The sequence below is a fragment of the Nicotiana attenuata genome, unplaced genomic scaffold (genome assembly GCF_001879085.1).
Source record: "Nicotiana attenuata strain UT unplaced genomic scaffold, NIATTr2, whole genome shotgun sequence".
NCBI lineage: Eukaryota > Viridiplantae > Streptophyta > Magnoliopsida > Solanales > Solanaceae > Nicotiana > Nicotiana attenuata.
Genome location: NW_017670531.1, coordinates 442,812 through 514,900, shown reverse-complemented (window position 1 = coordinate 514,900; position 72,089 = coordinate 442,812). Strand labels below are relative to the sequence as shown.

General features: G+C 35.9%; 1 protein-coding gene across 1 annotated transcript; it reads right to left on the bottom strand.

Moving 5' to 3' along the window:
- Positions 1 to 22,059: 22,059 nt before the first annotated feature.
- Positions 22,060 to 48,373, bottom strand: LOC109240626. The gene is given in 25 exon segments (XM_019407294.1): positions 22,060 to 22,509; positions 26,036 to 26,098; positions 26,181 to 26,284; positions 26,369 to 26,437; positions 26,532 to 26,682; positions 26,800 to 26,893; positions 27,038 to 27,093; positions 27,569 to 27,686; positions 27,913 to 28,037; positions 28,124 to 28,281; positions 28,423 to 28,609; positions 28,612 to 28,710; positions 28,807 to 28,922; positions 29,672 to 29,744; positions 29,837 to 29,935; positions 30,088 to 30,297; positions 30,391 to 30,729; positions 40,720 to 41,173; positions 41,349 to 41,424; positions 42,952 to 43,055; positions 43,144 to 43,235; positions 43,615 to 43,668; positions 44,082 to 44,166; positions 45,190 to 45,320; positions 48,080 to 48,373. Coding segments are annotated over 25 exon segments (3,138 nt in total). The 5' UTR covers positions 48,122 to 48,373; the 3' UTR covers positions 22,060 to 22,470.
- Between the last annotated feature and the right edge of the window lie 23,716 nt (positions 48,374 to 72,089).

Sequence of the window (72,089 nt, the reverse complement as noted above, 5' to 3'; positions counted from 1 at the left end):
ACCAATAAGGTATTGTGTTGTAGTAAGTCTCAAAGAAACTTATTCAGTTTCCAAAGTATACGCGAAAGCGATTGATTATATTGAGACTATAAATAAAGGAAAGATTTAATATCTTCTATTACTACAACTTGTAGCGGGGTAATATGTATGTGAAAAGCTACCCGCTTTATTCTTTGGTTTGTACAACACAAACAAAAGAATGCCACAATAAAGAGAGGTTTATTGATATAAAAACCCATATCATAATAAACTTGGAGTTTATTGATAATTGCACACGTCATGGTGTAAATCTGAAGTTTATCAATATTGATAATTTATTCAGTTGGCATAATTGGTTTATCCATATCAATTTAAGTATGATGTGCAAAAATAAAAGAGAATTCACATGGGTAAATATTAAAGAACTAGAAAGTTCTTTACGAATTCTCTTATGTTGCCTGTTCTCATTAATTAATAGATCAACTAAAATTGGGATTGGATCCCATGAATGCTAGAAATATCAAAGGTGAATATGGGCCCATTCACCTGCCATGTATACCACATAAGATGCATCTATGAGATGGTAACATGTGCGAATATTAATAACCCGCAACATGGTGTTTTGCGAGGTAACTTGCTCAATAATTTAATTTCGAGCATAATTTTCAGATTTTCTATTCAAGAAGTTCATCTTGATAAGTTGGTTTATATCACAGTTGGTTTAGCAAAATGATTTATTAAGTGCCTCTACTTAATAGCCAAACAATTGCTTATGAGAACAAAGTTATCTATATCAGTTTGATATACGTTATATACCAAAGTATATTATTTTCTCCCCTCACAAGTGGTTCAGGGTCAGGAACCAAATAATTCCATCTTATTATTATTGATGTGCGGTGTAGATTTTGATTAACACCATAACGCACAAAGGTGGATTCTCAAAGTTGAGGTACCAATTTAGTTTTTCTAACATGAGGGGGAGACATGATAAACAGTTGAGAAAAAGTTACATGGAATGAATTATTATTTATACATCTCGATCCTCGAATAAGATAATATGAACTTGAAGTTCATAAAGGATAATTCATCAGCAATATATTGCAAAGCATGCCGAACGCATTTGCTGACCCAAAGAAAGTAACTATATTCTCATTGCAAATGCTCCTATTAAGTCCTAGAAGGACAAAGTCTATGGTAAGCTTAAAGTGTATAGACAATCGGTTTCAAATAAACTTCTTTATAAAGAAGATGAGCAAATGATCAAAATGATCATAATAAAGGAGGCAAGTGATCTAGAAGATCACATGACATAACACTTCATAAAATCTCATGAGAGATTCAGGTACCTGAATATATGAATGAAGAGATCTCTATGTTATGTCTGTATGAAAAATAATGAGGTTGGAACCGATATAAAATATTTGTCGACGACATCTATAATAGCGCTAAATATATATGAGGATCTTAAGTCTGGAGAAACAATTCAAGTAGAATTTGGTTTCATATGAAAGACATGTAGTTTTGAACATGTAGTTCAAACACTTGAAAGTATAAAGTCAATGATATGTGCAATCAGTTTTCGATATCTTATATGTCTAGCATGACATGAAAACTTGATATGCATCTAAAGTCTATTATATGGCTTATATGACTTAACAATCCCTGAAGGATTTAAATTGCTTAAAGCATATAGAATTCATGGTCATGAAGTACTACATCCTCAGTGCAATTTGTCCACAAATATATCTTGCTCTAACTATATGCATGATAATATGATAGCAAGAGTTTTTACCTCTATGTGAAGATATTGAACTGACGATTCCAACAAGATCATATGAAGACAATTCATCTCTATCAAGAATGATGATTTCAAGGTGAAACAAATTCATTCAAGTTAATATGGCTGATTTGTTTATCAAGTCTCTACCAACGATCTTTTGAAGATGGTGCACAAGATTGGAATGTAAAGGCTCAAGGATGTGAATTGATGCTCTCATCAGGGGGAGTTCATACGCGTTGTACTCTTTTTTTCTTACAAGGTTTTGTCCCACTGGGTTTTTCTTGCAAGGTTTTTAACGAGACAACCAAAAGGCGTATTGTTAGATATGTGTACTCTTTTTCCTTCTCTAGAATTTTTTTTCCCATTTGGTTTTATTTTAGTTAAGGTTTTAACGAGGCACATTATCTGTTGAATAGACATTCAAGGGGGAGTGTTATATAGAATTTTATTTATGGTGAATGTCTATATTTAGAGAGATTCTAGGGTTTATTACTTGGTGGCTAAGTCACTCTCTCCCTATAAATAGAGGGTTCTATTCCATTGTAATTCATCCCATATAAATAAGAGTTCTCTCTCTACTTTTCTCTGTACTATTCTTCTTCTTTTATTGTTTCATAACAGTTTTAAAATAAATATAATAATAATAATAATAGTGGAACAAGGAGTGAGCGATCTAGGCGGCTGTAATTACGCGGCTTCAGAGGGATTGTTTCTATTTTAATTTTTTTTGACCAATCGCAATTACTTAAATTAAATAAACAAAAGAGAAGAGAAAAGGAGGTGATGTCGCTTGTAGTTGGCGGCGGCAGAAGATGGTATATCACTCTATTGTATCTTCTTAAACTTGGTTCATTCTCTAGTTGATTATTTAATTGAATCCAAACGGTGAAATCCTTTAGTAAAGACTCCATGGACAGCTGGAATTTGATATATTTGGCACATTTTTATCAAAATATTCATTGAAGATCGATTCGTTAATTACTTGTGATATTCTCAACTTGACAATGTTTTTATACTCTGTAGTGTGCTCTTATTTATATCCAAGAATGGATCTAAAAATAATGCAGCACAAAATAAGTTATAACTATATGGGCACTTTATTTTATCCTTTCCATCTCACATTATATTATAGGGTATAATTGAGAATATATGATTATTAAATAGTTATCAGTAAAGTGATTTATTTATTTGAAATTATTGAAAATTCTAAATAGCTTTATACATGTGAGATGCTATTATATATGGATTAAGAATTTATGATTAATAAATAGTGACAACCAAAGTGGTTTATTTATTTAAAATCATTGAAAATTCTTAATGGCTTTATGTATGTACGATTATATTAACACACGGATTGAGAGTTATAATTAATAAATAGGATCCACAAAAGTGGTCTATTTATTTGAGTCATGAATAAATGTACCCAATGTACCATGTGAAAATTTGTCCTTGATAAGTTTACGCTAGTAGTAGAGTTTTCATCTACACCAAAAAGGTTTACCTCTTGATACTAGTGACGTTAAACTAATTATGAGAAAAGATATTGAGGTTTTCACCAAATATGATGAAAAGTAATATCTTGGATTCTCTTGTGTATAAAACGGGAGGATAATTGGATATAAGAGGCGATTTTATGTACCTTACGGAAAAGTAAGAACATAATCTATGTCTTGTGCTCATAGAAATTATAAGGAGAATAGAAAGCATGATCATATTTATTTTAATCCATGAAAATGCCTAACATGTTTATTCTCCTAATTTGGTCATAGATTTGGAGGTCATGATTTTGACGAACTCCAATTGACCTGAAATTTGGTAGGTCTATCGGAAACAACTTGGTGAAGAACACTCACTACTATGTAGTGAATCACGTTATTTTTGGGTGTTTTGAGGTCTTTTAGATGGGGTTTTAAGCAGTTTATTGGATTAAATAAGATTTAAATATGAAAACTATTCTTTATATATCGGTTTTATTTGTGTTAAATCTGGAACATGATTACACACGATGATTTAATTTAATATGATATATGGAAAGAATGTAAATCACACTGGTTGAATCTTAAATTCGCCTAAAAGACTTATTCGAATTTGGTCCAGTTTTGGTGATCATCATCTCCAATTGACCTGAAATTTGGCAAGTCTATCGGAAAATTCCAATAAATAATACTTGCTGTATGCAGTGAATAACATTAATTTAGTGTTTCATGACTGTCTAGATGGGTTTTTGAGCATTTTCTGAGTTTTGGAACTTAATCCTCAGAGAAATTTCGTGGTTGTGATCAAGTGGTGATAGGAATTAACCCCTATGGTCTCCACTATTTATTTATAGTAAGATAATAAGTTTATGTGCCGACTTTAGGTCTTCCTCCATATCGGATAAATTTATTATGAACTTACCGAGTATAATTACTAGTAGTTGATAACATGCATTGACTCTCCATCCGAGTTTACACGTTGAATCAATTTTATAATTATAATGCAACCATGATTAAGTGGTGATAGAAGTATATATTTTATGGTCTTCCACCATTAATTTTAAGTGAGTGTAAATTTATATGTTGACTTTAGGTCTTCCTCCATATCAGATAAATTTATTATGAACTTACTGAGTATAATTACTAGTAGTTGATAACATGTATTGACTCTCCATCCGAGTTTACACATTGAATCAATTTTGTAATTATAATGCAACCATGATTAAGTGGTGATAGAAATATATTTTTATGGTCTTCCACCATTAATTTCAAGTGAGTGTAAATTTATGTGTCGACTTTAGGTCTTCCTCCATATCGGATAAATTTATTGTAAGCTCACTAAGTGAAATACTAGTTATTGATATCATGTACTTACTCTCCATCTGAGTATACATGTTGGATCAATGGAACTAGAGATATTAATTATGGTGTTCACTTGACTTAAATTAACAGTATACTCTCCATTTGAGTTGGATCTGTTTTAATTTATTTGAGTGAATAATATGGCATTACATATGTATGTTGCATGAGTATTTCTTTTTCCATCGAAATTTTCTATTCAAGATGCATAAATACATATATGTATAGTGTGTTTGAAATTTTAGTATTAAATGGTTATAAACAATTGACTAAAAATAACAGTTTGCTCTCCGTCTGAGTTGGTTCTGTTTCTTTTTGAATTGTATAATTATTGCATTATATAATATACTTTGCATGAATAACTCTTTTCCCACAGAAATTTGTTGTTCGAGATGCATGTATGTATATATATTGAATGCAGTCTGAATTTTATTATTCAGTGTTAATTGACTTACTATGATCTATCTAATGTTGTATATCTCAACTCCACAATAACTTCATGTAGTTTGTCGTGTCACTTGTCAAAAATTTTCTTTGGTCGTGATAAGACATTAATTTAAAGGATGTCATGTATGTACTTTTGCTATAAGGAATTTAATTCCGGCTTTGAGCAAAATAAGAGATGGATATTTAATTTATTTTAGAATAACGATTGTGTTATTGAGCTTCATAAATATTCTATTTCTTGTGGTACATGGATACATGACCTTATTATTGTTAATGTCTCTCCTGAACTGAACAATATTATATAAGAAAAAATATTCTTCAAAATTGAGTGAAACTTATCTGTGCACTTGCGTCTTATGTCATAATTATCTGGATAGGATTTCGGTTGGTCAATGATGAACCTTAAGGTTCATTGAAAGTATAAGCACTACCAACTTATGGATCCTGTTTAGAAGGAATATGACTAAGAGACATTTCTGCTCCAAAGGAAAGAGAGCTGGTGATAAGTTAGAACTAATCCATTTTTGATTGTGCTATCTAATGAACATATAGGCAAGAAGTGATTTTGAGTATTTTTATTACATTCATAAATGATTATTCGGACTATGAATATATTTATTTGATGCACCGTAAGTCTGAATGCTTTGAATAATTTCAGGATTTTAAGGCTTGATACGGAGAAGCACCATGAAAATATATTAAATTACTACGATCTGATCGTAGGTGGCTAGCACTTCTCTAAAAAGTTCATTAATTACTTATCAAAAATAGAAGATTATATCTCAATTATCTACACCGGATACTCCATAATAGAGTGGTGTAGTAGAAAGAATAAATATGACTCTTAAGAATATGTTTAGATAAATGGTGAATTATTCTGATTTATTTCTTTTTTCGTTAAGGATATGCTTTAGAAACTATAATTATATTCTGATTTTAGTTCTTTCTAAGTCAGTATCTTGGACCCCATTGAACTGTAGACTTAATGTAATGCGACAAGTTCGGATATGGAATTGCCCAATATATATACTGAAAGGGAAAACGGATAAGATAAAATCAAGTATGAATGTTTACGCGTTTATTGGATATCCAAGGGAACGAAAGGAGGTTTATTTTATTTTCCTAAAGAAAAGAAGGTAATTGTTAGCACAAATACCAGTTCTCTATTATAGAATTATTTAATAAACTATGTTCCTAGAAGTAAACTAGTTTTACAGGAACTAAGCAAAGAAATAATAAATGAATCATCTGAAAATTCAAACGCTCAAGAACACACAACTCTATATATCGGAATTGACGTTCCATCGCATTTAAGTAGTGGGAGAAACGTTAATAGACAAAAAAAAAATTTACTACCTCCAAGTAGTGGGAGTGATGTTGAGCAAAGAACACTATAGGAAGAAGTCATTAATATTTCAATACCGTAAGGTAATGAAGATAATATTAGTAGTACTTCGTTGTAGTGGGAGAATAGTAAGGAAAATCATAGTTTGGTATGTACTCTTGGGAGAGTTTCATAACAAGATCCTTGAAGAGCTTAATACCATACTAGTTAGTTACAACAAAGCACTACTAGACAAAGATTGCATTTGAAAATAACTTGGCAAGTTCCTTTTAGCAAAAGCTTATTGGCAGAGACTTTTAATAGTCGTGCAAAAGGATAGCTGTGAAAGTTATAGATGCATGGTTATGAGTCTAAGTGGGAGATTGTTAGTGCATATACTATTAACCACGCATTTAGATATAGTATATTCTAATAATTGTCATGGTTAAAAGTCTAAGTGGAAGATTGTTGGGATATATACTATTAACCATGAGTGTTGGTTTGGATATAGTATTTATTATGGAACAATTGTTTATTCAATTTTAATAAAATATTAAATAGATCATATATTCGTTTGTGTCCTTTACTTATATAGTAGATGATTTAGTGTATAGAGTTTAGCTTATACACGGAAGACTAAATCATCGATTCTTATAAGTATAAAGATCATGTTCACAATCTAATGATGAAATTGGACAAACCATCAGGAATGATTGCAGCACAAGATTAAATATAATTTATCTTGATTATGAGAATGGTTTAATTCCAAATTCTTGTGCTAGTACATTTTGTATGTATTGAACAGACCAAGTAGAGATAAGTATTTTATACTGACTTAATAAAATAAATTTTCTAACCATTAAATGTATTTATACTCTTAATCTTGATATAATTATTATTAGTTGTGTATATTATTTATTGTTTTGATTTATTAAAGGGCGAGATTCTTTCGTGAGTCAATATGCCTGGTAAGTTGGACAATAATGATATATATTGGCAAAATAATAGTTAGTTGATGGAATCCGTGTCTCGGTCTAGAGATTGATGATACACCTTTATGAAAGCTTATAAGTTTTCATGTGTAAACCCTGCAAGTGAATTTTGTATCCGTCACATGAAATAAGTTAAGCGAAAGTCTAAAGGAAATAATCAATGAATTAAATTGTCAGTAATTTAATTTATTCGATTAGTATCTGAATCTTAACATGGGGAGTTAAATAAGGTTTAATGGAAGAATTTTGAAATTGAACTGAGGAGTGCAGTTACGAATTTTAGTGGAATAATTCGTAATTTATTATGGTAGTATTAATACGGATATCCCGAATTAAGTCCATGATAGGAAGCCTCGTTAATTAAATATTGCGGTCCCTGCTGTGACCGAATAATTAGGAATTAAATGGAATTATATTTCTTGGTAGAAAAGTAAGACCCAGCAGGTTTAGGAAAAGGCTTTAAACCCTAAAACCTGTGGCTATAGAAAGGGGTCTTATTCCATAAGGAGACGATGGTTTTACTATACAGTTTTCTAAGGAGAAACTTGCCCACACGAGTTTCGCTTATTCCGGTCATTATTCGGGTCACACACCAGAAGACTGTGGAACTGGAGGTGATCCCGTGGATGTTTTCGCTCTTGCTTGGAGGCTCTTTTTGCGATCGGTATCACGGTTCAAGAGATAAATATTGATTTTATGATTGATTAAAATCTGTGATTATGTGTTGTCTATATTACATGCAAGTGATCCTGACTATTTGCTTCCGCTATTTATACCTGTTTTCCATCAGAAATTTCTACTCTGCGTGAATAATTGACAGTTGCGAAAAAAAGTCATCAGACTCGTCAATTGCTAATAAATTATATACTGAGTACTTTCTTTTACGGTTGGTCTAAATAAAATTCTCTTACTAACACCAGATACTGATTAAAAAAACATTGGTCAGTTTTTTTAGGTGGGAATACAGTATGATGAATGTTGGCCGATGATGCAACAATATATATAGGCTGACTGTTTATATACTATTGATCATATAATGCTTGGAATTGACCCAAGATATGATATTTTTTGTACAAGTACCAAATAAATTGGAGCAAAGAGAGTATTAAATATATTATACACAAGCGTACCAACACATTCTTAGAGCCCTTTGGGTTAAGGAAATTGAGAATAGCTCATAAATACCAAGGGTGAAGAGCTTTTTTATGTGTTAATATTGATTTTATAGATAAGCGATCATGTATTTGGATAAAAGTGATACTAAACGTGCTGATAAATATACTTTTTTTTTATTAAAAAGCCTTAAAATGTTTTATAATAAAAATGAGTTAATTATCGGCAGATTTTTTAATTTAAATTTATTGAAAATAGTATAATCTTAGTCAATTCAAATGTGGAGCCATAAGCAATTATAAGTGTGACAAACTTATAATTTTTGGCTGATTTTAAGTGTAATACATAGATAAACTAAAAAGTACAGCCCAAACTCCCTTCTAATCTTCGGTGATGTTAGTAATTTTTGGCTGCTACACCAAAAAATTATAATCAGGATTCCCACAATAGAATTTATTCTTTAAAATTACCTTCGTCCATCTACTCTACATATCTTAATTGTAAGCTTGACCCCAAATAGTAGCATTCTTTGTTTACCCTAAAATTCGAGTAACAATTAAACTTGTATTTTGGTTTCAAATATATGTGATTTAATCCAATACTAATTAATAAACAAAGAATTAAATGTATAAAAATATAAATTAAAGAGTAAAGTAATTCAAATCAGTGTGCTTGAGGAGATTGTCTGGGTGGTTTTTCATGCTACTTTAGCTGTGTTTGTTTTTTTAAAAGATTGGACTTTTCCTGATGACGGATCTTCTAGACAATTTTCTTGAGGGAAGTAAGTCTAAAGAAAATACAAAAAAGATTTTTTGTTTTGTTAGGTAGTGTAGCAATTACCCCTTGGTTTTTCTTTAAACCACGGTTCTTTTCCAAGGGTTTTATTTGAACCGGGTGTAGTTAGTTTTTTTTGGGGGAATAGGAGCCATTGTGTTTTGTTTTGAAATGAAGCAATATCTCTTGACTTTGTTATGCCTTGAGAATAGTGAGTACTTTGGCTGTGACGCTTAGGCTCAGTTTTTGACTCTTGTATAAGTACCTTAAATTGTATGATCTTAAATTTGCTTAACTGCTCTGAATAGAGTGTCTTGATGAATCCAATCCTGAGTGAGTTATGTGCCATGTGTGTGTAAGGTTTGGTGTTATTCTGTGCATTGCATTTGATGCCTAGAACTTGCCCCGTGTGTTTGCAAAGCGAAATAGTAGTTTTATTCAGTCTAGGAAGTGATATAGGCATTTCTTTGTTGAGCCAGATATGTATATTTTACCCGCCTAATTATTATGTATCGTAGTTAACCCCTTCGAGCCTGTAATCCTGTTTCTTGGGAACCACATTACAAGCCTTACCCATTTGTTCGAATTAACCATCTATTTGAACCATTGAAACCTCTCATGAGCACTTGAATTGTTTATGAACTGTGTAAAAGTTAAAGTGTGGGGTGGTTGGTTTGGCTTTTGAGTGGAACTAATAAAATCAGGAGAAAGGTGCACTGTTTTGAACAAGTAAGAGCCACTTGAATTAAGAAAAAAAGGAAAAAGATGTTGTATTGTTGTGAAAAAAAATTCCTTGATAAGTGGTGACTCTTGCTGTAATTGTACTTAAAGAAGAATGGGGTAATATACATTGATGTGAAGGTGGAGTTTTGGTTTGACATAAGTATGGGGTTTGAATGTTAAAGTATATGTATCAAAATGCTTAGGGAGGTGTAGTCACTCTTATATCTAAATGTATCCTACCCGTCCCGTAGCCTACATAACAACCAAATAAAGTCCTAATTGGTCCAAGATTGAATGAGCTCGATTAGTGGAGTAGTACACTACGGGCAAGCTTATGGTGCATCTTTTGTGGCATATGAATGTTATTTCTGAGAGTGAGTGAATTCTTTCTATCTTGAGTTCCTAAGTGTTCTTAAATTTTATTGTGTGGAACTACTCTCTTTTGTTGTGTGAGGGCACTTGATTCATGAAGGAAAGGTAATGTCAGTCACCTCTATATTAGAGTAAGTGGGTGAGTTGTGAATAACGTGTGGTACTTGTGAGTCAAATCTTGAGGTAAAGATGTTACGCTTTTGTGCTTAGTCTATTTTAAATACTCTTGGTGTGATGAGTTAGGAGAATTGTTTAAAAAGGTCGTGTCTATAAAAAAAGTAGAGTTTGATTGCTCGAGGACGAGCAATGGTTTAAGTGTGGGGTGTTGATGATAGGCTATAATTGCATATTTTAGTCGCTTATTACACTCGAATTTACTGCACTTTAATTGAGTTTGCGCTTTAATCGCTAGTGTTTTGCACTAATTGTGTGTTTTATACCTTGTAGGTGTGATTCCGAGCTATATATATGTTATGGAATGAATTTAAGTGATTTGAAGCTTTGAAGTCTGAGTAAAAGCTCAAGGAATTAAGCCGGGATCGTGTTTGGAGGTCAAATTTGATAATTAAGTACGAACGAAGACTTGAGGAGGCATATTGCGCACTGTCTAGTAAAATAGACATAACTTTTTTCTCAGAACTCCATTTGGGCTCCACAATATATGATTGGAAAGCTAACTCAAAGGGCTACAACTTTCATGTTTTACGTTTTTCCAAATTCCAAACGGAACAGGGTGAAAAACCGCGATTTTGCCGCGACCGCGGCAGAACCGCGGCAGAGTGTACTCGCGGACAACTGAAGAATCAGAGGGCATGTTTGGCCGCGGTTCCACCGCGACCGCGGCAAAACCGCGGCAGGAAGCGAAAATTTCAGGGACTAAAGTGCAAAATATGGAATTTTAAGTCTTAAACCCTATATTAAACAAAGGAGGCCGGCCAAGAACAAGAAGAGGACATATTTTGGACACAAATTAGACCTAAAGAGGCGGAGAGACACTACTTTAGGGTTAGACAACACCCTTGGAGGCAAGAACACATTGGGAGCAAGGCGGAGAATTCTTCTACAAGTTTTTCCTTCCTCTTCCTATTTTTCATTGTTGGTTATGACTTTTAGTATTGTAGTTTTACATACTATTATGAATAGCTAATTTGTTATCTAGAGATTTGATAGAACCTTTTGTAGGATAAATTCTTGTTATGTTTTTATATAATTGAGCCATAGCTTTTCTCTATTCGTTCAACTACGTTTATATTTTGGTTGATTGAAGAGCTCTCAATTAGCTGTGCCTATTTAGTATGCATAACTCGGGAGAGAGTGTATATTTAGGTAATTGTTGAACAACACCACTCCCAAAGTATATGAGGGATCAATAACCGAGGGTTTAAAGGTGGGATTAGGGATAACGAAGCCTTGGGTGCGATCTGAAGTGAGCTGTATTAAAAGCCAGCTAGCGTAGCTCGGGAGAGTGCGTCTAGTAAATTGTCGTAATTACTCGGGAGAGATTTACGGTAATAAGAGTGCTCATGATCGGTAGAGAATANAACTGACTGGTCAAGGAAGCTGGATGATGCGCTCTGGGCTTACAGGACAGCATTCAAGACACCAATTGGGATGTCACCATATAAGTTGGTGTTTGGGAAGGCTTGTCACCTACCTGTAGAACTGGAACATAAAGCGTGGTGGGCACTGAAACAGCTGAATTTAGACTTGGAAGCTGCGGGCACGTCAAGAGTCACGGAATTACATGAGCTAGAGGAGTTCCGGTATCTTGCTTTTGAGAGCACAAGGCTATATAAAGAGAGAATGAAGAGGCTTCACGATCAGAACATCATTGAACGAAATTACAAACCGGGAGACAAGGTACTACTTTATAACTCAAGACTGCGGTTATTCCCAGGAAAGCTAAAGTCAAGGTGGTCTGGACCATTTCGCGTGGTTGAAGTGTTTCCTTCCGGAGCTGTGGAAGTTTCTACTGAAGATGACTCTCGTACATTTAGAGTCAATGGTCAGCGGTTGAAATTGTATGTGGGCATGAACGAGCCTAAGGAGATGACCGAGCTGCATTTGAATGAACCCCTGAGGTCGAGCGAACCTTAATTTCGACCGCGGCAGAACCGCGGCAAAACCGCGGCAGGAAGCGAAAATTTCAGGGACTAAAGTGCAAAATATGGGATTTTAAGTCCTAAACCCTATATTAAACAAAGGAGGCCGGCCAAGAACAAGAAGAGGACATATTTTGGACACAAATTAGACCTAAGGAGGCGGAGAGACACTACTTTAGGGTTAGACAACACCCTTGGAGGCAAGAACACATTGGGAGCAAGGCGGAGAATTCTTCTACAAGTTTTTCCTTCCTCTTCCTATTTTTCATTGTTGGTTATGACTTTTAGTATTGTAGTTTTACATACTATTATGAATAGCTAATTTGTTATCTAGAGATTTGATAGAACCTTTTGTAGGATAAATTCTTGTTATGTTTTTATATAATTGAGCCATAGCTTTTCTCTATTTGTTCAACTACGTTTATATTGTGGTTGATTGAAGAGCTCTCAATTAGCTGTGCCTATTTAGTATGCATAACTCGGGAGAGAGTGCATATTTAGGTAATTGTTGAACAACACCATTCCCAGAGTATATGAGGGATCAATAACCGAGGGTTTAAAGGCGGGATTAGGGATAACGAAGCCTTGGGTGCAATCTGAAGTGAGCTGTATTAAAAGCCAGCTAGCGTAGCTCGGGAGAGTGCGTCTAGTAAATTGTCGTAATTACTCGGGAGAGATTTACGGTAATAAGAGTGCTCATGATCGGTTTCAAGTTTGATCACGCCCAACTATGCCTTATAAAAAGGACAATGCGGTCGTTGCAAAGTTTGATCTCCCGAGCTACGCTAGCTGGCTTTTAATACAGCTCCCGAGTAATTAAGACAATTTACTAGACGCACTCTCCCGAGCTACGCAAGCTGGCTTTTAATACAGCTCACTTCAGATCGCACCCAAGGCTTCGTTATCCCTAATCCCACCTTTAAACCCTCGGTTATTGATCCCTCATATACTCTAGGAGTGGTGTTGTTCAACAATTACCTAAATATGCACTCTCTCCCGAGTTATGCATACTAAATAGGCACAGCTAATTGAGAGCTCTTCAATCAACCAGAATATAAACGTAGTTGAGCGAATAGAGAAAAGATATGGCTCAATTATATAAAAACATAACAAGGATTTATCCTACAAAAGGTTCTATCAAAACTCTAGATAACAAATTAGCTATTCATAATAGTATGTAAAACTACAATACTAAAAGTCATAACCAACAATGAAAAATAGGAAGAGGAAGGAAAAACTTGTAGAAGAATTCTCCGCCTTGCTCCCAATGTGTTCTTGCCTCCAAGGGTGTTGTCTAACCCTAAAGTAGTGTCTCTCCGCCTCCTTAGGTCTAATTTGTGTCCAAAATATGTCCTCTTCTTGTTCTTGGCCGGCCTCCTTTGTTTAATATAGGGTTTAGGACTTAAAATTCCATATTTTGCACTTTAGTCCCTGAAATTTTCGCTTCCTGCCGCGGTTTTGCCGCGGTCGCGGTGGAACCGCGGCCAAACATGCCCTCTGATTCTTCAGTTGTCCGCGAGTACACTCTGCCGCGGTTCTGCCGCGGTCGCGGCAAAACCGCGATTTTTCACCCTGTTCCGTTTGGAATTTGGAAAAACGTGAAACATAAAAGTTGTAGCTCTTTGAGTTAGCTTTCCAACCATATATTGCAGAGCCCAAATGGAGTTCTGAGCAAAAAGTTATGTCTATTTTACTAGACAGTGCGCAATATGCCTCCTCAAGTCTTCGTTCGTACTTAATTATCAAATTTGACCTCCGAACACGATCCCGGCTTAATTCCTTGAGCTTTTACTCAGACTTCAAAGCTTCAAATCACTTAAATTCATTCCATAACATATATATAGCTCGGAATCACACCTACAAGGCATAAAACACACAATTAGTGCAAAACACTAGCGATTAAAGCGCAAACTCAATTAAAGTGCAGTAAATTCGAGTGTAATAAGCGACTAAAATATGCAATTATAGCCTATCATCAACACCCCACACTTAAACCATTGCTCGTCCTCGAGCAATCAAACTCCACTTTTTTTATAGACACGACCTTTTTAAACAATTCTCCTAACTCATCACACCAAGAGTATTTAAAATAGACTAAGCACAAAAGCGTAACATCTTCACCTCAAGATTTGACTCACAAGTACCACACGTTATTCACAACTCACCCACTTACTCTAATATGGAGGTGACTGACATTACCTTTCCTTCATGAATCAAGTGCCCTCACACAACAAAAGAGAGTAGTTCCACACAATAAAATTTAAGAACACTTAGGAACTCAAGATAGAAAGAATTCACTCACTCTCAGAAATAACATTCATATGCCACAAAAGATGCACCATAAGCTTGCCCGTAGTGTACTACTCCACTAATCGAGCTCATTCAATCTTGGACCAATTAGGACTTTATTTGGTTGTTATGTAGGCTACGGGACGGGTAGGATACATTTAGATATAAGAGTGACTACACCTCCCTAAGCATTTTGATACATATACTTTAACATTCAAACCCCATACTTATGTCAAACCAAAACTCCACCTTCACATCAATGTATATTACCCCATTCTTCTTTAAGTACAATTACAGCAAGAGTCACCACTTATCAAGGAATTTTTTTTTTCACAACAATACAACTTCTTTTTCCTTTTTTTTCTTAATTCAAGTGGCTCTTACTTGTTCAAAACAGTGCACCTTTCTCCTGATTTTATTAGTTCCACTCAAAAGCCAAACCAACCACCCCACACTTTAACTTTTACACAGTTCATAAACAATTCAAGTGCTCATAAGAGGTTTCAATGGTTCAAATAGATGGTTAATTCGAACAAATGGGTAAGGCTTGTAATGTGGTTCCCAAGAAACAGGATTACAGGCTCGAAGGGGTTAACTACGATACATAATAATTAGGCGGGTAAAATATACATATCTGGCTCTACAAAGAAATGCCTATATCACTTCCTAGACTGAATAAAACTACTATTTCGCTTTGCAAACACACGGGGCAAGTTCTAGGCATCAAATGCAATGCACAGAATAACACCAAACCTCACACACACATGGCACATAACTCACTCAGGATTGGATTCATCAAGACACTCTAGTCAGAGCAGTTAAGCAAATTTAAGATCATACAAGTTAAGGTACTTATACAAGAGTCAAAAACTGAGCCTAAGCGTCACAGCCAAAGTACTCACTATTCTCAAGGCATAACAAAGTCAAGAGATATTGCTTCATTTCAAAACAAAACACAATGGCTCCTATTCCCACAAAAAAAACNAAGCTTTGAATAATTCCTAACTTATAGATATTAAGATTACTTGTGTTTAACTAATTAACTAACAAATTAAAATAATAAATTAACAACTAACGATACTGAGGGTTAGAGAAAAGATTAAGGAGGTCTAGAGTTATGATTTCCCCTATTGTCGGAATCCTTCCCGCTATGTCTTCTATAATTTCGCCTAAGTATTCTCTACCGATCATGAGCACTCTTATTACCGTAAATCTCTCCCGAGTAATTACGACAATTTACTAGACGCACTCTCCCGAGCTACGCTAGCTGGCTTTTAATACAGCTCACTTCAGATCGCACCCAAGGCTTCGTTATCCCTAATCCCACCTTTAAACCCTCGGTTATTGATCCCTCATATACTCTGGGAGTGGTGTTATTCAACAATTACCTAAATATGCACTCTCTCCCGAGTTATGCATACTAAATAGGCACAGCTAATTGAGAGCTCTTCAATCAACCAGAATATAAAAACGTAGTTTAACGAATAGAGAAAAGCTATGGCTCAATTATATAAAAACATAACAAGAATTTATCCTACAAAAGGTTCTATCAAAACTCTAGATAACAAATTAGCTATTCATAATAGTATGTAAAACTACAATACTAAAAGTCATAACCAACAATGAAAAATAGGAAGAGGAAGGAAAAACTTGTAGAAGAATTCTCCGCCTTGCTCCCAATGTGTTCTTGCCTCCAAGGGTGTTGTCTAACCCTAAAGTAGTGTCTCTCCGCCTCCTTAGGTCTAATTTGTGTCCAAAATATGTCCTCTTCTTGTTCTTGGCCGGCCTCCTTTGTTTAATATAGGGTTTAGGACTTAAAATCCCATATTTTGCACTTTAGTCCCTGAAATTTTCGCTTCCTGCCGCGGTTTTGCCGCGGTCGCGGTGGAACCGCGGCCAAACATGCCCTCTGATTCTTCAGTTGTCCGCGAGTACACTCTGCCGCGGTTCTGCCGCGGTTCTGCCGCGGTCTCGGCAAAACCGCGGTTTTTCACCCTGTTACGTTTGGAATTTGGAAAAACGTAAAACATGAAAGTTGTAGCCCTTTGAGTTAGCTTTCCAACCATACATTGTGGAGCCCAAATGGAGTTCTGAGCAAAAAGTTATGTCTATTTTACTAGACAGTGCGCAATATGCCTCCTCAAGTCTTCGTTCGTACTTAATTATCAAATTTGACCTCCGAACACGATCCCGGATTAATTCCTTGAGCTTTTACTCAGACTTCAAAGCTTCAAATCACTTAAATTCATTTCATAACATATATATAGCTCGGAATCACACCTACAAGGCATAAAACACACAATTAGTGCAAAACACTAGCGATTAAAGCGCAAACTCAATTAAAGTGCAGTAAATTCGAGTGTAATAAGCGACTAAAATATGCAATTATAGCCTATCATCAGCAAGCAAGTCTCGACCTCGAGGTAGGTTAGTAAGAACAATAAAATAATAAGGCAATTCAGATGAAAAGTAAGCAAGAATGTGAGGTAGGTATATTCTCCTGTCAATGATTGATGATGTTACAAATGAATGGGCTCCCCTTTGTATAATAGGGGAGTCTAATAAGTTACATTTCCATTTTTAGTAGAGAATCTTATTGGACAGCTGTCTGACCGCCTAGTACAAATCCATTCCGAAATTTACGCCGTGATCTTAGGGCCACTACGGGAATCTCGCTCTTTCTGTTATAAAACCATAACGGAATTATCTCGAGGTTGGTCATACTTGGCCTCGGGTTCATCAAGCACTTCGATCTTCGAGTCTTGTACTCCGTCATCGGGCTCCATTTTAAACTTATTCTTGAAGCAATCCCTTAAGCATACAAAATCGGGTACACCTGATTTCGACCTTATACATCCTTAAATATTCTTAAGTATTGCTTGAAGCTCCTTCAAATATGTAATGCATGATTTATAATCTTTCCCAACTAATAAATCGGCCTGTACAACTTAAGAAATGATTTTTAGAATGCTCTGAAATTGAGACTACAATTTCAATTTCTTCAATAGGAACTTGTGTAACTTACTTATAACCACATGAAAAATGATTGGCAATAGAATTGGTAGTGGATATATTGTTGACAATTGTTTTAGTGCGTCGGTTCAATAACCATGATTGTGCCAGAGTATTAATTTCTATGCTCCAAAACTCTCTCGATATTCACATTTCTCTGTAACTTTTCAAATATTATCGTGGACACAATCATTTACCTCGTCGAAACTATTTCTTCCACTTCATTATTGAATTAATATAGTAAAATAAATCTAAAAATCACTCCCAGAAAAATCAAGAAATGGCATTGGAAATTATCAAAACTAGAGCAAATGCTTGTGCTGTTCGGAGCATGATAAATAAAGTATTGATCACCTCTTCATCAAGAGTGAGCTTGCTATGGAGGTTTGGAACCATTTTGATCGCCTTTTCAATATAAGATCCTTCCAAACGGATTCCATTCAGTCCCGACGGTTTAACAGATCTCGCAGGAAATCTCAAGTTGGCTACTTAAGTGAGGGTTTTTCTTTTAGTTTGTCCAATTTATTCCGTTTGTTCTATTGTTAAACAAATGGAAGAATTTTGGAGAGTTAATCAAAAAGATTAGACCAAGAATATTGACATAAAAAGCTGGAATTCCAGATGGATTATTTTTGGTTTTCCTCTTCTTGGACGGTAAGCTTAGCTAAACGTTTATCTCATTCTTAATTCTATTAATTTCCAACTGACATTTCGGCTAAGTTCTATTTTGCCTAAATAAGAAGGAATCGTATAAGCAAATTGGGATAAATATGCAATCACTCTCACCCATTCACTTCTTTTATTTGAATTTTGATGGATGGCAGTTGATGTTCGTAGGACAGAGTGCATACACTATAACTGGTTAATTGTGACATGATGCTGAATTTTGATAAAGTGACTTCTCAAAAAAAAAAAAAAGAAATTAAAGAAAATGATTTTAACGTTAGTTAAGGATGAAAAAACAAAAGGTACAACAAGAAACAACATTTTCTTTTTCATTTTTTTGAGAAAAACAGAAGAGGAAATTACAGATGCAGCAAATTAAAAAACAATTGACGGGATGAATAAAAATTGGAACGATTCCTGAAAACTGCTAATTTGTTATAATATTAGGTTGGTCCAAAGGTGACATTAGCTAAGTCGAACGAAATTCTTGAGGAGATAGTCAAAAGTGTAATTTATGCCAAGTGCCGTCCATGCTTCGTGCGTGTGGTCAAATTATAGACCATGTGATATATTCTATAACCGAAGTCTCTCTTTCTTCTTTAATTCTTTTCTCCTTGTTCTATTAAAATAATAATTACAACAACATAATAATTGCACAAGTGGGATCTACGAAGGATAGTATATACGCATACTTTATCCCTATCTTAAGAAGGTAAAGAGGTTGTTTTCCAAAGAAAAGATGAAAAAAAAGAAGAAGCTGTAACGTGCACTTAATATCAACAAGTAGGGGATATACAAATGAAACCGACAAACCGCACCAACCCGCTAATCCGAGTCAAACCGAGAAAACAAACCCGACTATGATTTGGTGTTGGAAGAAAAAACCCGACCATAATTGATTTGGTTTAGTTTTAACTAAAAAAAAGTCAAACCGAAACCAAATCAACCCGTCATTATATGTATAGAAGTTTTAAATATGTTTAATACATAAAAATATTTATTGTAGCGTAGTATAAATATTTCTTAAACTTTTTCATAGTTTTATCTTTTAACGTATTATTTCAAGCTTGGACATATAATTTTTGGATGCTCCAATAAGTTTTGTAGTCCATAAATGGTAGTAACTCAAATAAATCCTAAAGCAAAATCAAATCAATAGTAATGCTAATAAAAGACATTCAATTCAATAGTACTATGAATGAAAATAGTGTTGGATATTTATTTTTTAGTTTTCCCATGGTTTAGATAAAATGCATAACTTATTTTTCTTTAGTGTTTAGTCATGTAAATAATAGTACTTATTAATCGTACTTATTTTACCAACTTAGTAATCTTAAATTATGTTTGTTTTCATTATGGCTTATTAATAATATTTATTTTATGCGATTTTATTATCTTTCTTGTTGAATATTTTAGTCAATGCCATGTCTCATCTCATATTTATGTTATTTTATTGAAAAACACCTTATATAGTTCTATCTTACTAGGATTAATGAAATATTTGGAGCACAAATTCTATGTTTTATGCTATGAAGACTTTATGAAGAAAAAAAATCAGAAAAATCCAAGAAAACCCAAGATTAAAAAACCTGACTTTTATCGGTCTGGTTTGATCTTTAGATTTAATAACCCGGCACAATTGATTTGGTTTGATAATTGAAAAATCCGAATCAACCTGACCTATTTACACCCCTATCAACGGGATAGCAAAATAACCAAAGCAAAGGTAATAGCAAGTGTAAGTCAAATCACGCGTTTATTAATTAAAGTTCGTGGGCCATTTTTTTTTTTTTTCCGGTTTCTGTTCAAAAGCATAGGTGCTTTTGTCACTCGGGGGTTAGTGGTGACCTCAAACAAATTAGTCAAAATATAACTTATGCTCTTGCTCAACTACAGAACAATCAACAATTCTCTGTAGACTTTATGCGCTTAACAATTTGCCTTTTGTTTTCCATGTTCACAGCAATAACATAGAGATACATGTATCATACACGTTTACAATATGTACAATTTATGCCCCCTTTTTGTGTGTTAAGGTAGTGTATCAACAATTTGATGCTTGATGAAAAATAAAGAATTAAAGTACTGGATGCCCTCTGGGGTGCAATTAGGTCAAAGTGACAGCCCTACTTGTCAATCAGCGAAGAAGAAGAAGCAAAAGAAAGGTAGCCATTTTATTATAGGTTCCACCACTTGCGCTTCTCCATGGCCTTGACGAGCTCAGCTGCAAGATCCGCAAAGTTTTCGGCCCCACTTTGTAGCTCCTGAGCCTCTGGTAAAGATAGTAACAGAAAACAGGAAAGTATGTGGGAGGTGTATCAGAATTTCAATCTCAGAACTGAGTAAAATTGGGATCTAAAAATTTACTAGAAAAAGACTGTCACACCTCCTTTTTACACACCTACCCTGAAGGATAATGTATAAGGGAGTTTTTCCATTTAAAGTGACATTATTCGAAATGAGATTATTTATTTGTTTTTAGAGTCGCCACTTGGGATAGGATCGGCTTTTGGTGTCCCAAGTCACCGGTTTGACTTGAATCCCAAATCGAGGAAAATTTCGACTTCCCAATTGGAGTCTGCGAACCAGAAATTCTGAATAAGGAATTCTGTTGACCCGAGGGAAGGTGTTAGGCACCCCCGGATCCCGTGGTTCTAACACGGTCGCTTAAATTATTATGATTGGCTAAAAATCTAATTTTTACATGTCCCAACCTATAGTGCAATTTTAAGATTATTTACTGCTTTTAATTGATTTTTAGGAAAGTGAACGCCGTTTAAGAACGTATTTTTGGATCACGTCACATGAAATGCATCCGGATCCTCGACATATTCTTATTCAACGTTTTGGGATTTGAATTTGGGTTGCAGGAAATGCACGCCCGAATTTAAGAAGGTAATATTATTAAAACGCGCCTAAAGCGACTAACGGGTTATTATCTTCGTGGGAGGCCGTGAAATTCGCTAAACGACACGCCCCAAATTCTAAGTATTTTTATATAGACGTTTAATGAGGGCCCCGCAGTTTATGAGTTTTGTTTGGCGAGGCTCATCTCATTTTTATTTAAAGGCCAACCTGAAGCGACTACGATTTTTCTATTTATTATTTGTCTCTAAAAGGGTCTAATTAATTTACATTTATAAATTCGAGCCTCGAATTCAAGTCCGAATTCAAACAAAAGGGAGGACCCTCTTAATTTGAACCCGCCACCTAACTCGAAACCCAAATTTATATTTGCAAATTAATCCTCTATTCCTAACATAATTTTAAAAGAGTTTTTTTTTTTTGACTTCTAGCGATTTTTTGGGCCTTGAGAAGTTGGCCCAGGTCTATGGCAATAGCAGTCTGCGAAGGGAGCTTGCATTGGGCTTCTGGAAATTGGCCCAAGGCCTAGTTATATATGGAATTGATTTATATAGGCCAATTTTCAGCATTTGCCATGTTTGGGCCTCTTAATAGCCCAATTCAACTTAAACTCAACTTAAAGAAAATTTCAAACCTTATAAATTTTAACAAAGAAAATTTTTATGCAGAAATTGTGACTACTTTCTGAAAATAATTGAATATGCTGAACATGCTGAAATTTAATGTTAAAATCAGAACTAGTTTAATGTTGATCCTGCTAAAATTGAACATGTCAAAGCCAATACTATTGAATAAGCAATATGGAACTCGAATTATGACTTATTCCAGTTCGAGTCCAGTCCCATTTATATATATATCCAGTCCGTATATCCAATTCCAGCACTCCTATATATCCATCCCTATTTAATTGCAACAGTAGATGAGATGCATTATAAAAAATGGAACATGGTAAACTACTTGGACGCCCTCAATTATTAACTCCACACGAATACCTGACCTTAATTTCTGCACTTATGCTAATGTTTAACAATAACAATTAATACGAACAGCAGTCCAAATTATACACAAACAGTCCTATATAACAGTCTATGATTATAAAGTAACTAAGTCTATATCAGCTCCTATCTATTTAGCTAATGCTACATAGCATCCCAAAAACAGACTTTGGAGCAGATGAAGGAGCATTTTATTCCATTTTTCAATCCAAGCTACAACACATCAAAACTCGAATATGTACCTGGAAATTGGGGCAAAACAAAGGTCAACGGATTGTCAGCAAGGTCGCAGCAGTTCAGCGGTAGAAATCAGAGGCTCGGAGTGATGTTATAATGCTAGAAATGATGTCAAATGGCACAGGATCCTTTGCAGTTAATGAACCAAGCAAAATAGCTTAAATGCACCCAAATCAACTTGAGATTGAACCCAGGAATGCTTAGATGATTTCAGCAACCAAACAATGAACTAGAAGATGTAAGTCAACAAACTAAAATAGAAATTAAACTAAGGTTTTCAATGTAACAGTTTTTTTTTTTTTTTTTGAATTTTTTTGAAGTTTTTGTTGTTTTTTGGGCAGAAATTAAGATCTAAAGTGAAGATTTCTACAGCTATATGATTTCAGATTTGAACCTTTTAAGTGTTGAAGTTCAAATTTGAATTTCCGACTTGAGGAAGGGGATTTTTAAGGGGAAGTTAAAGCTGGCAGGGATTTGGGAATTTTCAGACTTCTAAAACTTGTAAAAGAAGGCATTAGAGGTGCCTTTTATAGGCAAGGAGTGGGACAGAATGTTCTGGAAGCATTTTCCTATTTTTCCCTTTTTATTTCAGAAATTGGCTATTAGACCCTGATTTTATGCCTTGTTACCCAAGTTAGTGCATTAAAATGCAGAAAACTTACACTTAGGCCCCCTTCTAGAAGGCCCTACGATATTCTTTTAGCTATGAAAAACCTAAACTACCCTTGCTTAAGTTCTAAAATTACTATGTCTTAATAAACCAGCCCTTTCCCATGCCCAAATTACCCTTGACCACCCCTTAGAATTACTAACCCAAACAACCCCTTCATTTTAGTTAAAGTTTAACTATGATTAATCCTAGTGAATCTAAATCGGCTGCAACCAACCAACAAAACTAAAACTTAACAATCAGAAAACAAAACTAAATAACAATTACTTAATCAGACTATTAAACCTAAGGATTGAAACGAGCAGATTATTACCTGGAAAAGAGCAGACATGTTGAAATTGAATCAAAACTAACGAAAAATCCTATTGAACTAACAAGTAATCTCTTGAACTAATTAACCCGATATTTGAACATTAAAACTAACAGAAATAAAACACAAATCAGATCAGAATTAACTAAAATCAGAAATGACACAGAAAACAAGCTAACTAACAACAAAAGCACGAATTAACTAATGAAAACAAAAAGAAAAGAAAAGAATAATAGAAGTGAGAAGAGACACTTACAGATTTTTGGACTCTACAAGAAATTCCCTTCGAAATTGGTTTTCAGTTAATATTATATGTCTATTCTGTCGAGAATAGGCCTATAATATTAACTAGAAATCAATCGCCTTTTGAAAATTTCCAAAACAAACTCGAAACCCAGGAACCCTAGATTTAAAATCCGCCCAGTTTCGCTTAGATTCGAGTGATTTTGGTTAGGGATTAGGGATGAGGAGGGTTAGGGGAGTGTAGGGTATGAATTTGGGGCCGTTTGGACAAGGTAAGGTTTTGGCCGGAAAATTTAGATTCAATATTTGAGCTTTTTGGCTATGATTCGAAGAAAACCAATACCGAATATGGAAAGAGGAAGACGAGGAGAGATTGAGGTGTAATTTTGGGCGGAAAAGGACGCCGGCCGCCGGTGGCGGCGATTTCCGACCGGCGGCGTTAGGGCGGAGGGCGGCAGAGACGTGAGGGAGTCAATGGCGGCTAGGGTTTCTCTAGGGTTTGGGGGGTGAGAGACGGGAGGTTAAAGGGGGTAGGGGACACGTTTGGACACTTTTATACTTAGACACCCTAGCTTTAGGACCGTCCGATCAAGAAACCTCGACGGTCCTGATCTAATCCCACGAAACGACGTCGTTTGAGGATTTAAGGTGCTGGACCGGGTGTAATCATTTGGGCCTGAATTCGACCGGATTTGGGGAGGGGTTTTGGTCCAATTTGGGCTGCTATTTAGCACTGGCCCAATATCAGGCCAGCCTGATTTGTATCTCTTTTCTTTTAATTCTTTTCATTTATCTTTTATTTACTTATTGTTTCAACTTTAAAAACCAAACAAAATTAAACCTAAAAATTAATTCAACCTACCTAATTAAACTACAATTAAACTAATATCACTTTAAGGAAATTAATAAACCTAAAACTAAAATTAAAATCAATCAAAACAAATTAAAGTTTCTTTATGATTTTTATATTTTGTACAAGCCTAATTACTAATTAGTCTAAAAAAAATATAAAATTAAATCCTAAATGCAAATGTGCTATTTTTGTATTTTTTTATGAATTATAGCAACTAAAAATGCACACAAAATGTAAACAAGACACAAAATCATGCAATTAATTCCTAAAAATTCAAATAATAAAAGAAAATTCTAATTCTAATGAATTTATAGGAGCAATTTAAGCGTGGCAAAAATCACGTGCTCACAAAGACCGAAGAAAGTTAAACGTTAAAGGCACCTATGTAAAAAAGGGTTCTAACTTGAAAATTCATTTTCTGAATCTTTTTTAGTGTTTGACTAAGCATATAAAAAAAAGGGCAGCCGATGCACAAAGCATCCCACATTTATACAGAGTCCGGGGAAGGGCCACACCCCTAGGGGTGATAGCTTACCCTAATGCAAGTATTAATACCTACTTCTGCATCTCGAACCCGTGACCTATAAGTCACATGGAGCCAACTTTACCATTACCCGTGATTAAGCATAAAAGTAAGTAAAAACGGTAACTAACAAGATGTACCGCAGGATACGACAATAGTGTTCTGATAGTAATTTTGAGCATTAAAGTTGATAAAAATGTCTAAGTGTTGATTGAAGCAAGTGATATGGAAAAAGAGTCAGATGTTTGTAGAGGGATAGTTAACGGACGTCATTTTCCCCTTTTGTTGTAAAATATCTTCCTTGGAGAAACATTTTCTAAAACTCAAGGTAACCCAACACTATGATTTCATCAAAGGAAGTTCTTATCGACATTGTAATGTGAACAAAATATTGAAACTATGCTGAGACAGAAAGGCACTGGTGTTATTGTTTTCAGAGTAGTGTACAGTCGCTAAATTCAAAGCCACTATATGATCCAAGAAAAAGCATGGTCTTTCTTCGAGCTTAAGATGAAACAAATTATGCAGGAGATAAATGGTGTAGTTGAATCAATTCATTTCCATCAAATAATGAGAATAATTTCATGTGGCAAGGGGGGAGTCTTTCATGAGGTTCAGTCAACCCACTGAAGCTTCTAGCCAACCATCCAAATAAAATTAAGAGGAAGATTGTTGTGATCTAACAATGCCACAAACTAATATAGGTGTCTAGGCTCATGATTTTGACATGCGACAAGTTAGCATCTCTTAAACGACTTCTTTCAATGTCATTTCGTGGAAATAACCACCACTTTACTTCAAAATAGAAAATTAAGTAAATGAAAAGATAAATTACAAAAGAAATTTGTGCAATTTACAAGAAGAAGAACATTACAAAATATGCATATGAATATTGCAGGATAAAGGTTAAAACATGCTTTAAATAGACATACCTCGAGCTTCTCCTGGCGCTCAAGAAGCTTATCCTTTGCCTCCGCTGCAGCAGAGGCAGCATCCTACAAGTAATGAGCAAGTCAGTAAATGCAAATGCCCACACACAGTTACTCATTGTGAGATGTATTTGTAGGATAATATTACCCCCTTGTTTCTATATTTAGCAATCATTTCTTCACGAGTCCTTTGCCGTGGCTTGGCATCACTAGTACCACCTTCCAATAACATATCTCTATCGGTCTCCTTTTCTGGATAAGTGGAGTAAAACAACAGATTCATTAAGGGTATACGAAGGAAAAAGATTCTATTTACCGTGTAGCAATAGGAAATACCTATTCTGACATCATCACTGCTGAGAGATGATGAAGTAACATGAACAGGTTCATCAATTTCAATATCATCTGTAAGTAACGAACACAGACAGTTAAGGATCAATCTGTACTAGTGGACCATAACCTTTTTCAAGAAGGCGCATAGTAGGGCTAGGAAAACTACCTAACTTCAGTTCCAGGCTTCCAAGGTCATCCATTACATTTGTAGGGTCTGAGAATGGAAATCTAGAGAATATGTTTTCCAGATGAGTAACAAGAGAATCTCGAGCGTTACTGTGATCAGCAGCCTGCTGTCCTTTAAATCCTTTCAACCCCTTCATGATGCCACCAAAAATACCGGCGGTAGCATTATAGAAAAAGCAGAAAACTATCTTCCATAAGAGGTCTAGCAAAATACAAAGAATAGAAGCCTGACATCACACTGTAAGAACCTGTTTCTTCTTTTGATGTTGGAATGTACCGACAGCATCATCTGCAGCAGCTGCGAGAGATTTATTATGCAGCGAGGGTAAAGCTTCCGGAATCCTATAAATAGGTCATTGTTATCCCTCATATCATAAACAGAAAGCTCATAAATGTGTGTCTCTTTTGATCTTCCCCTGGCAGCAGGGCTGAATGTTTTAGGATTGCGGGATTACATGCAAGATGGAATGTAAATGAGTGACAGACCTGAAATCATTTCCGAAGGCCAACAGTGATAAAATAGCAAATTCAGACCCATTCACCTACAAATTGAAAGAACAATTAGCAAAATATTAGTGTTTGAAAAGAAAACACAATCAAGAGTGAAGTCAATAATGAGCCCTTAGCAGCCTATGGATAACCCCTTAGATTGTACCTAGTTATCGTGCCTCATTCTTCCAAGATCTTTTCTTAATTGCTCGACACATTAAAACATTGTAATACACTGTTAACCAGTCACAATTTTCTGGAAAGTATTTACAACCATCACAAACTGAGTAGAAGCATTATGGTGAGAGTCAGAAGTAGTCCTGTCCTAACTATAATCTGGAACGTTGGCACAGGAAGCAATCATAAGCAGTTCTATTGGTTTCATCGTAATATAGAGTCGCAGTATACTAAGGAAATGTTATAGACATTGAAATGGGTCCTAATGTAAATAGCAAGCAGTATCATGAATACAAACAAGTAGTCTATCTTTAAAGTGGAAGGGAGAAAAAGAGTGAAGACAATACCAACCAGTGAAATCATCCCTTTACCAGGAGAACTTATGGTCTTGTCCATGTTTATCTTGGAATTCCATCTAAATATAGACATTAATGAGGATTCTCCCAAGACATTAAGATCCGGCAAGGATCTGGCAAGAGTTGATGCAGATTAATCATATGTTTTCCACACACATACATCAAAATACTCGAACAATGACAAATGAATCTCAAAATAATCGGTAATCTCAGGATAAAATAAAATCATCAACAAAAAGCATACAGTCAGGAAACGTCTGTAAGCCAGTGATGTTCATCCTACTGCTCAAGCATGCATGAGAAGAGTACAAAAAGAGAGACGCAAATAAATCTTTTTACCTTATTTCAACTGCTCCACTCTGATATACTAAAACCAGTCCATATTTTTCAGCATCATTCTTAAGAATGGAAGTCCAAGAACACGGTTTAGCAGGTTTAACTTCACGAATAGGGTTGACACCACCCTATAATTACATAATCTTATTACAAACTAGTGAATTTAGGAAATTAACAGGAAACACTGCAGAAGCGAATGGTAAAAGAAAGGCACCTGAATTATAGAACTTAAAGAGAACAAATGCAAGCCATCCTGACAACAAAGTAAAATTTGTGAATCCATACATTTCTGTCTTAAATCTTCAGGCTGCACAGCACTGTCTAGAATTGAAGAATGCTTTTGCAACTCTTCGGAGACAGAGGTGATGTCATCTACATACAACAAAAAATCTTTTAAGAAGCTAATAACTTTTTCTTCATTGATAAGAATTTAAATAAGAACCTAGTTACAATTTCCTCTTCATAAGAGTTTTCATAGAGATTAATTGATTAAAAATGAAAAGTCATGCTTGCCTAAAATATACAGAGATATAGCAGTTGACATTTCCTTTGTGTGTTTTGCTTGAGAGCTAATTTTATTGCCAGTGGAGCCATCGAGCAAAACCACTTCTGCATCTCTGGTTAATACTGAAATAACCTCTTTCTGATGTGCATTTGTTGTTCCCTCTTCACAGTGGTCCTCAGTGTCTTCACGAGCATCAGCTAATATTTCACAGCCACAGAAGTGATTCCGGAACTTGAGCTGGATAAACAACCCGTAACGAACAAGGCTGATGATGAACTAATATCAAGCATGGCAACCTGACAGGAAAACACAAACATGAACATCTGATAGATTTCCAAAGTATCTGCCATTACAATTAGTAATGATCAAAGGAATACTGCTTGGATTGATACCTGGCCGCTTTCAAATCCTGCGACAAGTCTGGAACCCACAGCTACAAATTTTAGGATGCTTACTGGAGATTTTACGAGGGAAAACTGAAAGCCAGTATCACCTTGACAGTACTGAACTGAAAATGAACTAGATACGGATCACCATAATGATGCAGAACGAGATGGTTGTCTATAAGAGTGAAAATGTGTAATGACATGAACTTGATAAAAAGAGAAATTTGTTTCATCACTCATGGACTCACGAATCCCTTCCGCTAAGAATGTAAAATAAAAAGGAAATACTACTTGTCATGGCCCAGGCCTAACTACCAAGGTACTGCTCACTCTGCCCAACCTTTGGGGCCTCAAAGTTTTGTCCCCTTAGGCTTTACCCAAAGGCACCTCAACAGTTAAATTCCAGAACCCACTTATATGGTCCCTAACATTCACCTCCATTCCGATGCGGGATTTTCCTAAGCTAAGCTTCACGGCGAACCCCTTTCAAGTTCAACCGCCAATGGTTCGTGGGCTATTATAATTGAGTTTAATCAGGAAAAAAAACAAGTTTCTCTACTCATGCCACTCCTCTCTGATCAATTGTGTACCACATTTGAGTCTAACTACTCCTATATAAGAGCTTCTTTGTATTGACTAATTTTTAGAAAACAACTTTCTCTTCTCATGCCTGTCCTCCCGATCTATTGTCAATACCACCTAGCAGAATTAGAACTTAAAACAGAAAAGTGATGATTGTTCTCCTGGAGGCTCCTAATAAATGATGAATTTCAGACTTCCCACCCATGTCAGACCAGTATCTATCTACGGTTTAGAAGATTACTTCAAAATAACATAAGTTACAGAAGAGTTTAAGAACATAAAGGCATACCATCCTGTTCAGTATCTGGAACCAAGTTCAAGCTAGTTGTCTTAGACTGCCCCATGAGGCTATAAACACGAACCTACACAAAAGAAAAGTATCAGTAAGTTATGCACAGATGGTGTTACCAGTTTTTTAAAAGATGCAGCCATCTGAAAACATGATAGATGTTACCTGGCCACATTGGTGGCCAATGGCAAGAGTTAAAGCAGTGGAGGAGCAATCCAAAGCAGATATTGCTGTTCTAGGACCAGTGTCTTGAATGCCATCCGCCTGGCCATCACACTTTGACATGTTATCTCTCGGTAAATATCGACATGCCAATGAAACTAGAGACTATTTCTATGATTATATAGGTGAATATGAGAACACATCAAGGCAGTTGCTTATCAGTTAAGAGTCGAATAAATACAAAATGCAAGGACCTGAGTTTCCAGAATAGCTATAAGTGAAAAGACTGGAAATGTTGCATTCCACAAACGGACAGATCCATCCAGATAGCCAGCAACAAGTATTCTCTCTATTCCATCATCCTCAGTAAGAGGAAGTTGTCCGGCAATACTACCACTTAGAGGCATTTTAATTTCCTGTTCAGTCACACCATGAGCTGGATGGAGTTGTGCATTCATAACTTCCTAAAGAAACAAGTAATATTAGTTGAAGAAGATTATTAAAAGACATGATAACGGATTTGCATTGAATGATCTAAATTAGAAAGCATCCAGTACCTCTGAAGTAGTCCTTGAGGAATTCCATTTCCTATCCACTGGATATAGGTTTGCCACAGTTATACGTGGTTTAAGGGTAGGTACAACTGTAGGACACTTAACAGCAAAATCTGCATGCTTCTTCTTTGGGTTAGATTTTAAAGCAGACAAGCTTGTCTTGTCATAAAAGTGCAATTGCCCTGGATTTGTCAACACAAACAAGGAAGAAGCATCATAAATTCCTGTTCCATTAGCATTTGAAACTACAATGGCATCTGCAAAAGATCCATCAAGTCCAAGGTCTACTCTTTCAACACATTTCAGTGCCGCTATCCCAGAGGACCAATCAAGATTCAAGACCTTGCCTAACACAAAGAAAAAGATTGGCATAAATGTAGGCACACATCAAATTAGATACCACAAAAGATCATATATCTCATGTTTTTTTGTTTGAGAAGGTAAGTAATTTTATTAATGTTGAGAAAATCCATGTATACAAGCAGTATACCAAAAGTAGAAAACCTAGGCTAAAATATGGTTCTACAAGAATGCGGGAAAGCTTAAAATTCCATATGATTCAATTTTTTAGCAATGGAAACTATTGGAAAGACCTTTCTTTATTTTCAGACCAAGAACAGGGAAGAGTGAATTCAGAAAAAGAACTAAATTTGTAAAATTTGTATTTAATGCAATTGATCCTAATGGGACAACATCTGGAAAAAAATCGATTGGAATAAAAGAAATCAGTAAAAAAATACCTCGCTGGTCACATAAATTAATCACCGAATTGGAACAACAATCGGGCGACTATCAAGAGGGCGTACCACTGGATCATCAAATTCGTTCAAGAAAAGCCAAACGTGTAGCCCGCATTCTTGTAATGTTGTACTTTTTAACCAATTTAACATGCTAACTTTCCAAAATTAACAATTAATTAGAGCCTACAAGTTTGTAGAAAGTACAAATTCATTTATAATTTAAACCATGCCATGATGCTCCCTCCCTCCCTCCCTCCCTCTATTGCAAGCATTTTTTTTTTTTGGGTGAATAAAGAATTTATGACCAATAGCAATCTGTACAGAAGAAAAAAAAAGTACTGCATCTGGACAGCCCCATTGCAGTAACAGTCAACTAACTACACCCAAACTAACACTCAACTAAGCTATGCTACTGCAAGCATAGAATTTTTTTTTTTTTTTTTGATAACTGTGGTATCTGGGCCAGCTTGCACGCGCCTCGACTAATTCTACGGGATACCTGCCACCTCCCACCTCCCACTAGCAACATGTACCAGGTAACTCTATCCACCAAGGCTTGGATAGATGAGAAGAAATCACCTAGTGTTTTTTGCATCCGCTAGGATTTGAACCTTAGACCTCATGGTTCTCACCCACTTGATTGACCACTAGGCCACACCCTTGGTGTTGCAAGCATAGCAATATGACTAAGCTTAATTCTAACTTGTTGATATTGCCAATATAGATCTTCTACTTCCACGTGGACTCTTTTCAATAAATTTGCATTGATTCTAAGACTAAGAGATTGTAGGTCCTTAAACGACAACTTTCTTCCATGTGATTTTAGGTATATCTCATCACCTTTTAACACCTTCAATCATCATTGCGACACACTAATGGACCAACACATTTGGACTTCTATTTTACATTTAGTTTTACTAATTATCATATTATACTAAAAGTAGGAAGCTCCTACCTTCAAAGTTAAAGTACGATAATATCCTTTATAATCTGAGTTACTATTTTATCCTTGAAAAAAAACCTTCAATAAATAATATCTTGATTATATTAGTAGAAGTTAGCCGGTTGATGATGTAGTACTTTAATGCTTCATTAAATAAATTCAATGAATCCAATTAGGCTTAAAGGTTGAAGCCATTCGTATTTTCCTTCAATTATTACTCCCAAAACGACTCTCATCATAATTATCAAGGAAAATGTTTCTCTCTTTTCCGTTTTTCTTGAGCTCTTAATTCACATGAACTTTAACAATAAAGGTTTGGATTGTTAGGGTGAAATCAGAAGGGAGAAACGCCAACAGACAATGCCTGTTCCTCCGCCTACAAATGCCTGTTTGTAGAGCCCTGAAGAGTCGTCACCGTTTTATTTTCTTGTCTTTAAAACCCAATATCTCCGATGGCCATTCTCCCTCACTTTGCCATCTTCTCTATTAACGCAGGTTTGCCCTCTTATCCTTCCCTCATCTAACTCTTATCTTCTTTCCATACTTATTTTTTTTCACAGTTTTTATCACTTGTATTTTTTTCCGGTGCTATTACTATTTCCTCCACCTATTTCCTCCATTGTCAGCGATATCCATCTCTGCTAAAATCGACATGTAAGTTCGCTTCTATTTACACATCGGAAAACTTCATATATGTACAGACTTCTCATGTTGCTTTGTCTACTAATTTTCTGATATGCGCACAATTTCTGATACATAACTTCCAAGTCGAAGGCTGAAAGTTTGCATGGATTCTTAATAGATTTATAAAAAAATTCCCAGAAAGACATAGAGTATTTGAAGACCAAGAATACTACTTGAGATATTACTAACGACCATTAAAACGTAGAAGAAAGGACTAAATAAAATTTGATTCTTGTTTTCTTATGTATCAACTTAAGTGTCCCCTTAATCCATTACCAAACACAAAGCAAATTAGTCTAAAATCCTGAAGAAAAAAATAGAAACAAACAAACACGCACAAATAAGCACGTAAGAACATACAATAAGCATATATACAAAAGAATTTCAATTTCCATTACAACATCACAATTTTAATCATAAGAAGTATTTAAATTTTAAACCATGTGAGTAAGAACTTCCAAGAATCATGTTTTATAACATTATTTCAGATACTTATAGCATCTACTCTTAGCATAAAATAATCCTATTACGCATGGCATTGATATGTTGAAGAATGAACTACTTTTTTTTATTCGTTATCAAGAAAATAGGCATGTTTTTTATGAATTATTTGGTGTATATTCTTAAAGTTTTGCGGCTATTATGATAGAATAGTTTTTTCACTTTGCTCATGTTGTAGTCTATGCGCCTTTATTCTATTTAAAATTTTGAGTCTAATTGCAGCTAAAGAGTTCTATTTTACTTTTATAACTGTGCTATTATCTGCTTCTTGCTCTTGCAGACAAGATCCTATATATATTGAGAAAAATGAAATCACACATATATTTACCAACATCTATGTAAGTCGTCATTCTACTGCATACTTTTATTTTATTGCATTCATGAAATTACATATTGGCAATATTACTTCCTACAAATTGTGGTAATATATTTTTACTACATCTCTATCTTTTCAGGAAACTAGAGGGACAAAGCAACAATTTGATGAATTTATCAGTTATTTTCAATCTCCTCTTTATTTAAGTCATATCTTAATTTGTTTCCGCATCTTATAAATGTTTCATTATTAAATTTAAGTTCCATTTATCTAAGTTCTATTTAGTAAATTGGAAAGAGAAAGAAGAGCTCATTGTTGTGATAATGTTAATGTGAAAAAAGGGCCATGGTCATCCGAGGAAGATATCAAGCTCTAAGATCTTATTAACATAAGACATCGAGTAATTTTGAATAGTACATGGGTACATTTGGACCCTTTTTCTTAATTTTATCTTGATTACCTAATTTTTATTTTAGTAGATAAAAAAGGATGCATTATGCAATTCAACCTTTCATAATCACCAGTCATATTTGAACTCTTAACACTTAACAATGTATAAATATTACTTATTAGTGTATATGATGAAGCTGAACATTTTGTGCATGGGCATGTACATTAAAATAGAAAAGCGAGGCTAGAATATTTCAGAAAAGAGCAATCAACCTTGAGAAGACAATCATACTAAGGCGCAATTGATATTGTTATGGTCGAAGATAAAAAAAAAGGTTTATCAAAGAGTGTTGCTTGTTGCATCGTCTACTAGAGCATTCAAATTTCAAAATGAGATATACCGAAGTTTACTTATCTATCAAAATATAATAACAAGGTAGACAACATATTCTGGGGTTTAACTCCAACAGGTCATTTCACAACTAAATCTATGTATAGTATATTAGAAGCACAACTTGATGAATCAACTAACAGTTCTACAAAATACAACTGGATATGGAAACTTCTTGTACAACCCAAAATCAAAAGGTTCATTTGGCTTCTTCATAAAAAACGACTACCTACCAAAGAATACCTTAGACATATCAATTTAATTCAAGATGCTACTTGTCAATTCTGCCATCAAGAGGACGAAACTATTAGGCACTTATTCCTTGACTGCACAAACGCAAAAATATTTTGGCAGGAATTGGGTATGCTTCATTTTATTAATCAAATTTTGATCTGATTGCTGTGCCAGGCCAACCCATGGGTCTTCCCAAAACTTAATATGAGTTCCATTTTATGCCTAGAAGTATTAAGATATTTGTTCAGAAGGATGTTAGCCCACATGGTTTGTGGTGTCTTAAAAATCCTCCAAGCTAGACTTGCTAATAAAGCATGGTTCTTTAGACGCAATTTTTGAATTCCTAAGCCTCATGCTTGCTTTGGTCTGGTAATTTCATTCCATCTAACAAGGTGTAGTTTCATTTTTTCTGAAGTTGTACCCTATAAGAAATTACGTTGATATTGATCCATTTTATTAACTATGTGAGCCGGAATGTGAATGATATGATTAGGTAACTGGTTTAGAGTAGATTTTATTAAAGTGGCTCTTCCTGCCAATGTCAGAAACCTAGATTTCCATCCTGCTAGTTTATTTTTGAAATTATCAAGGAGGAACTGGAAATCTGCATTTTTGGGTCTTGTTTGGAACATAGGAAATCTCAAGTATTTACCAAAAGAGGTTCCTTCTTTAATGTTGAAGGAAGTAATAACAAAATCTTAATCATAGGAGCTACAATTTTTAGAGAAGAAGAGTTTTGATTTTCAAAATTTATTTTTTGCCCGGAATCTTTGGAAAAATTATTCAAAACATCAATGATTGCATGACAGCTTTTAGCAGTAATCTTAGAGAAAAGTATAATATCATCTGCGAAGAAAGGTGAGAGAGAAGTGGACCTTTGTTAGACAGTCGAATAGGTTGCCATTTTAAATAGTCAACTGATAGGGAGATGTTTCGTGAAAATAATTCCATGCACATAATAAACAAGTAGGGTGAAAGTGGATCTCCTTGACGAATACCTCTTGTAGGTGTAAAGTACTGAGTTTTTGAACCATTAATTAATATAGAAATTGAAGTTGTTGTAACACAAGACATGATTAAGGAAATCATAGAGGGAGGTATGTTAAAGTAAAACAAAGCACGTCTTATAAAAGACCATTCTAACATGTCAAATGCTTTTTCTAAATCAAGTTTTAATAACATTGAAGGATATTTGCCTTTCATTTTCGCAAGGTAATTTAATGATTCTTGAACTATTATAGCATTATCACAAGCTCTTTTGCCTTGTTGGAAACTAGTTTGTGTAGGACCTATAATTTTTCTAATGATTGGCTCAAGTCTATTAACTATTATCTTAGTAATAAGCTTGTATAAGTATTGCAAAGGCTAATAGGTCTAAATTGATGAATTTTTGTAGGATGCTATACCTTAGGGACAAGGCATAGAAGGGTTTTATTAAGTTCTGGAGGAATTATTTTTGAGCAGAAAATATCATGACAAAATGAACCAACTTTATCACCTACATCCGTCCAGAATTTTTGGTAGAAAAATGGGTGTAACCCATCTGGACCTGGTGCTTTGTAAGCCTTAAAACTGTTCAATGCAAATATAATCTCATCTTGATGGAGAGGTGAATCAAGACTAAGAATATCATTAGAAGAGATCTCGCAATTGTAAGTATTCATTATCAATTTTTCCGAAATTAATTGATCAGTTTGGAAAAGGTCATTGAAACAATTATTAATTAAACCATGTATTTCATTAGTGGTAGTTACCCAGTTGCCTACATTATCTTGTAAAGCATTAATTCTATTTCTACGTTTTCACAGGACATGAACCAAAATCACCACCTCTAGTTGGTTATAACACGTTATCTCAGGATTACAAGCCACCTCATGAATACTTGCCATGTAAGCATCTATTTACATCCTCAACCCAATCAAACTCAAACAACCCAGAAGGACCCCTTCATACTCTGTACACGTTGGATCCAACTCAAAACAAAACAATACCAGCCATGCATGCTACAGTAACATTGCTTACTTCTGATACTAAGTTTCCTCAAAATCCATGCAGATAGCATGATGAGTTTTCATGTGAATATCATCATGAGGAACCCACATGATGGGGTCCTCATCATAGAAATAGAATTAATGCTTTACAAGATAATGTAGGCAACTGGGTAACTACCACTAATGAAATACATAGTTTAATTAATAATTGTTTCAATGACCTTTTCCAAACTGATCAATTAATTTCAGAAAAATTGATAATGAATACTTACAATTGCGAGATCTCTTCTAATGATATTCTTAGTCTTGATTCACCTCTCCATCAAGATGAGATTATATCTGCATTGAACAGTTTTAAGGCTTACAAAGCACCAGGTCCAGATGGGTTACACCCATTTTTCTACCAAAAATTCTGGACGGATGTAGGTGATAAAGTTGGTTCATTTTGTCATGATATTTTCTGCTCAAAAATAATTCCTCCAGAACTTAATAAAACCCTTCTATGCCTTGTCCCTAAGGTAAAGCATCCTACAAAAAATTCATCAATTTAGACCTATTAGCCTTTGCAATACTATATACAAGCTTATTACTAAGATAATAGTTAATAGACTTAAGCCAATCATTAGAAAAATTATAGGTCCTACACAAACTAGTTTCCAACAAGGCAAAAGAGCTTGTGATAATGCTATAATAGTTCAAGAATCATTAAATTACCTTGCGAAAATGAAAGGCAAATATCCTTCAATGTTATTAAAACTTGATTTAGAAAAAGCATTTGACATGTTAGAATGGTCTTTTATAAGACGTGCTTTGTTTTACTTTAACATACCTCCCTCTATGATTTCCTTAATCATGTCTTGTGTTACAACAACTTCAATTTCTATATTAATTAATGGTTCAAAAACTCAGTACTTTACACCTACAAGAGGTATTCGTCAAGGAGATCCACTTTCACCCTACTTGTTTATTATGTGCATGGAATTATTTTCACGAAACATCTCCCTATCAGTTGACTATTTAAAATGGCAACCTATTCGACTGTCTAACAAAGGTCCACTTCTCTCTCACCTCTTCTTCGCAGATGATATTATACTTTTCTCTAAGATTACTGCTAAAAGCTGTCATGCAATCATTGATGTTTTGAATAATTTTTCCAAAGATTCCGGGCAAAAAATAAATTTTGAAAATCAAAACTCTTCTTCTCTAAAAATTGTAGTTCCTATGATAAAGATTTTGTTATTACTTCCTTCAACATTAAAGAAGGAACCTCTTTTGGTAAATACTTGAGATTTCCTATGTTCCAAACAAGACCCAAAAATGCAGATTTCCAGTTCCTCCTTGATAATTTCAAAAATAAACTAGCAGGATGGAAATCTAGGTTTCTGACATTGGCAGGAAGAGCCACTTTAATAAAATCTACTCTAAACCAGTTATCTAATCATGTCATGCAGTATATTCACATTCCGGCTCACATAGTTAATAAAATAGATCAATATCAACGTAATTTCTTATGGGGTACAACTTCAGAAAAAAAGAAACTAGACATTGTTAGATGGAATGAAATTACCAGACCAAAGGAAGCAGGAGGCTTAGGAATTCAAAAATTGCATCTAAAGAACCATGCTTTATTAGCAAGTCTAGCTTGGAGGATTTTTAAGACACCACAAACCATTGGGTATGCTTCATTTCATTAATCAAAAGTTACCCTACATAAACTCTTTTAACTGGGTACACGACCTCATAACTTGTAAGGATCTTCATTTTCCTTACCAAATGAATCCAGCTACATACTTGCCACTAAGCTTATGGAATATTTGGCTGGCACGTAATAACAATTGCTACAACATATTACGTCCACGGCTTTTACTAAATTAACAACTCAGCAAGCAACAGAATTTACATACCTAGTAGCTAATCAACATACTTGTGTTAAAAAAAGGCAACAAAAATCTGAAATGGAAACCTCCTAAAGAATTTTTCTATAAACTCAACACTGATGGAGCACATACAGCAAATAAAGCTGGTATTGGTGGTCTAATACGAAATTCAAAAGCTGAATGGATGTTGGGCTTTGCAGCAGCAGTCCCAAGGGATTCATCAACTTCAGCTGAATTACATGCTTTATTGCAGGGACTCCAGTTAGCTTACTCACATTACCTTGTTCCACTGGAGGTGGAAGTGGATTCACAAGACATTATAACACTACTCTATTCTAACAATGTCTCATTTGACAATTTGACTACTGACTGCAGGTACTTCCTGGACAGGTTAGGTAAGCCGGTAGTACTGCATGCGTACAGAGAGCAGAATAGGGTAGCAGATAAACTAGCAAAGGTAGGATGCAATTTTGACATTAACTCAGCGGTACGTATTTTGGAAGACAGCCCGGACTTTGCATGGTCAGTTTTTGAACAAGAAAGGAGTGCAGTGCAAGGACATGTTTTGGAACACTTCAGGCCTCACTCAGATAACTATAATGCTGTAAATGGGTATTGTAATAGTGATGCAGTTGATAGTAGTTTTAATAGTGGCTTGTATAATACTTTGGCACGCACTACTAATGCATTAGCATGTAATAGGATGCAGTATAGGCATCCGCCCTCTGTATGCAATACTTAATATTAATATATGTTTATCTTTAAAACCAAAAAAAAAGGTTCTTATGGTTAATCTACAATGTTGATATTTGCTGTAGTTTACAACTAAATCAAATACTTTTTGAATGTATGTATATATTCTGTAAGAAATGAGAAATACACGTGCAACGCACGTGCAGAGAGACTAGTAATCTAAAATGTAATAGCATAATAGGGGACAAACATATAAATTTAGCTTAATATAGCATATTGAAGCAAAATGATAAAATATATTTTATAAGTTAAATACTTGTTACTAGAATCCATAAAATATGAAAATTAACCCATTCTATTGTGTTTATCTTATCAAATAACTTTTGAAAAGCTAATCATCCAAAATATTCTTTGATAGTTCTGATCCTTCTTTTGTCTAGTTTTCCATTTTTTTCAAAGGTAATTATAGAGTCAATTTTCTAGGGTACGATAACTTTTATTCTTAACTAAGTTCCATTTTTAATATCAATAAACTTCATAATAGTATTATCATTATCATTTGGAGAATACTGATCCCTTTTTTTTTTTGGGGCTATCAAGAATGTTTGATGTTTATTTGTTGCAAGTGTTCTCTTTCTATTTGCCAAAAGTGGTATTTACTGTTTTGTATTGTATTTTTCTCCTTTTCCCTTTTTTTATTTTGTTTTGTGATTCATGACTAGTAATTCTGCTTCTTATGGAATTCTATATGCCTGCTAAATCTATAACTTTGAGGAAGTTTATATATCATGCCTTCTGAGTTTAGGAAGTTCTTCCCAAATAAAAGGAAAACAAAGAGAAAATTATCCTCTATATGCTGGAATTATCTATTGAGTGCAAGGCACATATGTAATGAGATTAAAAGAGTCAAAACGCTAAAGCACTAAAAAGACTGATTATTCGGCTAGTATATACATAAATAATAGTTAGCATCACTTATAAGGGAAGAAAAAAATAGCTACCGTCTCTCAAGAGAAATAAAATTCATCTTGTGCTTTTAGTAACTTGGGTGGTGAGACCCAATCCAGAAGCCTAGTTTTGACTGTATTCCAGTTAAACAACTCTCAATTAACTATACAGGAAGGTACTTCAACTAAGCCTGAACATCACATAAGGAGGATACTTGACTTGAAAAAAGAAATCTCAACATGAGGAACTTCAGAGAGAACAAAAGAGAAAAAGAACAGACATCAAAGCTGTACTACATGAAACTAACTGCTTCAGAACACAAAATAGATCTCAGATATCGACTATGAAGTTCTAGAACTGTCAGATAGGATGGACCACAAGATTTTAAACAGCATGTAACATATAAACAAGGATTACTGTGCTCTTGTTCAATTAGATTCAGCAGACCAAATGAGATAAAAGGAGAAGGAGTATTTGTCATAGCAAAATCATCAAGAGCAAAATAAGCTTTGGTTCTGCATGTCTCAAGTTCTATAAATGTCATATTTGCTGAATGCTAACAGAATTAAGATGGAGATAGAAGAAAAGGCTAAGGTGAGAAACTAAATTAGGATTAGTGCTTACCGTCAAGGCCTCCTCTGATCCAATTGCATCACCACCGTAGACAAACAGTTGGCCCCCACAACCATTCTGTGCATTGTTAGCAGACCAACGCAGAACAATAACAGGGAGTCTTCTTTCTCCTGCTGAGAGTTGCAGCTTGACATAACTAGATGAAGCTTCAGCCTCTGAACTTTTCTTCCCAGGAACTGATAAGTTCCACAACAAGATATCTCCATCAACATAACCAACAGCTAAAATTGACCCATCAGATGACAACCAACAGAGTGAGCTTATTTCCTTTTCCCCTTCTTGATTATCTGATGAAACATGAAACTTCTCTTCACTTGCATCTTTTAAAGCATGAACAACAATTTCATCCTTCACATGGAGCTGTTTATACTTTTTAACAAGAACAGTTCGATCTTCTGTAATGTCCCAGAGAATAATTAATCCATTCTCATAAGCAATTAGGACCCTGATGACACCAAAAAAAAAAACACTGCTGAGACCCTAAAAAGTATTTGAGTGTTGAAGGAAGATACGAAGAACACATATGTGATAAGAAGCAGAATAGTGTAGATGTTGAAGACAACTCTAACATGAAAAACCGAAAACCAGAAAATAAGGGAGAAATTTCGATGATCTCTTACCTATTTCCAAGTGAACTAGGTTGGGGAAGTAAACCAACGATGGCTAGTTGATCAGGCATTGAAATCTCAGCAGCTTCTGCAAAAGATGGTTATGGCAACATGAAGAGCATTTACAAAGATTTGTCTACAGAAATTGTATTCATCTGTATATTTGCTTTTGGGGGATAAAAACCACATTGCATGTTAAAAGAACTGGAAGTTCCAAAAGAGCAGGATACTGACTTAGTCCTACATGCCGAAAAAGGGAAGACATTCACGGAAATGCATTTCTTACTCGTATTGACCTTAAGAGTTTCTAATTACTCCCTCCTTCCCAATTTATGTGGTGCTCTTTCCTTTTTAGTCAGTCCCAAAAAGAATGTCATACTACCTTATTTCGGAACAATTTAATTTTAAACTTTCCACTTTACCCTTGATGAGATGATTTATAGCGACACAAATATATATGGCTTATTTTAGACGACAATCAAAAGTTTTCCTTTGTTTCTTAAACTCCGTGTGCAGTAAAACACCGTCACATAAATTAGGACGGAGAGAGTATCAGTTATCCTCCTACTCTTTTCCTCTAACATTCCAAAGATTCATGTTTCTCATGTAAATCACAAGTTCATTGATGCTGCATGCGCTGAAAAATCCTAAAAATATTAACCATCATTGAAAAAGCAATTGAGTTATTCAAAAGCATGTAGAAACTAAAAGAAATTTCCAAAAAACAGGCTGGTGTACTGTTTGGCTTACTTTGCCTTTAGAGTTAATGTAAATGTTCTTATACAAACCATCAATCTATGTGCCAAATTTAAGGCTTACTAGATGCTACATAAATCAATTATAGCAGATATTCTTAGTGATGGAACTGCATGTCAAACAAAACTTCACTGCTTGGCCTCTAGTTCAAATTTTTTAATGATATAGCAGTTTTGTGACTGCAAATGCAATCGAGCTTAGATAAGATTGTCAACTAGTTTAGATAATCATTTTCATATCAAATCTCTTGACTGCAAATTGATCAACTGTAAGCTTGCCCTAAAAACTATAAGCATAACAAGAGCAATAACCAGGGTCTCACTAATGCCAATCCGTGATACTATGAAAATCAAAACTAGAGACAAATCCAAGAACAAGAACGGGGTAGAAAAGAACATTTGGAACAAGAGATAAAATGACAGTGAAAATGCATTAGGAAAAGAAGAAAGACTTAGCATTAGGTTTTCCCTCAGTCAAAGAAGAAAGATTTAGCATTAGGTTTTCCCTCAGTCAAAATTAGTTAAAAGTTTCCATAATAGAAACTAGAATGGAAGACTAGAAGAAATGAAATAAGAAGAAACACAAGGGTTTCACAATTCATATCGTCTCAAGTTTCTCTGCAGAGAAAGATGCAACTAAGAGAACATTTAGTCACTAATTTCTGTTGAAGCCACGATCCTCTAACTATATGAAACCTACTGATAAAAAAATGGACCTTGGGCCTAACTCAACCCTAAAAGCTGGCTCATGAGGTGAGGATTGTCCAAGACTATTTAAAGAGACCTCCCATCCCTAAGGTGCCCCATGTGGGACTCTTAACACCTACTGTATACCAGATTTCTGAAAGCAATCCCATGACCAGCTATAAGATTCGGAGGAATGTGATAAGGTAACAGTTCCAAGCTCCCTTCTCTGCTCTCGTACTTCAGAACAGAGAGATAACCATATTCATCACCCACAAACCTGTGTACAGACATATCGCCTGTATCAAACACAAACTTAATTGTACGGTAAACAAAAATCCTTTGAAAAACAATATCTACCCATTTACATGTAATGAGTATCATAGATCATGGAGAATGCAGTAATATTGGACTCCCACTGTAAACTGCAAGACATTCTCCTGTTTTCTAGATCCCAAACCTGTCAACTTTAAAGGAAATTCGCTGTTACAGAGATGTGAATGCAGCAAATGGAAAATCTGGAAGAAATAAAGCAGTGATGAAGGAAGAGAAGAGAGTGGTGCAGATTCATGGCTGGCTAACAGTAATCCCATCTCCCGCAAAGACACATTAATGCGAGAGAAGAGTTTCCGGGTACCTGAATGAATAAGATTTTACCTTCTTAAACAAATAAATATGTATGTGTGTGTGTGAATTAACTTGCCTACCACTCTCACATCAAAAGCTTCTGTCAAAGTATGCACATTGCTATACATCTCCACCACTGAACTAAGAGATTCAAATAATGCCAGCTCTGAAACCAGTCTTTACTAGGTTAAATCGCATAGCAGTAAAATTACCTGAATTTCATTTCCATTTGAGATTCCCACTAAAAATCCTTGGTTTTGCAGGAACTGGAAAGAGGTAAGAGAAACATATACATATATCAGAAGAACACCAACATTTTGAAGTGGATGCTAACCATCACCACGTAGTAAAATATATAGCATCAAACATTTGGATGCATAGAGTCAAGCATCAGCTTGCCAAAACTATCATGAAATCAGAAATGAATTCATCAGTTGATAATGCAAAACATCAAAACCAAATAAACAAGTGATAAGCAAATCTGTGGAGAAACGGCCCTTGGAAAGAAAGAAGAAACAGAAAGGCAACCTAAATAAAATCAGTCATATATTTTGACTACAAAACTGAGAGCCTCAGAACCAAGAAGAATTGCCAAATGCTCGCAGTCTAAGTTCAGAAAAGCACATATATGCAGACACACACACTCAGAGAGAGACTTCCCGCAGCTCAGATTACAAACCTCCAAATTCTTGAATGGTAATGGCTTAGGAGACAAAAGAAGGCCCTCAACATTAGATCCACCAATCACTTTAATTCTTCCATCCCTGTAATTATGATGATTATTGAATTGTATACAAGAACTAGGACAGAGAAATGAGGATAAGACAGTTCTAGTTGATGGCAGTTCCTTCAAGCTACTGCATCCATGCTTGCTACACATGAATGCAGAAGCTGAAATGACATGTTTCTGAGATCGAGGAAGTTTCATGTATTTATATGATGGAGTATAAGTTCAGCTTCTTCGTACAGCTACGATAAAAAAATGCTATACACGTCACCTGAAAAATTATGACAATTGGTCCTAATATGTGTTTTACGTGGTGATGCTGCAGCCTTGAAAGAATTGTCAAATGATATTTGCTCGGATCCTTCACAATTTTGCCGCACCAGTGTTGGAACGATTTGGGTGTGAGTGTGGGATACATACCAGATTTGGTCTACCTAACTTGGGTGCTTTGGTTTGATTATTAACTTGGTTTAGTTTTGATCTATGCCATATATGCACACAAAGTACTAGAACACTTGGCTATTATATAAGATAACTTACTAATATAATAGTAAGTATTTACAAAGAAAGTAATTTTTACCACAAATACTTTTGGCTCTCTAGTTATTAAAGACAGTTATTTCTACCACAAATACTTTTTGCTTTCTAGTTATTAACAAAGCTCAAGAAGAATAAGTAGACAACGATAGATTCGAACAAAATTTCTAGCAAAAAATAACAGCTTTTCTCTGTTCAAACTCTCTCTCTCTCTCTCTCTCTCTCTCTATATATATATATATATATATATATATATATATATATATATATATATATATATATACTGTTTGAAAGTTCTCTCAAGGAACTTATTACTCCCCACAGATGAACTCCTCAAAATATTGAGCTACTTCCAAAGTTGAGAGGCTTCTGTACCTTGTTGTTAAAGGGGACAAATAATGCACTATATTATCTGCTACTTATCAGCCGTACCAAAAAAGGGTAATAAAAGGTTTTGTAGATTAAACAAAGCACCATCATAAGCATCTTCAAAGGCATATAAAAGAATATGCTTTTTACTCACAATGTTCCGATCGCCAAGAGTTGTTGAATAGGGTCAAATGCCAGAATGGACGCTGTAGATGGAATCCCATAGTGAACAGCAATTGTTGCTTCCAGGTCTGTCAATTTCTCATTTCCTTGGGATGCACTATGCTGAGAACATATGGTAAGAGAGTTTGAAAGCACAATACAATAAATCAGCAGATAGAGACAACTAGGTTTGAGTCATATGCTATGCAAGTATTGTTCATGCAAGCTGGAAGAGACTTTCTAAGTGCACTATCAAACTGTCCGTGATCATATGTTGCATTCATAGAAGGAAAATGAATGTATTGGAGCAATGAGCAATATATATCATCTCTTGCACTGGCAAAGCAGCAAAAGCTGAACTTAGAATTACCATCTCTTTCTCTCCGTGTTTTCTATCTTCAATGCAGTCTCTTCCTTGGCCTTTGGGAAGAGGCAAAGAAGAAAACATCATTCACGTAAGTTCTTTTTTGCTTCCACCATCCTAACTAGTTCACAGAATGCTTTTCAACTAAGAATGCATTCTAGTAGTGATGCACTTTCAAGTTTTGCACCTCTCAAGCACAAAAAAGAAGAGAGAAAAACAAAAGCACCCCGCTAAAGTTTTTCACAAAACTAGCGAAAGCGTTCTTCAAACTCATGTGAGAAGAATGTAAGATGAGAAGAACCTCACTCATTCCTCAATTCTGCAAGATTGCACATAGTGTTGAATAAAGGAAGAAGAATGAAATAAAAAGTAAATTACATTTTTGAAGCAAGAGCTTAGAAAAACTAATCACCAATCTTTATTTTCAGCCTATTGAGCCCTTTAAATAGGTATTATAATGAGTAAAAATGACGAGATTAAGGAAAATTAATCCTAATTAAAATAGAACAAGAATAAGGTTAACAAAATCCTATCCTAACTAAAATAGGATAAAGAATTCTAGTATGAATGTGGTACCAGCTAACAATCCTAGTTTGACTAGAACTATAAATATAATTCTACTTTAAAAAGAATCAAATTACTAGGAAAAAAGAAATAAGAAATCCTAGTTTTAAAAGAAAAGAAATCCTAATCTTGAATGTATTCTTGGACTTCTTGAGTTTCTTCGATTCTTGGCCTTCTTGATCTTGCATCAAGTAGGAAGGCCGACCACGACATAAATAGAGATTTACTCAGGAGAGAAGTAAGTTAACTTTCTTTGATCCCCCTTCATGAGCGGGGAAGAGATAGAAGATAGACTACATATAGTACCCGTGCTAGAATTGAGGATCTAATCCGATGGAGGAGCTCTTACATTGTGTTGCATTTTACTTGGTAGAACCCATGTCCCAGTCTATTGTATTTGTATTGGAGTGATGCAAGAAAAACAATTAGTTGAACCTAATATAGAGTTTACCCTTCACAATATCGCAAACCAAACTTCTAAGAATTTGGTATTGACTCAAGAAGAAAAGTGCTGAAATTTTAATCATACTTTTGCTTATTTCTGTCTAATCTTTTCTGCAGCCTGAAATCCAAGCCCATAGCCCCCGTTTTCACAGGACATGAAACAAGGCACAGATAATGTTACCTCATATTCCAAGTCTTCAGTTTAAAGACTGAAAAAGTTCGACAAAGACATAGTGACAAGTTCAAAGCATTTACAATCTTGATTGCCAAACACGGCATATTAATTCTTCTGTTTTATGTTTCATATGTTTCCTGCAATGTGAGCAGAGATCATTGTCCAATGAATTCTCTTAGATTTTATTTTTACAGCAAAAAGGAAGAGAAGGGCATGAATATAGGGTTTCTGGGAGCTGAATGAATGCAACTCTGGTCCTGCCTTTGCACTGAAAATCAGTTACACTGCAATCGGTGATGATTAATAATCGTTTTTGATCATGTGATAAAATTGCAAGTTTATATCTCTTATGAAGGAAATGTATCTTTTCCGTCTGAAACAACCAAAACTAGTAAGCACTTTACTTAAGGGAAGTAAATCAATAGGTTTTTCTATCATTCTAGTTCTTACCCTTATCCACAATTTTATGGAACTAAACATAACAGATATAAACTCGCGCCAAATACTCTTATGTCAATATTCATGCTAAGACATACCATCTAATATCATTCTTTAGGTGAGGTGTATATCTTTTCTTTTGCAGCAATAACTATTAAGTTATGCATAATTCTTCCATGCCTTTTAAAGTAAACAGATTTTCCTCTTTCTTTTTTTCTTTTCTTTTTTTAATTCCAGATTTCTGCAAGATTGACAGAATACATAAATGGTAATATAGAATCTATAAGAATCAAAGATCAAACATTAATTGAAAATGATGTAAGGAACGAATTCAGCAGAACTCATAATAGAATAAGAGCCGTTTGGCTTAGCTGATTTAGAGTAGCTGATAAGCATTTAGGGCTGAAAAATACTTTTTAAGTGCTGAAGCTGATTTAAAAAATAAGCACTTACTTACGTGTTTGGATAAAAGTGCTGAAATTAATGATATGCAGCTGAAGAACTGGGTATACGAAGAGTTTTGTTTTAAAAGAAGTATTTTAGGGATAGAATAGTAAATATTTGGTCAAACTTAAACTGTTTATAAGCTGAAATTTAATAAGTTGGGGGAGACCAACTTATGACTTTTGGCTTATTTTTGGCTTATAAGCACTTAACTTATAAGCAGTTTTAATTTTACCAAACGCGCTGATAAGCCAAAAAGTGCTTATAAGCCAGTTTGACCAGCTTATAAGCTTAGGCAAACACCCTCTAATTGTGTCATTGTAGCATTTACACCCCCACCCCCACCCCCCACCCCACCCCAAAAAAAAAGATCGGAAAAGTAAAGTAGGTGGTGATAAAATGAAAAAAAAAACAGAGTAATATGCAAAATACACAATAACAAAAGCAATTTACCGGTGGCGTAGGATTGAGCTTTTCAAAGATTTTGGCAAACATGTTGCCCTTGAAGCCACCGAGAGCTAGTTTTCGTCTAACCGGAGCTTTTGTTCGATTTACCGAGCTAGTTTTGTTCAAATTTTCGCTCTATTTTGTCGATTGTTGTGCTCTTATTTGGGAGTAAATGGTGATCTTTCAACTTTAGCGGTCTTTTGGCGTGGCAGTTGGAATTTGGGAATGAGGATTTGGCAAGCAAGCTAAAGTGAATATTGCAATTACTTTATTATCAACAAAATAAATTTGGTTGAAAAAATAGCATGTTATTGTGGCTAAGTCATTTTTCTCATATTCATATTTATATATAAATAGAGGAGTTTTATTTTATTATAATTTATCCCAAAATCAATAAGAATTCTCTCTTTTCTCTATAATTTTTTCTTATTTTATTTCACGTTATTAATACAAGATTCTATCGTCTCAAAAAGCTCTTTGAGTATAATTTTTCTCCTCTTTTAACTATAACTGATATTATGAAATAAAAATTAGTTGCCCTTGAAATTTCGGACAAGAACTATATGTCATGTGTGTTGGATGCTGAAATCCATTTAGATGTAATGGGTCTAGGAGACGCTATTAAAATAAAAATAAAGCATCTACCCAAGACTGTGCTAAGGCTTGCGGCATCACCTTGATGAAAGGTTAAAAATAGAGTATCTCACAGTCAAAGATCCACTTGTTTTGTGGAATGGTTTAAAGGAAAGATATGACAACCTAAAGTTGGTCACGCTTCCATAAGGACAATATGATTGGGCTCATCTGAGGTTCCAAAACTTTAAGTCTGTTTCTGAATACAATTACGCAATATTCAGAATTACTTCTCGAATGAAGTTTTGTGGAGATAATATCATTGACTATGATATATTTGCAAAAACGTTCACAACGTTTTATACCTCCAATATGGCGCTGCAATAGCCGTATCGAGAGAAAGGTTTCAAGAAGTACTCTGAGTTGATTTCTCTTCTTCTTGTGGCTGAACAAAACAATGAGTTGCTCATGAGAAATCACGAGAATCAACCCACTAGGTCTACACCATTGCCGAAGTGAACGAGGTGTATACCCATTATGCTAAAGTGTGAAAAAGGTCGTGGCCCTATTCGTGGTCGTAGCTGTGGCCAAGGAAGATATTTTTCTAGTGTTAATCATCCCAAAGAAAAATAACCACCAAAATGGAAAGAGAAAGATGAGAAGCCAAAAAGAAAGAGTTCAGAAATTAGATGCTATCGTTGTGGTGGAAAAAGGTATTGGGCAAATATTTATCGTACACCAAGACATTTGGTTGAGCTTCAAGCATCTCTAAAGAATAAAGGCCCTAAAGCTAATTTTGTCTCTCACAGTGAATTTGACATTGCCCACTTAGATGTGACATACTTCTTTGAGCACCCTGATGGAAAATATGGATCAGTAATTAAAGATGATTAAGTAGTTTGGTTTTTACTTTTGCCTATTCGTAATAGCTAGTGAATAAACATCATGTAATCACAGTGCTTTACATGAGTAGTAGTCATTAGTATTATTTATTTTATGAAATAGTGTTAGTTCGTTTTGATTAAATATACTAGTATTCGTTTTTTAAACAATGTTTCAGTGTGCTTAGTTTTCAAGGATTGACATATACTTTATTAAAATAACGTTGTGATGTGAAAAGAATATTTAGTTACTGATATTGGACAGAAAGGGTACAAATGCATGTCTTTAAATTGACCATATTAGTCTTTAAATGCTTGTCTAATAGGACTCATTATGAAGCGTTATTTTAGTATGTGGATCCTTTAAAGTGAAAATAATTTTGATGTATTATATCCTGATATGACAACACTTTCAAGCACTTGCATGTCAAACTAAAATTTTGGTATTTGTTTTCTAATTAGATTGTTCAATCAAATAAAATGTCTTATGAAAAGTTTAAAGTAGTGATTACCGGCACATTAATTGAATAAGTCATTGAGTATATTTTTAAAGGATCCAATTACTATGTATTTCCTTGCTGTGCAAGACAATTAAGGCATTCACTTATAAAAATATTTCTTTAATTGATTCATGTACGACACATACAATATTCAAATAGAAGAAATATTTTTCTCATTTAAGTATATGTAAGGCAGATGCTACTACAATTTCTAGTAGCAGTAATTTAATTGAAGGTTTTGGAGAGCTACTATAACTCTGCCTAGGGGAACAATACTTATCATAGATAATGCAATATTCACCTCCAAGACCGGGAAGAACTTATTGAGTTTTAAAGATATCTGCCGAAATGGATATCATATTAAGACAATATATGAGAATAATCTTGAACATCTCATCGTTACAAAGAATGTCTTTGGCTAGAAAATGGTTATTAAGAAGTTCCTATCTTTGTCTTGTGGCCTGTATTTGCAAGAATTAGTGCAATTGAGGCACATTGTATCGTAAACCAAAAAGTTACTGATGCCAATACTTTTGTACTTTGGCATGATTGATTGGGACATCCTGGATTAATTATAATAAGACGAATTATAGAAAACTCAAATGGGCATCCGTTAAAGAATTTAAAAATTCTCTTAAATAATAAATTGCATTTCTTGCTATCAAGGCAAGTTAATTATTAGACCATCACAAACAAAGGTTGGTATTGAATCCCCTGCGTTTTTGAAATGCATACAAAAGAATTTTTGTGGACCTATTCACCCACCTAGTGGGTCATTTAGATAATTTATGGTGCTAATAGATGCATCTTCCAGATGGTCTAGATAATTTATGGTGTTAATAGATGTATCTTCTAGATGGTCTCATATGTGCCTATTATCATCTCGCAACCTGTCGTTTGTAAAATTAATGGCACAAATAATTTGATTACGGGCGCAGTTCCCCAATAATCCAATTAAGTCTATTCGACTTGATAATGCTGCTAAATTTTCATCCCAAATATTTAATGATTATTTCTTATCAATTGTGATAAAAGTGAAATAATTTATAGCTCATGTTCACACTCAAAATGGCCTTGCATAGTTGTAACGACCCGACCGGTCGTTTTGAGTGTTGTAGCTTCGTTCCCCCATTCACTGCTTATTCTATGTTCAATTTTTGATATGTGACTTGTCGGGGTAGTTGGCTTGGTTCCAGGGATGTTTCGGAATGAGTTGAGACACTTAGTCTCAAGGTTAGAAACTTAAGTTGAAAAGGTTGACCGGATGTTGAACTATGTGTAAGTGGATCCGGAATGGAGTTTTGATGGTTCCGATAGCGCCGTTGGGTGCTTTTGGACTTAGAAGTGTTTCCGGATAGTGACTTGGAGGTCCGTAGTTGATTTGGCTTGAAATGGAGAAAGTTGGAAAATTAGAAGTTTTGGAAATTGAGAAGTTTGACCGAGAGATGACTTTGTGGTTGCCGAACTCGGATTTTGGTTCCGAAAGTTGGAATAGGTCCGTTGTATTATTTATGACTTTTGTGCAAAATTTGAGGTCAACCGGACTTGATTTGATAGGTTTCGGCATCGAATGTAGAAGTTAGGAGTTCATAAATTCATTAGGCTTGAATTGGGGTGTGATTCGTATTGTTGATGTTGTCTGATGTGATTTGAGGCCTCGACTAAGTTCGTATGATATTTTAGGACTTGTTCGTATATTTGGTTGGCGTCCCGGGGGCCTCGGGTGGATTTCGGATGGTTAATGGAGTGAAATGGGACATTGGAAGATTGCTGAAGCCTGCTGAAGTTTTCTGGTGTACAAGTCTGGTTTTCTTATATGTGATCGCGTAAGAAGGTCCGCGATCGCATTGTCTTATTTTTAGCAGCTGAGGTTTTATTCTCTGTGATCACGAGTTTTGGTCTGAGAACACATAAGCTGGAGGAAGCAGTGAATCGCAAACACATGGGCCCAGCCGCATTTGCGGAGAGGAAATGAGGCAGGAGTTGGTCACGTGCGTTGTTCTATGCGAACGTGTGGGTCTATCCGCGATCGCGTAGGTATGGGAAGCATATACATTGCGTTCGCGTAGAGTTAAGTTCTGGGACAGTTGAGTTTGTGCTTCGCGATCGCGAAACATTTCCTATGATAGCAAAGAATGGACATCTAGGCAGAATTAAAGTCTCAAAAACGAGGGTTTGAGTTTATTTCACAATTTGATTTTAGGGGCTCGGATTGAGGCGATTCTTGGAGAGATTCTCAAGGGAGTGATCGGGGAAAGTGATTCTTACTTGGTTTTGGTTAAATTACATGAATATATCTTTGATTTCATCATTTAATTAGTGATTTGGGTTGAAAAAATTTGAAAAAAATGGAATAAACTTCTTAGGCTGGTTTTGGGGATTTGAGCGAGTTTTGGTATCAGATTTGAATAATTTCGGTATGGTTGGACTCGTGGTTGAATGGGTGTTCAAATTTTGTAACTTTCACCGAACTCCGAGACATGGGCTCGGGGGTTGACTTTTGAGTTGACTTTTTTACTTTTGATTACGAACTTAGCATTTTCATATAGAATTGATTCCTATAGCTTGAGTTGATTGTATAGAATTTTTTGTAGCTAGATTCGAGGCATTCGGAGGCCAATTCAAGAGGCAAGGCTTGTTGGAGTAGAGATTTGCACGATTTGAGGTAAGTAACACTTCTAAACTTGGTTCTGCGGGTATGAATCCCTGAAATTACGTGCTATGTGATTGGTGTTGAGGTGATGCGCATGTTAGGTGACGGGCGTGTGGGCGTGCACCGTAGTAATTTTGATTCAGTCAATTTCGTGCAACTGTGTAGCTATCTTATTTGAATATTATTATTGTACCATATGTGTTAGAGCACTTGCGCTGTGATTTATATTAGAAATCATGTTTAGGCTATGTGCTGGTGCTATTGGGACCCACAATGATCGTTCTTTGCTGTTGAGTTATTTTCTTAATTGCAGTTATGTGCTCAGTCGCATTCATCATTGCATATCATATCTTAGTCTCTGTTATCATACATTGTCACATCATGTATCATTGATTTGGGCTGCTTAGCATGAGTGTTGTGAGCCCGAGAGACTGGAGAGATTGATGAGTGAGTGAGGCAGAGGGCCTGTTTGTGAGTGATATTTATGGGATCGGGCTGCACTTCGCAGCAGGCTTTATTGATTCATGCCATGATTGGCTTATTATAGCTCTTGGGCTGGATCAGCCTTTCTGGAGTCTGCACACCCACAGTGAGTGCAATTGCTATTGATTTACGATGGGATTGAGCTACGCGCCGCAGCAGGATTATTAGCGTTTGGGCTAGATCTGCCTTGTACAGTGCTGAGTGATTGAGTATGATAAGTGAGAATTGAGACAGAGGTTGAGTACTCTGAGAGTGTGAGTACGCGAGGCTTTCATTGTAATGCATCACATACGATGTGCATATTGGCATGTAGATATAGAGATGTCATATTCCTTATATCATTCAGACTTGACATATTTTATCTGTTTGAGTTTAACTGTTAAACTTGGAAGCATGTTTACATTCCTGTGCTGGTACCTGCAAATTATGAGTTTCTCTGAGATATTATTGTCATATGTTCTGTAAATTTCCGTATTGTTTAATTATGCATTTGGACCGTATTGTTCGGACTTGTCACTGCTTTCAGTCCAAAAGTTAGACTTGTTACTTATTGAGTTGGTTATACTCATGTTACATCCTGCACTTCGTGTGCATATCCAGGTATTTTCGGGCATGGTGGTTGTTGATTTTGGAGTTTCGGACGAAGATTATCGAGGTAGCTGCCTTTGCGTCCGCAGACCTTGACTCTCCTCCCCCATCGTTGTACTTATTCTGTTTTATTTTCTTAGATAGGGTATCAGATTATGTAATTGTGTAAATGCTTATGTATTCAGTGACACCTGGGTTTTGGGAAATTCTATATTGAGCTGTGACGTTTTCATCCAGTTTTATGAGACTTTTACTTACTTGAGCTTATTTCCGTGTATTTTAAATTTCAAGATGTTGGTTAAGGGTGTTAAACGGGCTGGGACAGCCCGGTTCTGGACCGGCCCAGACCGGTTAAAACCGGAACCGGCACGGACCGGTTAAAGGGGGTTGGGCTGGGTTGGGTTGGGTTGGGCTGGGTTAGGGGGGACGTGCAGGTTGCTCCGTTTACGTTTGAAATACCGGTTACCCGGACCGGTCCAACCCGTTAGGTGAACAGTGTTCGTAAACCGGTTAACCGGCCCTGGTCGGTCCGGTATAACGGTAAAAAAAAAAAATTTTAAAATTTTTTATTTTTTATATGGGCCCAGATCTAACCGTTGGCAACGGTCCATTTCAGAAAATGGCCGTTGCCTAACGGGTGAATTGCACAATTTAGCCCAATTTTGGATTTTTTTTTAAAAAATTAACCCCCCTTTCAAAAACTATAAATACACCCCCCCTCTTCCTCATTTTTTCACTCATCTCTCAATTCTCAATCTCAATTCTAATATTCTCTCATTCTTCAATCTTCATTCTTCACCTATTAAAGTGCAATCAACTATTTGGCTATTTTATTTTGGAATTTAATTTATTGTAGTATTTATTTTTGAAGTTTGAACAATTGAACTTCAAAATTGGAACAATTGACGTTTTTTTGTGGTAACATTGGAGTTGCGAAATTTTCAAGTGCTCAATTTATTGCCGAATTCGGTGCACTCCCTCCAACTCTTTCTCTTATTTACTATTTTATTTGCATATTTATTTGTTTTGTTGCTAGTAGTTAAATTTTTACAATATGTTTAATGCTGCAAAAAGAGTTTGTAACAAGGTTACTAATCGGGGAAATAAAAAAGAGGTAGTACTTCAACGTCAGCATCTGGTAGTAATTTAAATACCTCTCCAAATTTCCTGAAATATTACCTGATAATAATATAGATTATGAACAATTGCAGGAAGATTTTGGTATAGATGATAATGAATTAGAAATGGAAGATGAGATACCACTTACACCTAGTAGTGTTGGAGCTGCTAGCAGGGTGGTGGTCGCGGTGCTAGTAGTAGACCACCTGTGGCCCGACTAGTAATCGAAGAAAAAGAAGTAAGGTTTGGAAATTTTTTGAGGAAATAGAAGGTACTGATATAGTTAAATGCGAACTTTGTAATAATACTTTTAAACATAAGACTTGGGGACAATTAGGGGGGACTGGGACACTTAGTAGACATATGAGAATTGAGCATCCTATAGAATGGGGATCTGATGGAGATGGAAATCAATCAACTCTAAACCGTACTACTGGTGGTCCTGTGAAATATTATAAAATGAAGGATCGTGAGGAACTATCAAAAATGATTGCTTTGGGTTGTCTACCTTTTTCTTTTGCTTCTTTATCATATCTTATTATGTATATTCAAAAGATTTACAATCCTTTATTTAAAGGAATCCATAGAAGTACTTGTAGAGCTGATATCTTTAGACTTCATGGACAATATCAAACATACATACGTTATTTGTTTAGCCACCTTCCTTGTAGAGTTTCTCTAACTTCTGATATTGGTCATGCTGTTAATGAAAATGATTATTTGACAATTACATGTCATTGGATAGATGATACTACTTGTATGCAAAAACGTATTATCGCTTTTAGATATGATGAAGATCAGAGTCATACTGCTGCGTTTATAAGTAGTACTATTTGTGAAGTTGTTGAATTTTATAATCTCAAGCAAAAAGTATTATGTATGTCTTTTGATAATGCTTCTAACAATAATGCCGCAATTTCAATATTAAAATTGCATTTGCAACCACCTCTTGATGAAATTTTTCATGTTAGGTGTGCATGTCATGTTTATAATTTAATTGTTAAAAGTGGCATTGATTTATTTTCAACTGAGATTACTCATGTTGAGATTACTCATGTTAGAAGAGCAGTTGGTGTTATTCAAGGAAATAATAGACAATCTAGAATAAAGAAATTTAAGAATAAGTGTGTCCAGTATAACCTTAAACACAGATTTATGCCAGACGAAATTGTTACTAGATGGAATTATACATATATATTTTTAAAATGTTGCTACAAATATAGATTCCCAATAACTGAAGTTGCTGATGCGCATTGTACTGATCCAAACCGTATGTTAACAACTACTACTTGGGAGGTCATTAATGATGTTGTTAAATTTTTATATAAATTTTATACAGCTACTGTTGAGTTTTCTGGAGATATTACCCTACTGTTACTATGGCTTTAGTACATATAGCTGAAATTTCTTTTCTACTCTTTGAATATAAGAAGAAAGAAAAATATAAGGATGTTGTGGAAAAAATGCAAGCAAAATTCAAAAAATATTTCTTTCCAATTCCCCCGATTTACTTAATTGGTGCTGTTTTAAATCCTTCTATTAAGATGTCTGATTGTCACTAATTAATGAATGCTTTATATACTTATATGGAGATTGGACCAACTGAAACCCCAGATTTATATAGTTGTATGAACAAGCTAAATGAATATTTACAACAATTATATAATTATTATGCAAATGTAATTGATGATGTTGCTCGTACTGTAGGCAATGTTAATCCCACTATGCACTGTACCACTTCTGCTACTGGGGATGATGAAGAAGGCCTTGATAGTTTTAATATTTTTTCTACATTTTCTAACACTCAAACCAGTAGCAGGAACATTGATGAACTTCAATTCTACTTGCGGAAGCAAAAAGAGCCTCGCAAAAAGAAATTTTCACCGTTGGGATGGTGGTATGAGAATGGAAAGCAATTTCCTGTTCTTTTCGCTATGGCTCGGGACGTGCTGAATGTGCCAATTTTAACTGTTGCATCAGAGAGTGCATTTAGCCAAGCAAGGCAACAACTTGGAGTCACCCGTCACTCATTGGGAAGCAATGCTTTGGAAGTTTTAGTATGTTTCAGAGATTGGATTAGATCGGAACAAAGAAATCAAGGACGTGAAGATGTTGATAGCGGAACTTGGAGATATATTAACACATGGTAACCCATCCGAATTTAACACTCCAGAAGAAGGTCACTCAGTTCATATTGATTATGAAGAACTTACTAAGGCAATGCAAAACCTTTGAATTTACTCTTTTTTGGTTAATTTACTTGTTGTTAAATGTAAACCTTTCAATTTGTAAGTTTGAATTTTGAAATAAATGTAGCACTTGCAATTTATAAGTGCAATTTTCCCATCTTCCTTGTATTCTTTGTATTAATATACCTTACAATAGTTATACAAAATACAAAAAAAATATTAAAAAATACACTAAACCCGGCCCCGCCCCGCCCCCTCAACCCGTAACCCTAGGGTTCAATTTTTACCCGAATGAACCCAAATCCGTTAAAACCGGTAAGCCCCAACCCGTAACCGGCCCGGACCATAACCCGTACGGGTCCAAAAATCCCAACCCATCCCGGCCTGGCCCACCCGTTTGACACCCTTAATCGGGATGCATTTTGGAAGTCCGTGGAAGGTTTAGGCTTGAATTGGCGAAATTGAGATTTCGGCATTTTCCGGTCGATAGGTGAGATTTTGATATAGAGGTCGGAATGAAATTCCGAGAGTTACAGTAGCTTCGTTGTGTCATTTGGGATGTATGTGTAAAATTTCAGGTCATTCGGACATGGTCTGGTTGGGTTTTTGATCAAAAGCGTATTTCGGAAGATTTTTGAAACTTATGCTTGAATCCGATGTGTTTTGGGTGATTTGATGTTGTTGGAGGTGTTTTGATGATTGGAAAAAGTTTTAATAAGGTTTTAGGATGTATTGGTGCCTTTGGTTCAGGTCCCGGGGGCCTCGGGTGAGTTTCGGGTGGTCATTCGGATCATTTGAAGTTGGAAAAATTGCAGAAAATTGCAGGTTCAGCTGTGCAGGGTTTTTGCCCTTCGCGATCGCGTAAGGGGTCTCGCGATCGCGTAGCAGGATTTGAGGAGGCTGTCCGATTATTCTTCACGTTCGCGAAGTGGGTGTTGCGATCGCGTAAGGCGAGAAGGTTGTGCATCGCGTTCGCGGGCGTGAAGTCGCGATCGCGCAAGGTCTTTTTGGGTCAGCTGGTTTGAGATCATGGTTGTTCTTCGCATTCACGGGAGTGTGTATGCGTTCGCGAAAGGTTAAGTTGAGGAATCATCGCGTTCGCGATGGCCTTATCTCGTTCATAGAGTAATTTTGGGAAGCTGAAGAATTGTTCTTCGCGATCGCGAGGGATGTTCCGCGATAGCGATGAAGGAAATATAGGCCTGGGCAGAATGTTTTTTAGTCATCTTGTCCGCGATTTTGGGGCTTATTTCACCCATAACTGCTCTTTTTTGGAGCTTTTGACAAGGATTTGAAGAGGGAATCGAAGGGAATCACTTGGAGGTAAGATTTTTGAACTCAATACTCGATTCTTATGCGAATTCCACCTAGGAAATCATGAAATCTAAGCCTAATTGAAGAACTAGGGCTTGAATTTGGAGACCTAAAATTTGGGAATTTAAGGGTCATTTGTGGGTGGATTTTGATGTTCTTTGTATGTATGAACTCGTGAGAGGATGGGGATTCCATTGATGTTAATTTTATCGAGTTCCGAGACGTGGGCCCAGGGGCCGGGTTTGAGCAATTTAGGGATTTTGATGTTAAATTGGATATTTTCGAGTGGGCTTTGCTTCCTTGGCATGTTTTAATGATTATGTACTGATTGTGGCTAGAGTTGGAGCATCCGGAGGTCGATTCGTGTGGGCGAGGCATCGCGGGCTAGAGTTTGGACCGGATCGAGGTACGTAATGATTGTAAATACTGTCTTGAGGGTTTGAAACCCCGGATTACACATCGTTGTGCTATGTTGAGGTGACTTACACGCTAGACGATGAGCGTGGGGTAGAGCACCGCTGGGGATTGTGACTTAATCCATCTCGAATGATTATTTTAATGCATATTTGATAGTTAATTGTTTGATATTATTATATTTTGGGTTGTATGCCATGTTTGGGGCCTCGTGCCGACTTGTTGAGACCCTTAGGGGCACTTTTACTATTTTTCCTCACTCTATTTGTTTTAAAAGCATATCCTCAGTCATGTTTTACCTGTTTATTGTTTAAATCTGGTTTTATCACTATATTTCTTAAGAAATGTGAAAACTGTTTCGGCTGAGCTCCATGTTTTACTGATGGTCCGAGTGACCGTGAGTTGACGACTGTGATAGACCGAGGGTCTGATTGTGAGGTTGATGATTGAGGTAGACTGAGAGTCTGATTGTGAGGTTAATGACTAAGAGAGGCCGAGGGCCTGGTTGTGAGGATTTTATATATTTATGGATCGGGCTGCACGCCGCAGGGGTTACTATATAGTACCTATTGAGTGTGAGTGCTGAGTGTGAGCGCTGATTGGAAGAGTTGAGTCACTAGTGACTGAGAGGCTTGCCCGAGGGGCGATAGATATATACATGCATATGAGTGATGGTTTGCCTGAGGGGCCTGTTTATGAACTTATTGATTTTTGCTCCCCTTTAAAGTGAGTTTCTATTGAATATGTTGATTTAATGGCTGCTTTCACTCATCTTTATATTGAGCCTCTGTCGAAAATGTTGAACAAATGTTTTTAAACAACTTTCATCTAAGTTGGGGTTTATGAGATGTTCAGAATATAATCACTGATTTGGCATTGGTTATTTCCACTGAGATTTTCAAGTTATGGGGTTTTTATGATTACTGCTTTGCCCGAGGGGCTGTTTTATGAACTATGTTTTGCCCGAGGGGCCGATTATGGTTTCATCTCTTTTATTAAGAATGGTATTGAACCCCTACCAAATCTGTCGGAAGGCATTTTGAATGATTTTTACCAAAAGCTGGATTTCAAAAGAGCCGATTGACTCGTATTCTGATTTGGCAGCCATGTGCTTATTGAGTTTAACATAAATGTGGATTCATTGTTTCCTACTGCTCAGTCTTTATTTACTTTTATTACTTACTGGGTTAGAGTACTCACATTACTCCCTGCACCTCGTGTGCAGATTCAGCTATTTCAGAACCCGGTAGCGGGTGTTGGTTGCTCAGACGCGGAGTCATCAGAGCTAGCAAGGTGGCTGCACGACGTTCGCAACACTGCTTCCTTCCTCGCATTTTCATTTCTGTACTTAGTACATTCTGACTGTCTTTGTTGTATTCAGACCTTGATAGATGCTCATGGATAGTGACACCCCGATGTCGGGCTTGTATATTGTTCCGCACTGTTCATTCAGATTTATATTTTAAAATATTGTTTAATTAAGGGCTTAAAAATAACTCTAGACGATTAAAGGGTTATATGGGTGTTGTGTCGGCTGGCCTTGTCTTCACGAGAGGCCCCATCACGACCGGGCCGGTTTGGGGTCGGGACACTATGTGGAGCTAAACTTCACGTTCTAGGGGTGTGGTTCATTCATGACTATTGTTATTCGAATATTGATTTTGATTTCTTAGTTTATGATATTGGTTTATTTATTCAATCCTGCACTTAATAATTTGATTGCTTCATCACCAATTGAATATTATCTACGAATCTAGAGTTGAACTCAAAAGTGGGAATTCTAGATTGCATATAGGATTAAGTAGAGCAAGTTCTTGAACCTGGGCATCGGGGAACGGATTCGTTGTTAGGATAGACATATACCCAATTGCCTTGCTTGGTTGATATACAGGAATTATAAATGCGTTCTTGTTGATTCTAACTCCATACACATATAGGCGTTAGGTTAGCTTGAATAGGCAAGCAAGAACTCGATAGATTCTTATGAGCAATATTAACTCTGTCAACCAATAACTAGATAAATTAGTTAGTCAATTCAACTGAAGAATACAATAGGAATGTTATATAGCCTATGACCCTAGATCGTTTTCATTACATTGATATCATAAAAATCTCCTTTTCCCTTGTTCAGAGTTCACTAGTTGTTTTTCTTTATTTTAATTAGTATAGAATCTAATATTCCTAGGTTTATTTCATGTTCAGATAATTAGGATAGTCTGATTTAGTTAATAGTTAATCACAAGTCCTTGTGGGTTCGACATCCGACTTTTAGTCACTTTATAACTTGACGAGCGCGTATACTTGCGTGTGCGTTTGGCCGCAACATTCATCATTTTTGAGTTTACATTAATTCACTTACAACGACCTTCACATATAAAAATGCGTGTTGTAACATCATTCCCCCCATTTGGAACATTCATCCTCGAATGTTGACTGATGTGCTTATCAGCCTCATAACCTATAACTCTTGTGAATACTTTAATATTGTCCTCACCATCTAGGCAATTGCTCTGTAAATAAATTCAAAGACCGTTGCGTTCCACCCTTTTGGCCTCTTCTCACATCACGACTTGTGATCGGAATTCTTCCAATATCGTAACTTTGACTACCTTCTGTGATGTAGCCTGTATGACTCTATCCTTTTATGCGTGGATCTTTTGTTTTTTGTTTTCCAGCTTTTTGCCAATCTCTTGGCCTCACTTTGTTAACATATTCAGAACTATGACAAGATTTCCCTCGGAGCATATATAGGTGTACTGAAGTTCTTTGCTTGGTACTGTGCCGAACTTACGACTATTGCTATATTTTTGTTTCCTAGCATTGGTTATATGTCCTTATGGCTTTAGTGCATCTAGGTAGGTCATACCGTACTATAACAATTACATAGGTTTATTATTACCGAGGTCTGCTACCCAACTCCAGGTTACTCTCTCAATACTTATCCCATATGTATAAATATAAGTCCTTTAATGCTTCCTATTACTGTTCATCTAAAGAATGGCATCATAACCTCCTCCCATACTTTGGTATTTTTTATCCATTATTGTTGATTCACCTTGATGTTGATCTATATCTACCACTGATAACTTGAGATCTCTTACGTAATACATTTCACTAGGGCTCACGTCTCATCGGGGAACATTTGAAGTTATTTTCCTAATCCACCTAGGGGCGATACTATACTTCAATAACCGTATTTTATAGCATCCAAACATAATTCATCTCATAGGGGTATTCTAATCTCGTGCAATTCATGAAATCCCTTTTATGTAAATCACTACTCAATCGAAAGCCCATACGTGATCCTTTTATCAGTCACAATTACACCCTTATTCTACTACCATGGCAACATTCCTTCTCTTCGAACTACTACTAGTCTTAGACTCCTTTGCATTCATGAAAGCTATACATTGCTTTCTATTACATACGGAAACCATCAACTCTCTTGTTTTGATGGGCTTAATCTTGAGGCCTTACCTATTCTCGTCACTTTCTTACTTACCTTTCATACCTTTACTCTTAACTACCTAAAACCTTGTCGCTCTATCATACTTTATCTTGCGACCTACACATATCTATTTATACTACTCGCAATCTTCCTTTAAATTGCTAACACCATAGATTTCCTTTCGCGCCTTCTCAGTTGTCTTTAAATGAAAGAAATAACTTTTCCTGGTCGTTTTGCCATTTGTTGCATGAATACTTGGCTCATCTTGTTGCCCACGAATACTGGAATTTTCCGTAACTCATATCATCTCAAATATCACCTTTGATTTTTACTTCCCGTTCATTAGCCACGATGGTGCCACTTTCTTATGGACTGTATTCAATATTATAGTGAGACTATTCTTACACGACCATTTCTTCTTTATGTCATTATGCTTAAGTTGAAGACTTCATCCTTATTTCCTCAGCTAGTCTTTCTGTGTAGTACTTAAGGAGAGCTTCTGGCTCTTGTAAAGTTGCGAGCTTGTTATATTGTATCCCCAAAGGAATTTCCGATGTTCTTACTTGCCTAAAATGTCCTTAGATAAATACCTCTGTGCCATTGTGCTCGTCGGGTTACTTCTAAACTCAAATTTGTATTGTCTCCTTATTAACACTCTCTCTTATTTCTGTAACACCTACACGATACCTTTAATTACCCCAACTCATATATGAATTCGTTTTTAAAAATTGCGATCTCGTATCTACGAGACTGAATTTCCTATATAAGGTTCACTACATTTATCTTACGTGATCTGTTAATTTGTCTGTAACCTCTTGTCAAGCCATAACTAGGCTCTTTCTAAATCAATTACTAACTACTCGGTGGTCCACTCTCATATCTCTATTCTGCGTAATCTCTTTTGGGTTATGTCCTTTGTCGTAACTTACCCCTCACACTGGTTCCTTATGTATCAAGTGTTCATTTGCACTTATTTATTAATAACATCTAGTGTTGGAACCCTTACTTCCTCTCCCTGGTGTCGTGCTTGCATAATGTTCTGGAATTGTATCATATCTGTAGGATCTGAATAAATGCAATGTCATTACTGTCGCCTTTCTACCACATTCTTCCTTTACTATTCCATAGTTACTTGAACCATTTAATTCCGACATAATACCATATCACGCCATCTTCCCCCTTTAGGGCAGTACTAACAATTAATGCTATGAAGATTCACCTATAAATGTTTTACCTCTTAATCTTTGGTATCTTTTCACATCTCCACGGCTCTTACTCGCCCTGCAGTAAGGGATAACTGAATTTCATACCCACGAAGGTGACAACTAGTGTAACTGGCACACTTAGTCCCTTAAGCTTAACTCTACTCACAGTGCTTGATTTACGGAAGCGTCTTCCTTGACGACCTTTAAAGGTAATTCTTCTATTGTCTATTATATTATTTCTGAAACGCGATCTCTGAAATTCTCATGGTGTCCACTATTATCAAATCTTCCGATCCCTAATTCATGTTCAGTATATCATGTTCACCAGCCTATACTGATTTCTTTTACTCTGGGTGTCTAACTTTTCTTTCTGGTAATCACGTTGGAGTCACCAACTCATTTTTTGAAATGGGTATATGAATTTATGGCTTATACTTTTTTATTGCCTCAAGGCTTGTAACCTCTTGTCTTTTCCTTCACTTGACTATAGAATCTATTATTCTGTCATATTTTATTTTACCGCTATTACTCATTTATCACTTCTTATTCATAATGCTTCATTTACTATCTCCTTATTCTCTGGTTAATATTTCTGTCTATCACCTTGTTTTGAAAACTTCAACAAAACATTCTTTCACTTTTAGCCCCTCTTGATTATTCTCACTGGCTATTCGGGTAGCCTAACATTCTCTCTTTTCTAGGAACGGGATCCATACAAAGGTAAATATTTATCCCTTCTAGGATTCCAATACCAGTCTTCTAAATTTTTTGAACATTCTAGTATTCATATCTAACTATACTATTCTAGAGTGCACCATCTCAGTGTCTTACAAGGAGATATATTACCATGTTGGCACTATCCTTAGGAAATGTTAGATAATGCTAACAATCCATCTACTATTTTGGGTCACTCTAACTCCAGCAGGATCTTGCTATCCCATTCTTCTTTTAAACTATTTCTATCAACTTCCATAGCTCATAAATGAGATGAGTGTGGCCAACTGTATAGATCTCTGTTATTGTTGAAAGTAACTCAGAATACTGATGTTTCTCTGCCTGAATTGCAAATATTGATAATCCTCACTAACTTGGTAACTCGTACCCTTCTTCACCTAGCTTCTTTTACTTGTTGAAACTTGTATCTACATGTTGATTCTCTCATTTCTTTTTACCATATGGGTGGAAAGATATTCATGCTTTAGGATTCCTTATCAAGAAGCTTACACGTCGTAGTACACGCATAATCTACCGAAGAACTTACATTTACTCATCATGAGCATGATTCAAAATCGAGTTCCTCTGAATCAACTCTTCCACGACCACATTCAATCTCTTGCTAACTGTATTTTTGGATGTAGGTATCCTTGTATAATGAATAAAATAGAATTTAGGAGTTTGAATTCTTATAACTAAGCTCTACCATACGATCTACAGTAAGAAGAAAGAGTGACAGTCCTAAATTCCCTGTAGCCTCTTGCTTATAAGTGTGGTGCACAACACACCCACAAACAAGACTCTACTAGACACACCTTGTAGACTCCCTAGGACAGAACTACTCTGATACAACTTTTTTCACGACCCAAACCGATGGGACGCGACGGGAACACGGTGCCTTGCCCAACTAAGTACCAATGTAACGTATCTTTTTTATTATACCATCATGAGCCACAATGGTCTTCATGAGATAACGAGAGTAAACATAAGGGAATACTAGACATAGGACGACCCAACATGATATAAAAACTTATACATGTGACATATGGGCCTATAAGACCGACATGAACATTTGTACACTCAAAACATAGGCCGAAATGGCCAGCAAGTATCCATACACATGAAATCTGTATACAATCCTCTAAGAGTACATAAACGTCATAAAGGTCGGGACAAGGCCCCTAAATATCAATCAATACATTTCCATATCATACTGACCAAATAGGAAACTCCAGAGCAAGTGGAGTGCATCAACACCTTCCGCTGAGCTTATAGCCTACTAGGAGGTCTGTCAACCTGTCTATCAGGACCTGCGGGCATGAAAGGCAGCATCCCTAGGCCAAAGGGACGTTAGTAAAAATAAACTACCGAGTATGTATGGAATGAAATGTAATATGTAAAAGACATGAAAGAAATATGGAGTAAAGTACTCAACCTGTAACTCTAAATAGCTACCTGGTTCATAAAGCATTTATGATGTCATGCATGTACATGTAAATGTCATTTCATGCATAGGTATATGTGTACATAACATCATCAAGCCTGTGAGGGCATCCCATCTATCATCTCGGCCTCTATGGGAAAAATCATCAACGTATACAAACTGATCATGTGGTGGTGCGTATATAACGCCATAACCTTTCCCCATACCCCATACATATATACTATACGAGTATATAACGCCATCTAGTCATGGATCAATATACATGTATAAATGAATGCAATGCATAATGAAGCACGTTAATAAGATCTCCCATAATGTCATGAGACACATGAATAAACGATATGATAGTAGGACACATGGCGAATCAAGAACATAGGCAACTCTAGTACTTCTAAGAATAGAATCATTTTGGAATTTGCGTGCTTGCTCGTTTTATTATGTCATATGGATCATGCCAAAAAGAAAGAAGGGATAGCCTAAACATACCTTAACACCGTTGAGTCCTTAATACCTTCCGAGCAATTCTTCAAACAAATCAACTCAATCTACCATAGCCTAAGGAGATTCAAAATCAGTGCTGAGTAAAGGCTATGTCCGCAACTTAAATTGGTAGCTCGTTATGCAAAATTGGGTTGCATCTCCCCTTTAACAAGGTCCTCATCCAATACCAGATACCAACAATAACAACCAAAGCTATAATAAGAATAATGTCAACAAAGAGCTAGCACGCCAACCCTACAACAAAGAAATACATGTACAACTTAGATGGCGCTAGTATATCATGTATTTTAAACGGCAACTCAATTCTAAAATAAAACGGGCAATATTTCCCCTGATTTACTGCTCCCTCAAGACTAATATAGGTGAAATGCAAACAAAATACAATCATCAACTCAAAAACAACCCAACTACAATTCGGGACCTTTAATATAACAAAAACCCCAAATATACCATAACACACCCAGTCAACAAGTTATCAATTAGCCTGAAATTGCAACAACGAGCGACCAGCCTACTACCCTACAACATGTGGCATTTATCCATGCCCTTCATCCTTCAACATTCCATTAATCAAAAGCACAATAGGCCAAAACGAGTGGACTACAAAACAGTCCACTAAAAGCAAAATAAATTGAACTCACGGCTTCCGATTACCGTCTCGTGTGTTCTAACTATTAGGAAAGAAATTTATCAACCTTCCTTGATATGTAACGCTTAAATACAGAAGTTAGAAGTTTTCTTAACTATGAAGGACCTTCCAAAACTAAAACTACAAAGAGAAAGAGAGGGGATATAGCGATAATTACATCGTAGGGATCGTTCAAATGTTATTGCTTCTTGGTTTCATGAAAGAGATGTTGATATTGCTTTGAATTTCTTGGACCAGTTCTTGGAGAGCATGAGAGTGTTTTGGTGCAAGTAATATCTGTATTTTTACGAGATATAAAGGGATAAGACCACTTATAAGCCCACCGCCTCAATTCTCTAAGCAGGTGGGTAAGATGCTTGCTTGGCAGCTTGAGCAGTGCAACTTCGGACACTTGTATCTCCCTACTCCAATATCGTATTGACAAATAATTTTCAGCGTTAGAAACTAGACAAATGGGGCTTTAATTCTATATATAGATCTCTCTGTAACCCTCAATATGCTAGGAGAAAACTTTGTTGCAACCTGGCCTATAAACCTGCCAGTTTCTCCAAAGTGCGGCGAAGTGACTTGGCGACCCTACTTTAAAAATTCATATTTCTCTACCCCGATGTCGCGTGAATAAATGGTTTGGACCGTTGGAAATTAGGTTCCAAGAATAAGTCCCAAAAATACCTCATATAACTCATGAAATGTATTTCTTAAATCGCTTCATTACAAGGCAAATTCTTAGTCGGTTTTTCTGCAACTTAAATCCGATTTTTTCCAAACTTTATATTTCATATCCAAACATCATAATTAGTCATATCATGACTTTAGAATTATTTAAATCATGATTAACAAGTCTCATACTCATCTTAACTTACATAAGACTTCGGTACACCTTACTTATCCCTGTAGAAGGATTTCGTCCTTTTTGAGTTTACATTAATTCACTTACGACGTACATTCACTTATAAAAACATGGGGTGTAACAATAATCATGGTACGTAGGTGCCGCTACTGAGGATACCTTATGGTGAGCTGCTCTCTATGCTACGAATCACTGCCGTTAGAGTGCATCTTATGTATTTACTTTACCCTGTCTATTTCATATTCCTGATAGATGTTGTATTATTATTGCACTTTTTAGAAGATGCTCATGCACTTATGACATCGGGTTTTGGGTTAACCTAGTGGTTATTTACGGTTCAATTCGATATTGTAACCTTTTACTTTATATTTTACTAATGTTTATGTAATCGTGGTCTTTTAATGCATTGAATTCTTTACTTAATAAAATTTATGATTTAAAAAAAAAATATTCGGTAAGCAAGTTGGTAAATCATCGTTGGCTTGCCTAACAACAACGTTTGACGCCCTCACGACCTATAGCAGTTTTTGGGTCGTGACAATCAGCTCTTATTAGTGAACCTATGATTCAGAGCTATCGTCGTGGTTATTCAGCCCGTTCGGGTCAGCTTCAGATTCGACATCCACATAAGTAGGATGGGTATTTTGAGTGTGGTTTTATCTGTCATATCAAGAGGTTCTGTCTGAGATTATTGGGCGGCATGCCACAGCAGAGTTCTTGTGCAACGGTTCCAGCACCAGTTGGTCCACCGCCCGCCCAACTAGCTAGAGGCAGAGGTCAGGCAGACAAAGGTGGAGGTCAGGCTATTAGAGGTGGAGGTTGGGCCGTTATAGATCGAAGCCAGCCAACTAGAGGCCGTCCTAGAGAGGTAGTTCAGAGTTGTGGGGCCCAGCCTCGATGTTATGCTTTCCAAGTTAGGACTGACGCCGAGTCATAGAGATGCGTCAGTTCTATTGAATCCAAGATCTACTTATTCATACATGTCATCCTATTTTGCCTCATATTTGGTTATGCCTCATGATTTCCTAGAGTGCTCCTGTGTATGTGTCCACGCCTATGAAAGATTCTATTGTTGTAGATCGCGTCTATTGCTCGTGTGTGATTACTATTGGGAGTCTCGACGTAATAACCCGACTTGTCATTTTTAGAATTAGCGTTCCGTTCGTTGTCTTAAGGTCTTGAGCAGCTTTGAGATGTGTATTCTGACTGTTTTTAGATTATTCGGGATTTAATTGAAAGAACAATTCTTGTTTTGGAAGCTTAAGTTGAAATAATTGACCTGCTGGAATTCTGATGGTTCCAATAGCTACGTATGGTAATTTTGGAGTTAGGAGTGTATCCAGATATTTATTTTAAGGTTTGTAGCGAAATTAGGCTTGAAATGACGAAAATAGGAAATTTAAGTTTGGAAGTTTGACTAGGGAGGTTGACTTTTTGATATCGGGGTCGGAATCCAGTTCTGAAAATTTTCATAGCTTTGTTATGTCATATATGACTTGTGTGCAAAATTTGAGGTCAATCGACTTGATTTGATAGGTTTCGGCATCGAATATAGAAGTTGGAAGTTCTTAGTTTCATTAAGCATGAATTGGGGTGTGATTATTGTTTGATTCAATTTGAGGCATAGACTAAGTTTGTGTCATATTATGAGACTTGTTAGTATACTTGGTTGGGGTCCCATGAGGCTCGGATAAGTTTTGAAAGAGTTTTTGGAAGATTTTGGCGTTTTGAGTATAAGCATGTAATGATCCAAAGATCAAATTTTAGTCTAGAGATCGAAATTTAATTTCGAGACTTTCGGGATTTTGATAATGAATTATCGGATTGATCTGGAAGGTTTGGTCAAATTTTATCAAGTCGCGATTGGGTTTTTAACGTGAAACATGAGTTAATTGTTTAAGGAGCGAAATGGGTATCGCACTGAGCAAATGAGCTCCGAATTGAGTTTCGATTGAAGGACTATGTTTGTATTATTATTTGTGACTCATAGGAATAAGAATCATCGAATTCTGAGTTCATATGATGGAGTTAAGAGCCTTTTAGTGAAATTAAAGGCTGCTGGTGCAACAGATCTGTTGTGTACCTTTAGCGACCAAATGTGACGCGAATGGGCTTTTAGCGACCAGAATATGGTTTTTAATGTTGTTCTGCCTTTTTTAGCTTATTTTGACGTTTTTTGGTGAAAGAACGCGGCTTGGGGCGATTTTTGAGCAAGAAATCATGGGAAATCTTGAGGTAAGTCACTTGTAATCATTTCTACTCCATAATATTGAATTGTCATTGAATAATCCGACTAGATTACATGTTTTTGAGGTGTAAATTGGGGATTTGGACCTACGGATTTGAAAATTTGGAGGCCTAATTGTTATCGGAATTTAGTAATTTTTGTATGGTTGGACACGTAGTTGAATGGGTTGTCGGATTTTTTGAGTTTCGTCGGATTCCGAGACGTGGGCCCACAGGTGATTTTGAGTTATCTTTCAGATTTTGTTGGAAAATTAGTATTTTCATATGGAATTAACTCCTATAATTAGTATTCACATAATTGAATTTACTCTGGCTAGATTCGAGTCGATTGGAGGCCGATTCGAGAGGCAAAGGCATTTCGCAGTAGGATTTTGCTCGGATTGAGGTAAGTAATCATTGTAAATCTTGTCCTAAGGGTATGAAACCCTGAATTTTACTTTGCTTCCCTATATTGAGGTGACGCACACGCTAGATGACGAGCGTGGGGTCGTGCATCGTTGGGGATTGTGACTTGGTCTATCCCGTAGCGACTCTTAAGTTGAGTATTTGCCTAAAAACTATTTAATACACGTGTTTTAGAAAATATTACTATGTTTTGGGCAGAATGCCATATTTGGGCCTCGCGCCAAGTTGTTTGAACCCTTAGGGGCGTTTTCTTATTATTTCCTCACTGTTTTGACTTAAGATCTGTACTCAGTCATGTTATTTTTTTATTGATTTCATAACTCAGTATTTATTATTCCTTTGATGCATAAAAAAAATGATATTTTGGGTTGAGCACCTTGTTTTACTGATAGCCTGAGTGGATTGTGAGGTTGATGACTGAGAGAGGCAGAGGGCCTGATTGTGAGGTTGATGACTGAGAGAGGCTAAGGGCCTGATTTTGAGGATTATATATTTATGGATCAGGCTACACGCCGCAGGTCAGTGCTGCAGAGTTTTGCTCTATGCGATCGCAGGAGAGGCTTCGCGATCGCATAGAAGGATTTTTGGGGCTGGTCAGTTGTTCAACGTGACCGCATGGTTGTGTTCGCGATCGCGTAGAGTCGAGAGTTCATGCAGTGCGATCGCGGGAGTGTCAGTGAGATCGCATAGAGGAATCTTGGGAGTTTGGATTTTTGTTCATCGCGATCGCGTTGGTGAGTCTGCGATCGCGTAAGGAAAAGTGTTTGGTCATTGCGATCGCAGGGATGTTTATGCGATCACGTAGTGTTAAATTTTGGAGTTTGAATGTTGTGCATTGCGATCGCAAGCCTGGGGGTGCGATCGCATAGAGGAAAAGAGGCTTGGACAGAAGGGTTTTAATAATATTTCATCCGCGAACCAAGTCTTATTTTCACCATTTTTGAGCAACCTTGAGAGCTTTTGGACAGGAATTGAAGAGGATTTCGATGGGGATTGGTTGGAGGTTAGCCCTATGAACTAAAAACACGTTTTATTGTGAATTTAGACTGAAAAACCAAGGAATTAAGGAGTGAGAATGGAGGTTAGGGCTTGAACTTAAGAGAGTTAAGAATGGGGATTTGAGGGGTCATTCGGACTCCGATGTTGGTGTTCTTTATATGTACGGAATCGGGAGAAGATGAAGAACACTTTTCTGTAAAAATTTCTGATTTTTGAGAAGTGGGCCCGGGGCTCGGGTTTTGCTAATTTCTAGATTTTCGCTATCTTTCGATTGTTTTCGATTGGGTAATGGTCCATTGGTATATTGTGACGTATTCGTTGTGGTTTTGATCAGATTCGACGCACGAGGAGATCGATTCGAGAGGCAAGGGCATAACGAGCTAGGATTTTGGCCGGCTTGAGGTGAGTAATAGATGTAAATGCTGCTATGAGGGTTTGAAACTCCGTGTTTGCACATCGTAGTGCTATATTGAGGTGACTTGCACGCCGGGTAGCGAGCGTGGGGTAGAGCACCGTTGGGGATTGTGACTTTGTCCGTCCCGGTAGATGAATATACTGCGTATTTGATTGAAATTCACTTATTATTATTTTAATTGAGCTGATTGCTATATTTGGGCTTTGTGCCAATTGATTAAATCCTTCAGGGATTGTTATTACTGGTTTCTTACTATTTTTACATATCATTAAACTCAGTCCTGGTAATTAATACTGTTTTGCAAACTCAGCCACTTTTTCTCAAACTTGAAACTTAATTAATATTTTTAATGAAGTTCGGGCTAAGTATTTCTATATTAATGTGCCGAGAGGCTTATGTGATTTTGGACCGAGTATGGGATCGGG